This window comes from Megalobrama amblycephala, linkage group LG9 (genome assembly GCF_018812025.1).
Source record: "Megalobrama amblycephala isolate DHTTF-2021 linkage group LG9, ASM1881202v1, whole genome shotgun sequence".
NCBI classification, from domain to species: Eukaryota; Metazoa; Chordata; class Actinopteri; order Cypriniformes; family Xenocyprididae; genus Megalobrama; species Megalobrama amblycephala.
In genome coordinates, this window is record NC_063052.1 from 17,628,168 (window position 1) to 17,700,256 (window position 72,089).

The window sequence follows — 72,089 nt, forward strand, 5'->3', positions numbered from 1 at the left end:
TGATACTGCTTTCTCAATGTGCCTTTTGTTCCCATTTATGAAAACAGTCATGGGATCTGTTTAAGTGTATTTCTCACATGTTGATCCTGATGTTGAGCTGTCACTCATCAGATGAATCTGGATGACCTAAAATAGGCCTATTATAAATTAAACCTGGATAATCTCAAGAATTAATGTAGAGATCCCAACAATAAAAAAAATAAAATAAAAATAAAAAAAATCACATAATGGAAACCAACATCACCGGTGAGATTCTTCAGTGTCCATCTTTCTCTTACTTTAAAATAAGAGAAATGTTACAATTATAAAAATGTTTTCTCATATTCCGGTTTAACATGACACAAAGAAATGATACTAGAAAGCAAGCAGATTGACTTTTGAGGAGTGTAAACACTGTCTGGCTCTGTTTGTGCAGCTCAACATGTCAACAATACAGTCTGCAATATAGGCCCCACCCACCCAGGGGTAAACAAATCAGTTACCATTTCATTTCTATGGCGCAAAATAAAGAGAAATTTCTAATAGATTTGGCTGTTTAGATAGATAGATAGATAGATAGATAGATAGATAGATAGATAGATAGATAGATAGATAGATAGATAGATAGATAGATAGATAGATAGATAGATAGATAGATCTGGTATATATTTGCCAGCAAATTGAATAAAAGGCATGCAATTCAGCAACAAAGTCTGCAGTATAAATTTTTTTTGATGCTGTTCAGTTTATTTAAACATTTATTTTGATTCAACACCATTGTATCAGGTTTCTGGTTTAAATGTGATTGATTCATGTTAAATTGACTTGAAATTACTCTTTGACTTAACTTGATGTTTTCATATTGGAATAACATGTTTCAATCAAGTAACCCAACCAGGACTCAATCAAACAGGATTTTCACTTCCCATCATGCTTTGCAAAGGGGCTGAACTAGGAGTGTAAATGTTGAAATAAAGTGTTATTTTAAGCAGCATTTAGGAAGATGAGAAAATGGAAAGACTTTTTAATGTTTACTGTTCTATTATGTTGGTATTTAAAAGTTTCTGTTAATTGATAGTTTTACCATTGTGCTGAATTGTTTCACTTGTGCTTGGGTTAAGGACCTGCTAACAAACTTTCAAATTACTTTAATAAGAAAGTAATCACTGTGGTAGTGCTCTGGTTGCATTTCCCAAAAGCATTGTAAGCCTATGTTGATTGTAAAACTATTGCCACCAATGGACTTCTGAACAATTTAGGCTTTACAATGTTTTTGGTTAAGGCAATTTAGGATGAATCCAGTACACAGAACATCACAAAAGTTATATAAATCACAAAATTAAACAAGAAGAATTAATTGTAAAAATCAATGTATATGAAAACAATTATTTATTTATTTATTGCTTTTTATTTATTTTCCGAAACATTGCAAATTAGTTGGGCTGACACTATTAAATTAAGCTGTGCCCAACCATAGTAAATAAGTTGAATCAAGCTTAATAAATTAAGTTGACCCAACGTAAGTACATTAAATTGGAATAGCAGAATTGCATAATGCTGAAATAAAGCAACTTAATCATGTGGAAATCCTTTTCATGATTTTTTTTATGTTCGTTCAAAGATTTATTTTTTTGAGTGTAGTTTTTATAATAATAAACAAGATTAGACAAGTAAAAACAAGTAAAAATAAATAAATAAAATAAAAAATAAGAGAGAGAGAGAGAAGCCTAGCTATCATCTAGTTTTGCTAGCTATCATGTCTACATTTAAATGATCAAAACAATTTCCATTTTGAATTTATTTTCTCTGTTGACTCCACATTAATCTTTAATGACTGAATGACTTTTCAACATTTTATTCAACATGTTGCCAATAAAGAAAATGGTTTGATTATTATTATTGTTATTATTTTTAATATTGTTATAATTATTATTATTATAAGTGCAAAAAAAGACAGTAACATTTTTTTACTTGTCATTTACATTTGGTGCCAAAAATGGTAGCCTATAGAAAGAAAAACGTGTTGATTATAGATTGACAAAACTGTATTTTTAAACAATAAGAAAATTGAATGTTCTCATATACTAGATATATATAATAATGCGTATTTGTGCATAGCATTAAAGGTTTAGACCTGTGTTTGGACTGAATGATATGGGTTAGTTTTTTCTTTTCTTTTCTCTTGGTTGCCAGTATTCTGGTGTTACAATATGAAAAACACAGGCTTTGGTTTCATTGCAGTGTTTAATGAAGCCTGGTTCATGTTCAGCGTGTTATACTAGTGTGGGGTCTAGAGGAGCTTCGGAAGCTCTGGAGGTGGAGCTGTCGCTGTTCCCCGATCCTATATATTCATCTGATGCAGCAGAGCCCTGTTCTTCATGGAGATCTTCAAACAACCTCCTCCAACGCGAATAAACGGTTCTGGACTGAAATAATCAGACAGTCTTTGAGATTCTAAGTGGTGAACAGATTCATCACAGACAACTCCTTCTCTAAACAAGTGAGTGAATTACTGAACTTTAGCTTTGTCATTTCTATCGAGCCTAAATTTGTTTGAGGTGCGCTGCGTCCCACCGAAACTTATGCAACATTATTCTGACAGATTTTTTTTTTCCTTCGTTGCACTGCGCTGAACAATATTTACTCGCTCATTCGTTGTTTCTACAATGTCAGAATCTCGTTTAGCAGTGGTAGATGCTGAATAGCCTACTGTGTTTAGTTAGCTTGTAAAGCATGTGAATTTTGCATGGCGGGTTTACTACATCAGACTGTATTTCATCCATTCATTCATTTACTGAATAAATGACAATGATACAGATCGCTCATTCTGATTTGGCGCTGTCCACCAACTAGTGCTGAAGGCTCATTCAATGTTCTTTCATCAAAATATAGTTTTCTGTCATTTAATGACACAAAACACCATTTTGTAACTTTGTAACAAAAACCTGAAAGCATTTTATTATGTCCTATAAAGTGGGCTATCAGAAGGAACCCTGGTATCGTGTTGTTGGAAATATTGAATGTAGTTCGTAGTTTACTGTTGTAAATGATAACTTTCCAACACGTAACTAATAGCTCACATAAAATATGTTGTAATTGAACTAATCTGGCATTTTATCGTTTTCTGCGGTTTGTTTGTTTATGATGTTGTGTATGCTAAAGCTTATAAACCGGATAGTTTTCATCCATCTTTGTTGTGTTTTGGAGAGATTGTTCCTGGACTCGTTATTGTAAACTATTTTCAAAGACGTAACTCAGTTTAAGTGGGAATATTGTTGCTAAATTTGAGGGTGTTGCTTCAGTAAGTCACTGTGTGGCTGTTGATATGTATAGCGAGCTGCCTTCTTAGAAAGCAGCAATTCCGATGCGCAAATGACTCAGTTTTATCGACCGAGGAGACAGTGAATCGCTGGATCTATTTCAGTGGCTGAATTCGGAATAGGATATACTCTTAATACTTCTTCCATTTAAAGACATGGCTGAAGTAGTACAGTAAGGATGGTAGTGTATGCAACTCTCGTTTGTTTCTCCTCACTTTTGTTCAGTACACTGAATGACGTTCACGCTTAGACTTGCTTCTTCATTAACTGGACTACTATAGGCTAATTATATGGATAAGGCCTAAATAAAACATGTAAAACGTCGAAAACCTTTAGTATCAATACAGACTTAAACAGAAAACGAATCGCGATATAGGCTATCGATATAATTGTACCTGCACAACCATTGTCGAAAAATGATCCGGTTGGCTAGGCTATGTGGTGAGGTTAGATGCATAACTTGATATTGCTGAGTTCAACATGTTCCTGGGTCAACATTTTTGTTGATCCTGGAACAACATTCTAATCAACCAATCAGATTTGAGGGACAAGTTTACAGATTATGTCAAGTTTAGGCTTAAAATCCTGAATTGGTGCTTCTAGTTCAGTGTTATTCATCTATCATTTCCCTCTGATTTTTGGGATAACTTATGGGTAGGGTTAGGTTTAGGGGTAGGAATAGGGTTAAGACTAAATTTCCAGACTAGAATGTTGTTCCAGGATCAACAAAACATGTTTACCCAGGAACACATCTAACTCAGCAATATCAGGACGTACGAGGTAGATAGAGTTGTGTGCAAACTGTAGCACTGTACATGTTGTTTAGAAGCATTTAAATAGCCTATTAGCTACTTATTCACTTGTTGATCTCGCTTCTCCAACCTCGTCTCTTTAAATAATGGCTTTGGGGGAATTGCAGATTAAAACAATGAAGCAAACAAAATATTTTTTTGAATGACTGAGTTGAATCGCTTAAAATCGCTCAAATCTTTGGGAGTAAATAAGTGATGTGACATGTTGGAATCATAAATCATTCATTTATGGTAACACTTTATTTTAAGGTGTCACATGTGTTACAGTGTAATTATATATTTAAGTACTGAGTAATAACAATTAAATACAGGGTTAGGAGTAGGGTTTGGTTTAGGGTTAGTCGCATGTAATTATGCCTAATTTATAGGCTAGTTATTACCACATAACTACATATGTGTAATATGTGCAACAAGGACACTGTAAAATAAAGTGTTACCTCAATTATAAGGTCATGTACTTGCTATAGAGTTTGGTTTAATGTTACTTGCTTGTAATTATGTATAATTTACTGTGGTAACACTTTATTTTACAGTGTCATTGTTACATATGTGACATGCAGTTACTGTAGTAATAACTATAAATTATGCATAGTTACATGCAACTAACCCTAAACCAACCCAAACCCTAATCCTATCCCTATGGTAAGTACATGTACTTAATATTACTCAGTACGTAAATGTATATTTACAGTGTAACATAGACACCTTAAAATAAAGTGTAACCTTTACTGTTTTGACTATAGTAAGTATATGTAAGATTTGTAAAATAATTTGTTATCTATATTTCAAATTGATTTTACAAAAACCATTTGTTTACAAAAACCAGTTGTATAGCCGGATGTAACAGACATTTTACATAGTCTTAATCAAAACAGTCATAGTTCCTTAAATTATGAAAAAAAAAAAAAAAATGGCAATGCAAGGACTCTATTCTGTAAGAACTTTGAATGTAAAAGGTGACTTGTTGGAATTATATTTTTACTAAATATTTCACTTCAAAAATTACCTGTAAAATGCTGCACAGGGAATTCTGGGAAAGCTAATGAGTGATGATTCAAATGAATTGGCTTCATTCATTTGAATCATCATCACTTGGATTTATTGAATCATCATCAATTGGATTTTTTTTTTTTTTTTTTTTTTTTTTTTTTAAATTGATAAATTGATAAACATTGGTCTCTCATTTGGAATTTCAGTGCTAAAAGACAGCATTTGTTGGCCATATGTCCGATCTGTGTCAGTTCAGCTGTGTGTGTGTGTTTGTGTGTATATATACAGTATATGTACTATTTATGTTTATATATATATATATATATATATATATATACATTTATTATTGTCTTTATAAGTAGGGCATAGACAGAGTTAAATAGACATTGTGAGATCTACTGACTTGGAAATCACCTCTGATGTCCAAAATTGTAGTAGGCAGATCACTAGGATTTGAGACACATCCAGCGTTAGGCATTGCAGAGCGTGTTCGTAGGATTGAGTCAGAGCTGTGTGGGTGTGTGTGCATGTATCATGCCACGTCTCTTCTCTGCGTGTGTGTGCACACTGCAGTGGTGCATAGACACAAAACCACAGCAGGAACATAAGTCTTGACTGAAGGTCAACAAGGTCCTCTGAGATTATTTAAGAAAAGGCAATAAACATACACATAGCCATAGATAAAGGATGTTCTTTATTTGGAGTGGGGTTTAAATCCACAGGCTTGGCTCAGACACTCCCTGCTTTAATGAGCCCAGGGGAATGAACACAGATTCCACGGAAGTCTACAGATGACTGCATCAGAACACTGATAAATGCCACAGACTCTGTGTTGTTTCAGTGTTGTGTAAGAAAAAAAATGGCCAGCATTTGTGTCCTTGATATTTTTAGGATTGTGAGATGTTCAATTTGTTACCAAATAGCAAATATGTAGCACATTGCCTGTGCATATTCCAGCTATTATTTTTGACATTATTTCAGTAAATAAATGTAGGATTAGAGAATTTTGTTTTCTATTGTAAAATCTTTTGACAACAACTGTTCAAAAAAGTACAAGTCAGTAAATATTAACAATGACTTGTTACAATGTATCCTTTCTCTGTACTTGTTCTTCAACACTTTTGGATTTATGTCCAAAAGTGTTGCTCCAATATTCAGATTAGACAGGGGCTAGTTGTCACACTTTTGCCATGCCATGTTTAGTTGTGAAAATACAGTAAAGACATATACATTGTGTGTCTTGATAAGACAACAATAACAATGACAAAAACTATAAAGATTTCCATAAAATAGCAAAAATGTAAAAGGCAACTGTCACGGATTCACCAGGCTCGTAGCAGCAACACTTTCCCTCCCTTGTGAATAAAAGTGTGCTTAATTGCATATTGTATTGAATATGCGGTAACACTTTACAATAAGGTTCATTATTAACATTAGTTAACTAAATTAGTTAACATGAACTAATAATGAGCTTCACTTCTACAGCATTTATTAATCTTTGTTAATGTTAATTTCAACATTTACTAATACATTACTAAAATTGAGTTGTATTTGTTAACATTAGTTAATGCACTGTGAACTAACTAACTAAATAACAGCTGGATTTTTATTAACTAATGTTACCAAAGATTAAAAAATACAGTAACAAATGTATTGCTCATCTTAGTTAATACATTAACTAATGTTAACAAATGAACCTTATTGAAAAGTGTTACCGAATATGCACTTGTAGTTTTAAACAACTATACTTTTTTATGATATCAAGGAAATAAAAAGCCACTTCTTAAAGAGAGCACACGCTCATGATTTTGTCACACTCAGTCCTAATACGTTTTCATTTGAAAATGCATATTTTTCTCTCCGTTTTGGCCTTCCGAACACATCAAGATGTTTTTGTCAACAAAGATGGAGCTTTTTGAAAACGCTCTCCCAAGTGGATACATTTTAAAAATCTGTTTTCACGTAGCCACCCATAATATCTATGGTTATAAACCTTATTCATAGCAGCGCCATGACAGGTATGAAATCGAGGCTGTGAGGGATAGGCTTGTTTTCAATGGCATCCGCTGTAACAAGCTGCAGAAAGCTCCTAGATCGCCAATAATTTTCCACAGCTTATGTTGTCTGGAGTTTTTTAGTCTACTGAAATTTCTTGGAAAGATATTTTTGCAGTGTTTCATCAGCAGAACAATCCAAAAACGCATTAAATAGTAGTAGGCCTAAAACCCACTGAAGAGATGTATCAATCCCTTGCTTTCATTCCCGTTAAAAATTAAAGAGTGCGCTGCTGTGAATAAGGTCTATACCATGGTCTATACTGGCATTGTTGTGCATGCTCTTTACTTTCACTGTGTTGCTAAAGATAAATGTTTCTTTGTAGAATCTTCATATTACATTCCTGCAAAGATGACTGAAAAATTACTTGCAATTGCAGTCCTGCAGCAAAACATGATAAAAAATTATGTTTTAGACCATACAATTTTAAGTGCGACCTGGATGCAACAGTAAGTGGCAGGATATTTTGCTAATAAAATGATCGTGCCAGAAGAATAGTTAGAACTTTATGCCTGCTCTCTCTTGGTATCATCTTGTACGCTTTTATTATGTTTTATACATATATATATATATATATATATATATATATATATATATATATATATTTTTTTTTTTTTTTTTTTTTTTTTTTTTTTTATGCGCAGTGAGGTGATTTAAGCATTTTCAGACATTTCAGTGTGGATGAGCAACTTTTGGAAAATGCTAGTGTGGCTAGGGAGTATTTTGAAACAAAAACACCATTTTCAAAAGCATCCAGATTAATTTAAGTACTTTTAAAAAGTGCACTTTGTAATCATGTCAAATTAAAAGTTTTACTTTAAAGTACATTTTAAAGACCCCCTATGGTGAAAATCAAGTTTTTAATGTTGTTTATTTGTCTATGTGGTGATTTTAATATGCTTTAAGACAAACCATGTTCAAATTCATAAGTCAGCACCATTGCTGAGTATTTTATGTTTGAAACTGCAGTAAACCAAAAACCCGCGGTTTGAAATCGTGGGTGTTTGTGACATCACAGACTACCTTGTAACCAATCACAATAACGTGCCGGCAGGCTTTGGCATATCATTAACTATGACTGCTCTGAAGCAGGAAAGTCTCGAGAGAAGCCAGGTTATCCTGGTAAATTTTCTGTTGATATGAAAAATTCTGTAGATTTATCAATATAGCGAGTCTATTACGATGTTATGATGAACTATAAGCCTTTCTCCACTTACGTTCTGAGTTGTTCAAAGTGTTTGTAAGGATACTGATTGTTAGAAGGCAGCTGTCTGACTCGCGAACGGGAACATAGTTTGTGTAACATTAGCAACACATTATTAGCTGTTTGATAATGTAGTCAAGCAAAAGGCTATCTATATTAATTCATATTAATTAATGACAGAACCATCGCAAGGGCTGTGCCAAGTGTGCGAACGTATATCGGCTCACGCCAACGTAAAGTGACAGCTGACTTGAAGTAAAGCCAATAAAGTTCATGTTTTTGTCCTTCGGAATACTTTAATACTATAAAACATAGCTAAAACAATAGTGCTCTGAGCGTGTGCGTGTGACCGTGATTCATGTACATATGTCAGTCAGTGTGGAATCGCATGTCAAGTTCTGAGAAAGCTTTATTCAGTCCATTATAAATTCTGATTTTGGCTGCTTCTGGAATGGATCAAACCATAGATATTAGCCTACCTGATAACTTCAGGTAAATACGCTGGAAATCCGTGCTCATTCAAGGATGCGCATTTATTTCATGTAGCCACAACACAAACAACAAATTGCCTCGTCGTCACTGCAGCAACAGTAGACTCTCCGAGCTGGCGTGAGTGAGTGGAGATGGGGCTAATTTGCATATTCATTGATCCGTGTATATTAAATGAGGCAAGGTTGTAGAGTTACATTCAAGCTGTTTTAAGGCATGAAGAATTTTTTTTCACTTCTTTTTTGTATTTATTCATTTATTTTATCTATATTCAATCTTTTTTAAAATATGTCATTTGGGTGATCAAAGATGAGTTTTAAGGATAAAATAATTGACTACAGGGGGACTTTAAATAATTGTTTTAATAATCTTTTTTGGGGCTTTAAAGTACACTTATTTTAATGTGTTGACAAACACTAAAGCTCATGTAAAGTACTTGATTATAATTTTAAATGTAGTGTTATTCAGCATTACATTTAAAATTAATATTTTAAATGTACTAAATTGCAATGTAATTACAAATATATTTAAATAAATGAAATACAAGTTTCCATAAAAAGGTATTTGGCAGTTTTAACCATATTTCAGAGATTAATTATGAATTATGAATAATTACACACACAAAAAAAAAAATGTGTTGAAGATCCAAATGCAGCTTTATTGGGACAATCCAGAATCGTAATCCATATAACAGGCAAAAAAAAAAAAAAAAAGGCTGAGAATCAAAAAAACCAAGACACATGAAACCAGGATAACGATACAGTGTAACAACAAACAAGACTTTGCAAAGACTGACAGAAAACACAGGGTTAAGGTGCGTTCACGGCATATCGTAATTACTGTAACTACGAGATTCTGGCTCGTAAAAAGTGTTCACATCCTCGCAGAGCTCATAATTACAGCTTGTAAGCTGGGAGCTTTCTGAAAGCTCCCACATGTACCACGTGGCCGCTGTACCACCTGCCACTGTAGATTCATTTAGGCTTGATAGTGGTGCCATAGAAACGCATAATACCCAGTCAAAGGACGTGAACAGCACCGAATATAATGTCACATGTTGTCATCTCAAGATTCCAATAAATACGAGGTGGCGTGAACGCAACATTATACAGGCAAAGTTATCAAGGATAATGAGACACAGCTGAATGTAATGAAGCATAATGAGTCCAGGCAAAGGGTTATGGGAAATGCAGTTCATAAAAGAGTAAAGGAAACAGAAGGAGTGCCCTCTGGTGGCTATCAAAGGCACTCCGGCTGGTAGGCGCAACACTATATGAGACAGAAAAGCAATATGAAATTCAACTAATTGCATTTAGCATAAATTTGAATTATAATATACTTTTAATTAACTGCAGTTAAGAGTCCAAGAACATAACATTCAGTTCACACTTATAAAATACTTAAAACGAGAATATACTTATTTCTGCAATAAGTACTTTTTAAAAAAAAATATGCTACAATGTTCTTTTTCACAGGCACAACAATTTCAAATATAACACTGTCATATTAGCTTGCAAATACAGTCCAGAAAATAACTAAATACATATTTATGTATAAATTTATAAAACATATATATAGTTAAATTGTAAAATATATGAATTTAATTGCACATCCACGTTATTATCCCATAGAACAGATACAAAAATTATTTGACAAACATGAGACTCACTGACAGCAGATTAATACAAACAAAGCAATTGACAAAGGAAACGAGATACGAGATATGTATAAACATATACACACATGGAATAATGACTAAACAAGACACACCTGAAAGCAATCAAAACAATGAACCAAAGGGACCACATGACAAGATCACATGCGGGGAAAAGGGAATCACAAAACATGAACAATAAACTATAACCTGGAACAGTCTTTTCATATTTTGTGGCCCAGCTCTGAAATCATGTTTTCTGAAAACAGTTTAGTTAAAATAGTCTCTTGAACATTTCTATGTTTCACTTGCATTTCTTTGAAATAGCAGCAAAGCAGCAGATGGTCAGAGAATAGTTTGAAAGAGCTATTTGTCTATTCATGTTTCAGGGTCATTTGAAATTCAAGTGCACCTTGAAGGTATATTTTTTGCAGTTTCCATCAAAAACTCAAAGTATTTTGAATACAGTGTATGATAGAAATGTACCTTGATTAGGCTATACCATTTTTTGTGCTTGGTCTAAGACTGAAGCACATTCCTGTGATCCATCCATTCTATATGTCTGGCTTTCTCTTTGAGTAGAGGTTAGTGGTTAAGGACTGTGAAAAATAAATAAGACATCGGTTCATTATCCAACTACTCAGAAATGTTGTCTCAGGATTATTAGATTGGAGGAGCATTATGTGTTCCCAGCATCTTTTATTCATGAAGTGTCACACCAGGACATTTTGAAGCTCTCTTCAGAAAGCAAGCTGCTCTTATGTTTTTTTTTTTTTTTTGGCAAGAAAAAAGACAACAGAAAAATACATGCATTCATTGTGAAATATTCTGAGGCTTCATCCAAAAAAATAAAACCCTCCAAAAGACCATTGATCTTAAAAAAAAATTCAGTGTTTATGGCTCTAGCACACCACAAAAATGAGGCACTATATGTGAGGAGCTCTCGGCGCTTTCATAACTCTGTGACCATTAAGATCTGTAACAGATGACGCACAGAACGGTTATTATAGCTTCTCATATGACACATTCATGTGCACTGAGGTTAATTTAAGGTGAAACTGATATAATGACATAAAGCTAAAATAATTCCCACACATTCATTTTTATCCTTGTGCTTGTGATTATAATAAGGTGAATCATTCCTACAATATATACATTTTCATGTTGCCAAAATATAAACTCAAAAACATATTTTTTAATAAAAAGGAAAATATATTAGTTTTCTATAAGAATACCCATTATCTGCTGTAAAATTACTGTAATGTAGAGCCTCTAGTGGTTAATGCTTTCATAGAACAGGCAACAGCAATAAAAGACAGTAAAAGACACTCATTAAACAGTTACATTTCTTATTATTATATTATATTTTGAATATTTTTACATTTACATTATTATTTAGTACATTTATGTGTAAGGTTTTTGATTAGTATTTATATAATACATGTAATAAAGCAATAAGCCCCATGAAGCCGTGGTTTACAGTGAATTTATAACAGCGAAGGGGTGTTGTTAGGCACGACATGGAGTGGAGTGCCTAAAACCCCCTTAGCTGTTATAAATTCACTGTAAACCACGGCTTCATGGGGCTTATTGCTTTTATAAAACGGTTACCACACAATACAAATATAAAAGCCAAAAGATATGTATCAATGCAACTTTCATGAAGTAAAATCATTAAAAGCCTTCTTCTGCTGGAAAAAAAATAGTCCCTGACTGTGAACAGCAACAGAAGTTACATTTATTACGCCATTAGATGGCAGCAAAGATTGTTTTTATGAGCGAGTCACTTAGTCGCAAAGACTTATTGAAACTTGTTGTGAACACGGACGAACATGACAAATGCTTTGACTAGCGCTGTCAGTGTCAGCAGGGCACGATCACAGCGGACATTCAAATGGAATTTTTTATTATGAACATAGGACTGACCTGAAGGAAAATGCTAAATCTGAATGCAGGTAATACACTGGTCACTCGATAGCTCTCTCTCAATATAGGGTATGCACGTGACGTCACCGTCGACCGTTACGACTGCGGTCACGGCCACTGAGTGGCAAAAGACTGAAGGGGCTCGCACACCGGACGCGAAGCTCAGCGCCTCGCCACGTGTTTAAAATTCGAACGCATTGTTATGAGTGTACGAACACCGGCGCCCAGCTACGACTCAAAAAAATATAAAACAAAAAAAATATAAAAGACTAAAAAAATATAAAACAATGCGTTCGAATTTGAAAGACGTGTCGCGGCGCTGAGCTTCGCTTCCGGTGTGCGAGCCCCTTGAGCAGCAGCATTGGTTTTCAGCGTGAATGTCGCTAAAAACACACAAAACACATCCAAAACGGAAAAGAGCTTTGTGATTGACTGTACAAATAGTTTTGACAAAAAACCTGAGGTATATATTTAAAAACTGTTTTATTTTGTGTCAAAATGATAAAATCATTCATGTTGATCATACCGTATATTGTATTGTTATATATTAGTTTGACAACTCATCAATTAATTATTTTCCATCTTATATTCTGCATAATTGGGTGTTTTTCAATAAACAACACTGACAAAAACTATACTATAAAAATATATGTTTTAGGGCTGGACAATATGACGATATAACATTGATATAAGTGATTACGCGGATTTAAACCTACCTATATTGTAGTTATATAAAATATTCACAGGCAGATTTGCTTTATGTGTCTCCCCGCCGTCGAAATCAGGCACATATAAATGTCAGGAAACACTACATTCCAGGCTGCATGTCAATATCCATGAATTAGGTTTATTTGACAAGTTGTAAGGAACACATTCAATTCCAACCTTTAGTGTAATTCGTTAGTTTTACTCGTGTTTTCGCAGTTTCCTCTATTAAATCCAGTCACGCAGCAGGTTCTTTTGCCACTCAGTCCTGCTGAGGGAGCGCGCTTTCGGCGGGAAAGTGACGTCGATGCATACCCTCTGTGCTCTTCTACGTAATGCAGTAAGCTTCAATGAACAAAATCAATAGAAAACAAACATATGTTTACGTTGCTAAGACAGACTCAGCGGCGCAGCGATAATTATGTAATGCGGTCAGCTGTATGTTTTCGGGAATTTTACAATGGCTTCGAACACGACTCAGCCAATCAGAATCAAGGGCCGGAATTATCCGTGTAATATATAATAATATACACTCAACTGTTGACCATTTCATTCTATGTTTATGCATTGGTTGGCAACCGTAAATGGTCAACATACTACATCTGTGCAATAGCAGATGTGTGTTTATAGTTATTTTACAATGAATTTTATCTGCAGGTACAGTTTTTGGTCCTACTTTATATTAGGTGGCCTTAACTCCTATGTACTTACATAAAAAAATAAGCACAATGTACTTATTGTGTTCATATTGTGTTGCAAAAAAACTTTTGCTGCTATTGAGGTGGGATAGGGACAGATTTGGTGGTATGGGTAGATTTAAGGGTGGGCTAAGGTGTAAGGGATGGGTCAGCAGTGTAATTAATTAAAATTAAGTACAATGTAAAAACATGTATGGACACAATAAGTGCATTGTATCAAAGGATTAATTTAAATGTAAGTACATCGTAGTGAAGGCCACCTAATATAAAGTGGGACCCAGTTTTTTTTTGTTTGTTTGTTTTTTTTTTTTTTTATAAATATACTTTTAAATGTTCAGTAAGCAATTTCTGAGAAAAGCTGTTGAAAGTGGATTGGACCGAGCACCACAACACACAATTTTAGCCAATCAGCAGTAAGGGGTGTATACACATAGGGGATGAGTAAGAGGGAGATTTAAAGAAAGAATACAGAAAGAGAGATAGCTGAAAGACATTACAAAAGAGATAAGGTCAGAGGAATATGACTGGAAAAAGAAGGGTTATTATCAGGCAAGAGCTTTAGGACCCAAGTTAATATTAGAAAAGCTCTCAGTGCTGGAGAGCCCTAAGTGGGAAGGCCTAAAAACAGATGTTGTTTTTGTTCCATGCATGAGTAAAATTGGTTTTGCTATGTTTCATAACTACAAACTCTTGCTTGTATATACTCTTTGTTTATGTTAAATTTTTGTTCTTCCTTGTCATTCGTTCATCATCTCCACTTTACTTTTTGCGATGCATTATTTTGCTTTGCTTCAGCTATAATAAATGCATCAGCTATGCATTGTGTGTTCGTGCATTTTGGGGGTTGGAGCAATGAAGGGAGCAGTGTTGCCAACTGCTTTCAATTGTAAGTAGCTAAAACTGGTAGCTAAATGTCACTAGATGACATCATAATGGCAAATTCATTGATCTATATAAATATGAATAGAGATCAGTGGGCAAAATAAGAATCTAGATAAGGTTTGTCCAAGAAGTTGCTAGTTTTGTCCCTAAACTTTTGACAAAAGTTTAGGAAGTCACTAAATCTAGTGACAAAACCCCTAAATTGGCAACACTGGAAGGGAGGGGTTTGTTTGTTTGAGTTGATTTTAAAGGGTTAGTTCACCCCAAAATGAAAACTCTGTCACCCTCATGTCATTCCACACCCGTAAGACTTTTGTTCATCTTCGGAAGACAAATTAAGATATATATTTTGATGACAGAATGTTGTCGGATTTCCTTCCATTGATTGCCTTTGCAACTACCTCTTTGACACTTCAAAAACTTCATAAAGAGGTCAGAAAACTAATCCATATGAATCGAGTGGTTTAGTCCAAATTTTCTGAAGAGAATCGATCGCTTGTTACGATGAACAGATATAATTTAGGCTTTTACTCGCATATAAACATTGATCAGCGAACATAAGCAGAAGCTCATTGGTTACGCAGCATGTTTGAGCTTCCAGAAGAGGTTCTTGCGCATGTAGCAGGTTTGGTTGAGCTTGCTGATGGAATAAACCATTTGGACTAAACCACTCAATTCATATGGATTAGTTTTATGATCTCTTTATGAAGTTTTTGAAGCTTCAAGTTCAAGTGTCGAGCATTTGGTAGTTGCAAAGGCAGTCTATGGAAGGACATCTGGCAGCATTCTGTCATCAAAAATATCTTAATTTGTCTTCCGAAGATGAACGAAGGTCTTACGGGTGTGGAACAACACGAGGGTGAGTAATTAACGACAGAATATTCATTTTGGAGTGAACTAACCCTTTAAATATCAACAGTGTTTCTCAAATCACATACTGCACCTTTAAGATCTGAAGTACACTACAAGTGCATAATCAATACAATTAAGTCTACTTCTTAATATCAAAATGTCAAAAAAGTTTTACAAATACTTTATTTCAATCCTTTTAGGCTCCATTAACTTATAATTAACATTTAAGTGACTGAGCTTTAAAAGCCTCAGAGTTCAAGAGTTCAAATTCCAAACATAACAGGAATGGCCCATGGATGCTTCTTTAACCACACATCATAAAAGTTTGCATTAAAAAAAAATATATATATATATTCATCAGTATTTGTCTACTTTGGAGGTCGTATCAGTGTTTTCGGTGACTCATCCTCAAGCGCACTGCAGACAGCACAATCTCTGCCGTTGTTGATCAGAGGAAACGTGTGTTACAAGCTTTCTTAGAAGAAGGTTAAATAATACAATTTTTGCAGAAATGTTTCACCCCTGAGAACAGACCATGAAATCATAAAAGGAATCTGTCTTTGAATCTGTCTCATTCATTGCATTGAGAAGTACTGGCAGATCAATTGCTGTCTTTGTGTGGCATCCCAAAAGCCCAAACCCTTCATAATTATTCATACACAGAGCAGAACAAACCAATTGGATCCATGCAAAAGAATGTGTGTGTGAATGAATGAAATATATTCCTTTCATAGGATCTATTTAGGAACTGAATTAATGCGGGATGAGTTAAAATGCAGGTGATGTCCCTGAGGTGTACGGGCTGAGCCAACTATAGGTCAGACTCGCATAGGAAAGGAGAGAGAGAGAGAGATTGTAGGGAGGAGATCAGGAATGAATAAAAAATATGTTTGCTGTCAAAACATGACTTTCTAATGAGGAAACTCTGCTATTTTAAAATTCTCACTAGAATGCAGGGCAAAATTTAGTGCAATTTTTTTTATTCACACCCATATTTAAATAACTGCATTATACATTACACCTTCTTTCCATGTTTTTTTTTCTTTTTAAGTGCTTTAAGGTTCAGTGCAAAGGATTTTAACTTTTGGTTTTATATTGTTATGCATGTTTAAAACAGTGGTTCCCATTCAGTCAGTCACGTTTGACGTTGTGTCTATACTGATGTATTAGGCTCCCAAGTGAGACCCCAATACGTCAGTATTGACGTAACGTCTCCATTCCCTTTTTCAGGGAATTAGGGTTTCATCAGTAACCGAGACGTTCTCATACGGAAGAGGATTAGGGCCAAGCAATAATAAAAAAATAAAACCATCTCGAGATTAAAGTTGTTAAATTTCGAGAAAAAAGTCGAAATAAAATGTTGAGAATAAACTCGTTAAATTATGAGAAAAAACTCGTTAAATTTCAAGAAAAAAGTCGAGATAAAATGTTGAGAATAAACTCGTTAAATTACGAGAAAAAAGTCGTTAAATTTCGATAAAAAAGTCAAGATAAAATGTTGAGAATAAAGTCATTAAATTACGAGAAAAAAGTCGTTAAATTACGAGAACAAATTCGTTAAATTATGAGAAAATTGTCATTTAATTTCGAGAAAAAAGTCGAGATAAAATGTTGAGGATAAACTCATTAAATTATGAGAAAAAAGTCTTTAAATTATGAGAAAAAAGTCATTAAATTATGAGAACAAATTCGTAATTTAAGGAATTTGTTCTCATAATTTAACAACTTTTTTCTCGTAATTTAATGACTTTATTCTCAACATTTTATCTCGACTTTTTTCTCAAAATTAAACGACATTTTTCTCATAATTTAATGAATTTGTTCTCGTAATTTAACGACTTTTTTCTTAAATTACGAGAAAAAAGTCATTAAATTATGAGAACAAATTCGTAATTTAAGGAATTTGTTCTCATAATTTAACGACTTTTTTCTCGTAATTTAACGACTTTATTCTCAACATTTTATCTTGACTTTTTTCTCGAAATTAAACGACATTTTTCTCATAATTTAACGAATTTGTTCTTGTAATTTAATGACTTTTTTCTCGTAATTTAACGAGTTTATTCTCAACATTTTATCTCGACTTTTTTCTCGTAATTTAACAACTTTAATCTCGAGATGGTTTTATTTTTTTATTATTGCTTGGCCCTAATCATCTTCCGTATTCTCAAACTATGATATGTGGAAAAAAATATTATATTTTAATGTAATTTAATATTTACATATTTAACTTGTCTTTCAATTTTTCTATTTCCATGTTTTATGTACAGTTTTAATATTGTGTGTCTAAATGAGAATCTAATGCTTAACCTATGTAGTGCATTGAACATTTAACTGGTACCCTGGTGTTCAAGCTAATGTTGTCTTTACGCTGTAAATACAGCACAGAAACTGCTTCTGAAGTGGTAGTTAGTATATAAAAATAGGACCTTTATACTTTTTAATGCAGCACAGTGGTGCCATAATTTTAAGAGCATACTTTATTTGTGGAAGCATCCTTCAGTATGCTTATATAAAGAGTATTTGGAGTCACAATATACACTTTTATGTACATATTGCTAGAAATAATACACTACAGTACACAGTTAATGGCGTTAATCTACAGTACCATTGCTTTATCTGTGCAGTGCTTATTTGTGCAATAATGAGCTATATATGACTAGCAAACATGGATTAATAAAGACACAAAATGTACAACTATGTACAACATGTATGTACTAATGTATAACAGAACTAGTAGTCTGTAATGAGAAACAAATAAACAGAAAACTGTATGAGTACATGCAAGATACATTTTCATTATGAAGACAAAGTTAATGCTCTCAGACTGCTTTTACATTCATGTTCTGCACACTTCTTTTTAAAATAAATAACATAATAAAGTGTGAAGTAAAAAAGCAAATAGGCATTATATAAAGACGCAAATGCTCTTCAAGGGCACATTTTTCCGTTTAGTACTGCTTCAGATAAACCTAAGCAAACTATTTTTTGAACAAACACAAATCATTTTGTAATCAGCAAATTAATCTACACATAGGTTTCGAGTTTGTTTTTCCATGATAGTGGGAGTAGGGCTGTCCAATGGGTTAAAAAAATACAAAACATAAAAGCAGGGAAAGCCATTTATTTTAAACGTGAAAAAGATTTATTTGACAACTAAATGCACAATATAATTGTGGCCTGAGGAAAAGATGTTATCTCTGATTAAGTGAATCTCTAATTTGACTGGTTTCTTCTACCATTCTAAAAACACTTTCTAGCACTTAATATAGTGTTATCTAGCCAAAATGATGATTTCCCCAAATTAAACTGTTTCTTTGAAAACTAGAGAATGTCATCCCAAATTATACTACTTTGAAATTAGATACTAAACAGTGCATTTCAAAGTTGTGCATTTGTGGATTTGGTCCCACTTTATATTAAGTGGCCTTAACTACTAAGTACTTACATCAAAAAATAAGTACAATGTACTTATTGGGTTCATATTGAATTGCAAAACACTTTTGCTGCTATTGAGGTGGAATACAGGTAACGTTAGGGAAAGCTTTGGTGGTATGGTTAGGTTTAAGGGTCGGGGTAAGGTGTAAGGGATGGGTCAACAGTGTAATTATAAATGTAATTACAGAAATTAATTACAGATGTAATTACATGCAGATGTTTTTAAGATATAAGTACAATGTAAAAACATGTATGTACACAATAATGCATTTTATCAAATGATTAATTTAAATGTAAGTACATAGTAGTTAAGGCCACTTAATATAAAGTGGGTCCGTGGATTTTTGTGCTAATTTTACCCACAACCACTCAATTTCCAGATGTATGAATTTAAAGGTAATGAATTTAGCTAGAATATAACAAAGATATGTTGAATCTAGATGCAATTTAATAACATGGTACCATATCCCAGCATTTCTTTTCTTTCTTTCTTTCTTTCTTTCTTTCTTTCTTTTGTTTTTTTTTTAAGGGGTTAAGGTTTTGCTGGTCAGCATGAGCATACTATTCCCAGCTTGAAGATGCTGTAACTACACCATCTGGCAACACTGACAGACATAATTAATCATGTATTTTGAGAGTATCTTTTGGAGAACTCTTAAAAACATGATATGGACCAGATATTTGACACTCTACACAAAAAAAAATTGTTTGATCAATGAAACGTTATTAAATTGACCATTCGCCAGAAGTTTGATTGACAGGTGATCTAACCAATCATAACGCTGAATCCGCCATTTTGTCCAACAAAGCAGTCAGGGGAGTTAGCAGATTAACATAGGTGGACTTGAACTTGAAAAATGGTGTGTACTGATGTCTTTCCGCGATTTAAACAACATTCGCAACATTGTTCTTTCATGTTTATTTGATGCTATAGTTAGTAGGAAGAGATGATTGGTTCACGAATATCCAACATTAACATTCATTTCAACATTTACTCTCATTCAACATTTAGTGCATGCTGGGAACTACAGATCCACTGTGCTTTTAGTTAAAAAAAGTTTTTTAAAAAAAGAGAGAGTGAAGGATTTGTAAGGTCCCAACACAAAATGAGTTGAAAATTACCCCAAGCTTTACTCACCCTCAAGGCATCCTAGGTGTATATGACTTTCTTTTTTCTGATGAACACAGTCGGAGAAATATTAATAAATATCCTGATGCATCCAAGCTTTATAATGGCAGTAAGTGTTACCAAACGAGTATGAGCTGAAAAAAGTGTCTCCATCCACATCCATCCATCATAAACATACTCCACACGGCTCCAGGGGGTTAATAAAGGCCTTCTGAAGCAAAGCGATGCGTTTGTGTAAAAAAAAATATCCATATTTAAAAAGTTATGAAGTAAAATATCTAGCTTCTGTCAGACCGCCTTCCGTATTCTACTTACGAAGAAAGTGAAAAACTCTTGCAGTTCAAAAAGCTTACGCTACGTCCTACGCCTTCCCTATTCAACTTACGGAACTGACGTGACGCCAGTTTACACTTTTTTCGTAACTTGAATACGGAAGGCGGTCTGGCGGAAGCTAGATGTTTTACTTCATAACTTGTTAATTATGGATATATTTTTTACACAAACACATCGCTTTGCTTCAGAAGGCCTTTATTAACCCACCCAGAGCTGTGTGGAGTACGTTTATGATGGATGGATGTGGATGGAGACACTTTCTTCAGCTCATACTCGTTTGGTGTTCAAAACAAATGTTCAAAACAAAGCACTACACACTATAACATACTGTTAACACCAGACAAGGTATTAAAGAAAACTCAGGGCATGAATGCACAAGGAGGCTAATCAACAAATATAGAGTGTGGTAATCATACATAATCAGTAACCAAAGAAACAAACAAGGATCAGGAACACAGGCAGACAGGAACAGAACAGAACAAAACCAAAACACAAAGAAACTAACATACTTGTGACAACCAGCTTATAACAATCTTATCAGTATAAATCAGCCTACTTCTATGACTGTGTTCTGAAGCTGAAGCTCTGGAATATGGAACAACAGTATAAGGAAGCCACTGAATCATGGTTCAAACTAAAATGAATATTTAAGCTTTGGATCTACATATATATATATATATATATAGTCCTTGCATAAATGGGAGTAGGTGGGCTTTGCTTTAATCAATGACGGCACATATCGGAAAAAAACAACATTAAATCCTTTGAAATGTCAGATCTCAGTTTTACAGTGTTTGCACCAGGCTAGAATATATCCCAGATTTTTTCTCTATCTGCCACCTGGGACCTGCAAGGATTTCTGTTTTATTAGTATTATTTTTTTTATTTTATGTGACATTATTAAAGTTGGCAATATAGTATTCACACAGAAACATTTTAATTTATTTGACATTATTTTACAGTTGTGTAATGCTGCTGACAATTATGACAATTATTATTTTAATTACCTCTGCCTCAACTTTGAAAATGTATCAGTTGTCCATCAGATAAGAATAAATTCAAATTACACTATGCCATATGCATAATAACTAAGCTTTCAACAACTAAACATGCTGAAAGGCTTACCGTCAGCAAGACAAACATATTTACAGGACCAACATAATTTCCCTCTGATTGCAAGGGTACTCAATGAATAAACCTCCAGGAACAAGTCTTGTCAAAATCACTGTCATTATGTTGAACATGCACTTAATTCGATGTTTAGTAGTCACCTATTAAAATGAAATGAGCTATACTTTGCAATGAACATGTTACAAGATGTACCAGGGTAAATGTTAGGCGGACTGAAGCACTGTTGCTGTTTCACACTCACTCAAGTTCACCCAAGTTTATTGATGCCATGAGCGTGAGTCACCATTGCAGTACATTTTGCAGATGACCTTAATTATGAAATGTTTCATAGTCATTAAAATATAACACTGTTATATACCACCAACACTTTCTTTAATTTGTTGCATTGTTCTAAGCATTTTTAGGTTGTTTTAGTATGCTGTTGATAGGCTGTGCTGGGTGGTTGCTTATCACCACCTCATGTGTCCCATTTCTGTCAATGCAAATCTATAGGATTTTTACTTGTTTTTACCTCTTCTAAACAAGTCACATTATTTGAGGCATTATTCATGCCTGTAGGCAGCACATGGGTTTGGAGAATGAGCTGAAGTTTAATAAGTACATGCTGAAGTCATTTCAGTATTTCTGTGCCCAACCCTGCACACTTGTTATTTACTGCGCTTCCACCATCAGCCCATCGATACAGTCATTTGATTTGGTTGTCAAACTGTGTAGTTCTTACTTTCTTGTTTTCTAAAGCTTTGTATTCGGTCTGTCGGCAGTGACTCATTTACCGTACGGTTATCAGCAGATAGTAGACGACACACTATTGTGCAAAAGCCTTCTGACGCACACATTTAGATAGAAGACCCTTTATCCAGAGACCTGAGCGATGATCACCAGTAGCCACAATAAATCTACTCTTTTACAGGAAAAGTAATTCACTGATAAAATAGTTGCAGGGCTGTTTTTATGAACAATGGGCTTGTTTCAAATCCCTACTGGCCATCTGTCATGAAACAGATGATCATATGCTTTTGAGGATGTGTTTAGTGCTTAGATTTTTATGTCATGCAGGAGCTGGAAGACCTTGGAGCGTGATCATATTTTTTTCTACCTTTTAAAGTGCTATCTCAAAGAATAAAGCAAGAGATAATGAATTAGTGCAAGAGAAAAATTCATAACCGTAATTAGGTATCGTCTGGGTCTTTTGAAAGGTTTGCTCTCCGGATGTGGGCAACATCCAGAAAAGCTAGAAAAGAACACTTTTCAAAATGCCATACTTAGTCAATAACTTCTATTAGACACATACACGCGGTTTGGTTTTCATCCTGAATACATCCCTATTCTTTGTCATCTATGGGTCATTTACAAATAAAGCTTCAAAAAAGGTGTTTTTAAAAAATCTTTTCAAAACTGATGTAATGCATATTATTGAGTCATGATGAACAATGTGTTTAAACAAGTTTCAGTTGTCAAATAACATTTATTTCAAAATCATTTTTTCACAGTTTTTATGTCAGGCGGTACAAACAAATAGTTGTATGTACAGTACAGTCCAAAAGTTTGGAACCACTAAGATTTTTAATGTTTTTAAAAGAAGTTTCGTCTGCTCACCAAGGCTACAATTATTTAATTAAAAATACAGTAAAAACAGTAATATTGTGAAATATTATTACAATTTAAAATAACTGTTTTCTATTTGAATATATTTCACAAAGTAATTTATTCCTGTGATGGGAAAGCTGAATTTTCAGCATCATTACTCCAGTCTTCAGTGTCACATGATCCTTCAGAAATCATTCTAATATGCTGATCTGCTGCTCAAGAAACATTTAATGTGTACAATTGTACAAAATATTTGTGTACAATATTTTTTTCAGGATTATTTGATGAATAGAAAGTTCAAAAGAACAGTGTTTATCTGAAATCTAATCTTTTGTAACATTATAAATGTCTTTACTGCCACTTTTGATTGATTTAATGCATCCTTGTTGAATAAAAGTATTCATTTCTTTCATTTCTTTTCAAAAAAATAAAAATAAAAATTCTTACTGACCCCAAACTTTTGAACGGTAGTGTATAATGCTACAGAAGCTTTGTATTTCAGATAAATGCTGTTCTTTTGAACTTTCTATTCATCAAGGAATCCTGAAAAAAAAAGTACACAACTGTTTTCAACATTGAAAATAATCATAAATGTTTATTGAGCAGCAAATCAGCATATTAGAATGATTTCTGAAGGAACATGTGACACTGAAGACTGGAGTCAAATATATTTAAATAGTACACAGTTATTTTAAATTGTAATAATATTTCACAATATTACTGTTTTTTACTGTATTTTTAATTAAATAAATGTAGCCTTGGTGAGCAGACGAAACTTCTTTTAAAAACATTAAAAATCTTAGTGGTTCCAAACTTTTGGACTGTACTGTATTTACTGTAGTTGTACCACCTGACATGGAAATTGTACCAACCTACCCATACTTGAAATTAAATTTTTACCAGTATTTAAGAGATCTACAAACCTTTTCACTCTGCCACAAGGATCAGTTGGGGTCCTCCGGATGATGCATTATCATGTTTACTTTTATTACCTTGTCAATTCATAATAAAAGAGTCATATTTGCAGTTGTGCCATCCTGACATTTGAGAATTTGCTGGACAATTTTTTTTTTTTTTTCAATTATCTCAATGGCTTTAAAACTACTGATATTTATAAAATTTGTTTATATGAAAGGTTTCAAACCTAAAATGATGCCATAGTATTTACACATTAAACTGATCAAGTGACAGCAAACAGTTTTACATTATTTTTAAAAATATTTCACATAAATGCTTTTATTGAACTTTCATTAACACTTTACAATAAGGTTCATTAGTTAACATTAATTAACTACATTAAGGGTTAGTTCACACAAAAATGAAATTTCTGTCATTAATTACTCACCCTCATGCCATTCCAAACCTGTAAGACCTTCGTTCATTTTCAGAACACAAATTAAGATATTTTTGAAGAAATCTGTGAGGTTTTTTTATCCCCCATAGAAAGCAACATAATTACCACATTCAATGTCCAGAAAAGTAGACAATGTTAAAATAGTCAGCGTGACCACAATGATTCAACCTTAAAGGGTTAGTTCACCCAAAAATGAAAATTCTGTCATTTATTACTTACCCTCATGTCGTTCCACAATGGCAATGGGAACAATGACACTTCCTTTCTCAAGATCCATAAAGGTACTAAAAACATATTTAAATCAGTTCATGTGAGTACAGTGATTCAATATTAATATTATAACGCAACAAGAATATTTTTGGAGCGCCAAAAAAACAAAATAACGACTTATTTAGTGATGGCCGATTTCAAAACACTGCTTCAGGAAGCATCGGAGCGTTATGAATCAGTGTATCGAATCATGAATCGGATCGTGTGTCAAACTGCCAAACGGCTGAAATCACGTGACTTTGGCAGATTCGACACACTGATTCATTTATGATCCGATGCTTCCTGAAGCAGTGTTTTGAAATCAGCCATCACTAAATAAGTTGTTATTTTGTTTTTTTGGCGCACCATAATTTAGATATGTTTTTAGTACCTTTATGGATCTTGAGAGAGGAAGTGTCATTGCTCCCTATGGAGGCCTCACTGAGCCATCGGATTTCAACTAAAATATCTTAATTTGTGTTCCGAAGATCAACGAAGGTCAGAATAAATGACAGAATTTTCAGTTTTGGGTGAACTAACCCTTTAATGTTATGAAGCGACAAGAATACTTTTTGTGCGCAAAAAATCCAATCCAAAACCCCTCCATCAGTGAGATGTCATCACATATGATGCAGGGACTGACATTCATAAACTTCTCAACTTAAAACACCAGGTTCCTTCCTTCTTGAAAAATAAAAATCACGGCCACGTTGGGCCTGGGAAAACTCCCTGTGGAAGCCATGTTTATGGAGGCAGTCTCCATTTTCTTTGACTTTAGGTTTGGGTATTCTGTCATGTTTAGTACAGATGATGATGATGAAAGAGTTTAAACAGATTGAAATAAACCAAAGATGGATGAGTGGTCTTTATAAGACAAGACAACAGTCATTATCGTTGAATAACTGACCTCAGAATTATGTAACTTACCAATCAGAATAAAGCATTTCTGAGAGCCATGTTATTTAGGCTCTTCAAGGAACCATCAATGCCAATAAAGAAGCTTTATTTTAAAAGTGAACTCTTCCTATTGATTAAACATTATGTGTTTCATTTTGTGCAGGTTAAAGATGCCCTACACACCATCACAGTGACTCCAAGAAAAGACAACATTCCCATTCAATTCCTCAAGATGAACACTTCAGAGACAACCACTCTTCCCTTCTGGACCATCCATGTTAATTCTAGTTCTGTTTCGTACCTCCTCAATGCTACCGAGACCCCATCCCATGCCAAGCCGAAAGCATGCGAGCAGCTCAACATCGCCACTGAGGTGTTCCTCATCCTTGGCATCGTCAGTCTACTGGAAAACATCCTGGTTATCTGTGCCATAGTGAAAAACAAAAACCTACACTCGCCCATGTATTTCTTCGTCTGCAGCCTGGCCGTGGCCGACATGCTGGTGAGCGTCTCCAACGCATGGGAGACCATAGTCATCTACTTGCTCACTAACCGGCAGTTGGTGGTGGAGGACCATTTCATCCGACAGATGGACAATGTGTTTGACTCTATGATCTGCATCTCTGTGGTAGCATCAATGTGTAGTCTTCTAGCTATTGCCGTTGATCGCTACGTCACGATTTTCTACGCTTTACGATACCACAACATCATGACGGTTCGCCGGGCCGCGCTCATCATCGGGGGGATTTGGACCTTCTGCACCGGCTGTGGAATCGTCTTCATAATCTATTCTGACAACACATCCGTCATCGTGTGCTTGGTCTCCATGTTCTTCATCATGCTAGCACTCATGGCCTCCCTCTATAGCCACATGTTCATGCTGGCGCGTTCTCATGTCAAACGCATTGCCGCCCTGCCCGGCTACAACTCCATCCACCAGAGAGCCAGCATGAAGGCGGCCGTCACACTGACCATCCTTCTCGGGATCTTCATCGTCTGCTGGGCTCCATTCTTTCTCCACCTCATCCTTATGATCTCCTGCCCCAGAAACCTCTACTGCATGTGCTTCATGTCTCACTTCAACATGTACCTCATCCTCATTATGTGCAACTCTGTCATCGACCCACTCATTTATGCTTTCAGGAGTCAGGAAATGCGAAAAACGCTTAAGGAAATCATCTGCTGCTATAGCCTGAGGAACATCTTTGGAATGTCAAGGTAGCGTCAAACCAAAAAAATGATTGAATGATGGATTCTCTTTTCACAATATTTCAATTTATAAAGTCTGAGAGCAGAATGCCACAACCCTCTCTTGATCTAGATGGAAAATATGATTTTTGTGATGATGTATACTATCTACTTACTCCTCATCCTCTATCATGCAAACTATCTCAAAAAAGAAGCTGGACAATTAATTAACTCTTCAGGGCACAAAGATGCAAAATAGAATGTCTAATGAGGTAATTGTTTATATTAGAAATATATGTAGATGTTGTAATGTTGGAGAATTAAGGAGGCCTTAGTACTATGGAACAATATAATCCTCGATGAACAATGTGATTGAATACAGTCTCCAGGGACACAGAGGAGCTGTTGATCAAAGCCAATGGGAAAAACAAGTGCAATCATTTGTCAAATTAACCATGCAAACAAGATATTAATGTTGTATAGATAAAATTACAATGTAATATAGCATGCAGTTTATATTGTTGCATGTGCTTTGTGGTTGGCAGTGAAAGTGAGAAAGAACGAGCCACTCTATTGATTCCCAAAGTGAAATAAAATAATAAAAAACAGCAGCAGACTGCAATTTTTAAAAAAACATGGCGCAATTTATACACACATTACAAGACAGAACATAAAGTATAATATGCACTGAAATAAAAGAATGGAACCAGACGGACTGTGACAAAAATGGGTTCACTGTCATGCTGTTCGTAAAATGTCTACTTAAGGTTTCAAGGACTAAGAGGATGACAGAATTTCAGGTATCATGTCGCTATCAATTTTTTCAGAGACTTTATAGGCATCAGGAGTTTTGTAATAGTTGAAAATGAATAGAAATGCTTCTTCACATATGTGTGTACATCTATAGCTGCAAAAACAAAATCCAAAAAATATGTTATGACTTATACTGTATATTAACTCATACAATAAAACAACAGAGAAAATAAGTTCTACCTAATTATACTGTGCAACTTCTGAAAATAAAAATCTTAAATATTTATTGTCCTCACAATTACAAGCATTCGTGGATATGTTTATATATTATTGTAGTAAGCACGAACATGTACTTGAATTTGGGGGTCTGCAGTTATTCTCGTTTGAAGTATTTACTACTGACCCTTTAAATGTAATGACATTAAATTCTATGGCTTTTTTATTTCTTGTATTTGCTATAAAATTTCAGGGTGAGAATCAATGTTCCTGTTGTTTGTCATTATGCTGCTTACTGTCTATAGTCACTGAACAAGTAAATCTGTTTGGGGGGGGGGGGGTATTTTTAATAATAAATTCCTAAATCGATTTTGAAACATGAAACAAATAACGAAACAGCAAAAATGTTTAATGTAATATACAAAAATATGAAAATTCAATAAATAAAAACAACAAAATTCATCCTAATAAAATGCGACAACTTCATTTGTTACTTATCAGAAATATTACAATTTCAGTTTGGATAGAATTACAATAATAAAAAAATATCTCTATTTAAATGAACTAGTGTAATAGGTCTATCCATGTTTGCTTATCCAGTGGCTTACATTAGAAGTATGTAATCTAAATGTAAATCTGTTCATGCTAAATTCTATGAAGTGTTATAGTAGGATTCTGGTGGTAGGCTAGCAGATATTGTCTTGTATTGACTTCTGATTGAGTCAGAATTTAAAAGTGTAAGTAGGTAATTGCTCAGACTGTGTAAATATGTTCAGTTAGGTTGTTTGTCAGCTTGATTTTTGCCATTTTATTACTCCCTTCTCTTCACTTTGGTTCAAAGTGGTTCAGTTCATTTCAGTTCTAATCACCAAGTATAATGTCAACCCTCTTTACATGGGCTCATGATGGTAATAATAGAATGTGCCTTCAATGTGTTTTGTGCTGTCAAAATGATCTGGAGGTTGTCTGATCTGTCCTCCCGGTCTCTCTGTGGTACATTAACTGCTCAAGTGCTCAGGTTTGCTGGCTCTCCATGAAGAATCATTGACAATGTATCTCTAAAAACCCCTCACTGTTTCAACAGAAAACAACTTGAATCCCACTCCTCACAAACTAATCTGCTCTGGAGTGGTTTCACATACACAGACAATTATTAGACAAGTATCATTAAAATTCTAAACATACAAAGTGGCAATCACTAAAGATATATATATATATATATATATATATATATATATATATATATATATATATATATATATATATATATATATATATAAACTCACTTGTTTTTCATTCTTGTATTGTGTGAAACAATGATACAGCTGGTAGTGAACAGCAGTAATGCTCCTCACTGTGATAAATGCTCTGTGCATCTGTGTTATGCTGTGTAATCTCTTACTTTCATGTATTTGGTTGCATGTATAATTAAAATATAAGAATAAAGTTCATTCTTGTGTCCATTTTTCATTGTTACATTTTTTTCATCAATTTACAAGAACAAACTCTTTCCTTTGTGCATTTAAGAGAAAACAAATCACATATGCTGTTGCACTACAATAAATTAAAGAACTATTTCTTTGCATTGCATACAACAATTAACTTATGTTATGCATAGAATAAATTAATATACTCTATGCTGTTGCATTGCAATGCATACAAGAACTAACACTGTTTCCTTGTAATGTGTACAAAAACTTACTTTTTCCATAACACATAACATGTTGTATTGCGATGAAGTAACTAATTCTTTGCAGTGAAGAGATAACACTGTAGTCACATGGACTGTTTTAAATATGTCTTTAGCTTTCTGGGCGTTTGAAAGTATAAATTATCTTGTTGTCAATGGAGACCTCACTGAGCCATCAAATTTGATCAAAAATATCTCAATTTGTGTTCTGAAGTTCTTACGGGTGTGAAACGACATGAGGGTGAATAATTAATGACAGAATTTTCATTTTTGTGTGAACTAAGCCTTTAAAACAGAAATCCTCAAATATATATTTTTTAAGATGGACTGGCCACATTATCATTTTGTAAATTATGTTTGTTCAGACATTAATATCCTATATCTACATCTACATCTGTTGGCATAAAATTAAATAACCATTCGCAAATATATATATATTTTTTACTTAACATTAAATAATTTAGCTGGAGATATATATATATATATATATATATATATATATATATATATATATATATATATATATATATATATATATATATATATATAAGTTTGTTCATTTCAAATGAGTGTTCTTATCCATCAGCTTATTTAACTGAAAACCATGAATGGAGTGTAAAAACATTAGTCAGTCTTTTTAAATCAAGAGCTTTTGTGATATACAAGCAACTGTGAATGCTTTTTTTTTTTTTTTTTTTAAATAGATGTATTTGGTTTAAATCCTAATGGGGTTAGAGCTTGACCAATCATATGTTCAGAGCATGAATATGATTTTGCTAGAACATATTCACATCATTATGATATGATAGACATGTATTATTAACTCTGTTCAGTACTTGTGAACAACACTAGGGCTTTACATTCTACAGAAAAGTTGCTCTTGGTTATTCCATTAGGGGGTTCAGATTCTTGCGGGAATACAAAAGCCATTAAATGAATTGAATAATCCTTTTCCATTTTGGAGTTGACATGATAACAAGAAGAAAGAGCCTTTCATGATAAAAGAGGCAGTGTAAAAACTGAACCAGAGGAATTTGACAATCACGCTGCAAAAAACTCATCAGTGCAGTCAAGTTTTTTTTGTTTGTTTGTTCGTTTTTTCATTTGATGTTCAAGGTATTGGTGCATGCCAGTTCCTTTTTTTTTTTCGAATAGTTTTTCCACTTCAATTCAACTTTCAAGAATTCAACGGTCTGGTAAGCTTGATGAACTTGCAGCTGCTTCTCTTAATAGAGCAGAATCTCATTTAAACCTCTAATAAAATAGTTTATTTCAGTCAATATGTCTGTCTTTTTGGGGTCCCTACAGAGCATTACAATCAAATCACGTCCTCACGCAACATCTTTTAGACCCCTTAATAAAAAGGTGATTATATTTCTTAGAAGTGCTGCTTTCCTCTGTATACGGGCTTCAGATGAACGCTCTCCTGAGAAGACATCATGTGAGTAATGTCAACGTAATAAAAAGAGTAAATATCGCCCTTTCATTTGCAGTAGCAGTAGATGTCTCAGTGTGTGTTCTTTCCCTGTGGACTCTTCCTTTGATGATTCTTACTGCAGATGAGCCATCATCATTTCTGCACGTCGTTTGCGCTTCAGGGCATGATGTCCACAAAGCACTATTTGAAGTTCTGCAATGACCTTCAAAATGAAGTGATAACAGCCTGAAGCATGTGACCGTTTATCACACGTTGCCGCAAGTAATAAAAGGATCATTTGTGTGGGAAGAATCCAACCAAGATCTAATATGAACCACAAATGTTTGTTAATGTAACGTGTTCATATTTTGAGGTATGAGGTACCTGCATTAATAATATATAAATACTGTTTGAACAAAATTGTTTCTTTTAGCTTTTTCTATGGGGAGAGTTGTTTACTTTCAGACAAACTGAAAAAAAAAAAAACTGGTTCAAACCGGATTTCCAATTGGACCATCATAAAAATGCACTTTAAATGACACAGTCAGTAAGCTCCGAAAAGGACAATCCATTATAAAAGTGCACATTATGACTCATTTTCTATATTCCATATAGATTGAAACCATATGATAGCTTTGTGTAAGGAACGCAACAAAATTCATGTTATTTACAGAAAATCTTCCCACATCATTTAATTACACACTTTTCAATAGAAACGTAATATGTGGGAGACCAAAATGTTTCAGGACAATGCAGTTAATTTTCCCACTTTAAATTTTTGCAATTGCTATATTCCATGTCTTTCCTTTTGTTGTACTCTAATGTTGGTTATTAAAGCAGAATACATTTTATTTTGGACTTCATTAGCTCCCAAAGAGCATGTGTTGTGCATAACGGTGAACGGAAGAAAAACTATTAAAAGTTATATACCAGGTGCCCTAGATTCAAAAATTGAATTTACCTCGGCATAGTTAAATAACAAGAGTTCATGAGTACATGGAAATGACATACAGTGAGTCTCAAACTCCATTGTTTCCTCCTTCTTATATAAATCTCATTTGTTTAAAAGACCTCAGAAAAACAGGTGAATCTCAACATAACACCGACTGTTACGTAACAGTCGGGATCATTAATATGTACGCCCCCAATATTTGCATATGCCAGCCTATGTTCAAAGCATTACACAAGGGCAGCCAGTATTAATGTCTGGATCTGTGCACAGCTGAATCATCAGACTAGGTAAGCAAGCAAGAACAATAGCGAAGAATGGCAGATGGAGCAATAATAACTGACATGATCCATGATATCATGATATTTTTAGTGGTGTTTGTAAATTGTCTTTCTAAATGTTTCGTTAGCATGTTGCTAATGTACTGGTAAATGTGTTTAAAGTTACCATCGTTTCTTACTGTATTCACGGAGACAAGAGCCGTCGCTATTTTCATCTTTAAACACTTGCAGTCTGTATAATTCATAAACACAACTTCATTCTTTATAAATCTCTCCAACAGTGTGTAATGTTAGCTTTAGCCATGGAGCACTATCAAACTCATTCAGAATCAAATGTAAACATCCAAATAAATACTATACTTATGCGATTAGACATGTTGCATGATGAACACTTTGTAAAGATCCATTCTGAGGGTTATATTAGCTCTGTGAACTTTTTTTAATGTTGTTTAAGGCAACGCAAGCTCTTGGGGCGTGGAGCACGAGAATTAAAGGGGCCGCACACCCTGAATCGGCGCATTTATAATGATGCCCCAAAATAGGCAGTTAAAAAAATTAATAAAAAAAAAAATCTATGGGGTATTTTGAGCTGAAACTTCACAGACACATTCAGGGAACACCTTAGACTTATATTACATCTTTTAAAAACATGTTCTTCGGCACCTTTAATTGCAATGTAAATGTATTATATTTTAAATTTATATGAAATGCAATTAGCTGAACTTTAGAGTAGTTTGACCCACTTAAGTAGGAATTAATTACATCTTTATGTAATTTCATAATTCTACTGTATTTGAAATATGGTTAAAATGCACAGCCAAATGTACTGACAAGCATTTATGATGAACTAAAATATACTTTAATGTAATTTCTATAGAAATTTTCATGTCATGTATTTAAATAAATTTGTTATTACACATTTGTAAAGATGAGGTTGCAATTTAGTACATTTAAAACATATTAACTTTAAGTAATATCAAACAACACACCACAGTAGTATGCATGGCAAAAATTATTGAAACATGACTTAAAATGCACTTTTAAAAGAAACATGTTCAGAAACATGAAACTGTGCTCTCTTTAAGTGTCTTTTTATCTCATTAATATTATATTATTATATTTTTAAGAAATAATGTACTATTGCACATTCAGTATAAGCACACTTCTTTTTCACAAGGGTTTGCAAAGGTGATGTTTTCAGAAATCTAACTTGCTCTGCTTGATTTCAAAGCAATGTGGCTCTTTCCACACTCTTAAACAAATGTTACATTGTTACATATTCCTATTTATTAAATGCTCCATCAGAGCTTTCTCTAAGGCGTAAGTGCATTTAGATTTCTCACAAAAAAGAAACAAACTGTATCGACCATTTCATTTCAACCATCAAGCATCCTTCGTATATAACAGCCCTTAATTGGTCCTTTGTGGACAAATTTGGGCACAAAGGTCTCAGGTGTGATCCCCGAATTTTTTTTTAAATTAAATTTCATATCAATTTATGCATTTGTGTGTGTGTGTGTGTGTGTGTGTGTGTGTGTGATTTTTGGGGTATTTTGGATTTATCTCTAAAGGACCATATTTTTTTTAATGTAAAATAAGCTTATTTTTGTTATATTTAATATTTCTTTTGCTTCATTAAAAAATAAATAAAATAATTCCAGTAAGTTCAGGCAGCCAAAACCTAAAAAACTGGTGACATGGTGAATCTGGTGTCATATGATGGTATAAAAATAGCAAAATAGCAAAAATATAAATACCCACTACATGGCTATAGTACTAAATGGCTGCATATAGGCTGAAATCTATAAACCATTGTTGTAAAGAACTTAACCTCTTAAGTTTATTTTTTTTTATTTTTTTTTAAATGGTCTGTTATAGGCTCAATCAATGGCTTTCAGTGCAATGCTTTTGTGGATGTGTGTGTGTGTGTGTGTGAGAGAGAGTGAGAGAGAGAGAGAGAGAGAGAGAGAGAGTGAGTGTTTGACACATTGAGAATGTTGTATAGGCACACCCCTTCATTTATATGTATGTATGATCTGCATTGTGTTGGATTTAATTGCTCTGAATTATAGCTTTTCCTTTTCATTTACTATATGGGTGCCTATTTTTGTCCATGAAGGACCAATTAAGGAGGTTTTTTTTTTTTTTTCAACCACTGAACATTGTTGAATCAAGTCCAATTTGTGTGTGTGCGTGTGTGTGTGTGTGTTCAGGTGGCAAACTTAGGAAAAATAGCCATGTCTTGTACCGTTCTGGGGTGCGTTTCCCGAAAGCATCGTTAGTCAACTATGGTTGTAAGTCCCATTAAAACTGTATTGATAATGACGGAACTTGCGACCATAGTTCGTTTTAGGAAACGCACCCCAGATTAAGGAAACGATTAAAAAAAAAAAAAAAAAAAAAAAAAAAAAATTGGACCATGGACCATTTGGTCCCAATAGACCATTTAGGGTTAAAGTGCTTTTTTTTCTCTTTTTTTTTGACCATTTTGGATCATGCAGGAACTAACCAAAATCTCTTTTTGTCTTCTACAGTAAAAAAGACAAGAGAATATATTCCTTTAACACACCATTCTCCTACATAGCTTTGAAAGAAAATAAGTGTTTTTGCACACTGAAAGCTTCAAGACATGGTGGGCTGAATCCGTAAAAAAAACCTCTAGAACTCTAGGTTTTAATAGAGGGAAAAGAAAAACAAGGTCTAAATGGAAAGCCAGTTATTGTCAGAGGCTCGCTGTGTAACAAATGGACCTCTGTATGAGATTAAAAAATAGTGACATGTTTAGAATGACTGATTTTCAAAAGTCTGCAGCCAGTATGAGAGAGAAAGTGTGTAGAGCCGTGCAAGGTCTTGGTTGCCCATGGCGACATTTATCACTGCTTCAAAGAGTCGACGTGCGAGTGGAGTTACATGCGTCCTGATGTTTGGGGGGTTGTGGCACTGCAGAGCAGCATTAATGTTGAGATTTCATGAGGTTCCTGAGCACTAGTTCATTAATGTGTGTTAAACAGAAGAGGCTCTTAACTACTAAAAAGAAACAGACCTTTACTACACAAAAGCACTGCAGGAAACCTCCACTGCACTATGAAATATATCACTGTTCTTATGGTTGCTACAGATTCTAAAAACTTTCACTGATTAGACTGTAATACATTTTATGTTTTTATTCTCAACCCAAAGATTACCTTATCTGCCTGCCATCTTGTGGAATATATGCACAAGAAATAATAAAGTACCGTTAATATATTTAAATAAAGAAAAGCTTTAAATTAATATATAAGAGCGGAACAGTGCTGGGGAAATTGTAACATTTGAACCGACTATCTCAAATAAGTGCACTGCTTAAAGGAATAATATTACTGATTTAATATGTGATCATATTACTGAATGGGTTACTCATTGACACAGCTGTCAGGAGTAATATGCTTTTAAAGAAAAAGTGGTAGTTACGATACTTAATTCTATATGTATGTGTATATACATTAGCGACGTGAACGCTGGGAGGGGGGCGGGTTGGCTTGTGGCCCTGCCCCTTTAATCAGTAATAGTAAAGTGCCTTTTCGGTCGTATTGCAGTGCAACTATATACACGCAGTCAGCCAATCCTTCTACACCTAGTCCTTCATAACTAGTGTATAGTTGCATAGGTATATATATATATATATATATATATATATATATATATATATATATAAATGCCCAACAATGCAGGGAATGAGGAAAGGGTAACATCTTAATTTCGTAATTTCAAGTTTGTGTATTAAATTACACAGTGGTGTGGTAATTCATGACCGCATTCGTAAAGCACAACTCCCTCACACCTTCAGCACTCATACATCCCTATTTAAGAGCTTTACTACCACCGAACTTTACTGTGGGAACCATGCACTTCTCACTATACTCCTCCTCTAGCAACACCATAACATTTTGGTAGCTGTTAGATCCAAAATGATTGATTTGGTCTCATGAGACCAGAGTATTGATCCCCAGAAGTCTATATTTTGTAAATATGGGCCTTGGAAAAGGCTAACTGACTTTATTGTACTTTGGCTACAGTAAGTAGTTCCAGTGAAAACAACAACCATGCATGTCATTTCTGCAGGGTGCATCTTACTCTGTGAGATAAACAGTCACTCTTTTCATAGCTTTTGCTGGCTCTGAGACACTTGCTTGGTATTTCTCCTGCTCTTTGTCTAGCAAAAAAAATCCCTCATCACTAAATGAAAGCTTAAAATGAAGGCCTGATTATTTCAGGGGCCTTGTCACAAGTACAAAGTTTTTGAATATCTGTTACTTTTGCTATATTTTCACACTTAAAACAACGATTTGGTAATCCTCATGTATCACTGTCCTCTTTTGTGCTAAGAAATAAGTCTCCTGACAGTTCTCTCCCAAGTGGTTCCATTGTTGTCAGCATTATGTCTGAGAATGATTCAGTGAGCTATATAACACTTTTAATTGTCAAGAAATTACTTCTCTTTAAAAGTTTTGGTTCAACATACTTACTTGTTGATCAAACATAGCCTTAAACTTACTACTAAACTTTATTTAGTAACTTTTAGGAGGGTGTACTCATTTTTGCTACACATTTTATCACCTTGATAAGAAAATCTTATTTTCCTGAATAATTTTGACATGCTTTTTTGGTAATTGATTTTGACTTGCTGGAACATTATATCTCTAAATAACCCTAACATGTCTTCTAAGTAATTGAGTAATTGCTGACTTATAATGCACATTGAAAAAAATGGTGTATAGGATTGACATAGAAATGATTTTCTCAGATTTCTAGTAAATTTCAGGAAAAAAAAAATACAAAGAAAAGGCAAGCAGCACATTGAATTAACTCAAATAATCTCTTTAACTTTAAAAATGTATTTTTTTACAGTGCGGATGTACTTAAAACTTTAAACAGCAGACAAAATTATTTTTAGGTATGGAAATCATGTAATAATGATTGATTGTAATCAGAAGTGGATGGTTCTAATTTGACGTTCCTCAATGCACATGTGTTGTGTATGCAGATTGTTTTTCACTCTGGGCCTGTGATGGCATTATCCACTCTCATGCACATCTTGTGTTAATTAGCACCTGGCTGCCTTTTATGTGCTGACGACAGCAGCAATTATAGAGAATTATGACAAAATGACTAAACTCACATGAAAGGCACAAGCAGCATCATATAAGAAAACAGTCTAAGACTTGTATAAACATGCTTAGAGTCAAAAAAAGATACCCAGTATCATAGACAAATATTATAGGCAAATTCGCTGCGTTGACCAACATAAAGCTGCTTGGTTTAGCCATGCTTCAGCTACACTATTGATAATGGACGCTTTTAAACCAGCATTAAAATAACAGCAGCAGAAAATATTGTTTTTTTGTAAATAAATATAAGTAAAAATATGATTAAGTACAGCTTCACTTAAGAATCTTGCTAGCAGTCATCATCGTAATTCATATCCTCCGTCGTATAAAAGGTGTTTTTCACAATCACGAGCAGTTTTGACACGAAGGGTGGTTGATTAACATATGAAGTAATATGGTATAAATGTTTTATTTTAAAAAATATAGATGTAAAAACTAAATGGTCGCTGTCATTAACTCCCTGAGGTCTGAAAACGTGCCGGCGCGTTTTGCAGGATTTTTTTCACATTGCAGCAAAACAGACTTAAAATACTCAAACATAAGTAATATATCAATTGATACTATAGAATATCTCGTCTCCCTATGAACGAAGTCCAATCTGATAGTTCTCAGAAAATGAACTGTAACTTATGAATACTAATGACAAAAAAAATTTGACTTATGTCTAAAGAAACGTTGAAATGTCAGGTTTTAAATCGTGCAAGTCAAATCGAAAACAAACATTCTGTGTTTATGTAATCTGTATGAAAAGAGAGCCATGTCAGAAGTCTGTGATTCAGCTCATTATCCGCTAATGCGGCCACGCCCACAGAGCCAGCGCTATTCAGACGCAAATTCAGAGGCAATACATGCATTCATCGTCTCAATCGTGTATTTATTGTCTTGAAAAGTATTTATTTGGATGTTAAAGCAATGGTTAGCGATCTCTAGAAGACATGCCGTTAGTTCCTAATTCCTTTTCTTCTTTATATGAATTTGTGGCCTAAAGGTGTACAGAGAGCGCCCTCCGGCTGCAAGTATGAATTGAAAACACCATTCCTGAAATGTCCTCTTCTTCTTTAGAATAATTTGTGGACTAAAGGTGTACAAAGAGCGCCCTCCGGCTGCAAGTATGAATTGAAAACACAGTATCCAGCACTCATAGTGATGACAATAAATATTACTTCTCAGTATAGAAAATTGACATAAATATATAAGAATCCATCAATATTTCTCCAAATGTGCATGCTTTTAAGCTAAAAGCCTATATGAAATGCCATAGAGGTAACATAATTGTTCAGACACTTTGCATCACAGAAATACATTATATTTTAAAGAATATAATAGAATACCATTATTTTAAATTGTAATAATATTTCACAGTATTGCTGTTTATGATGAGCTGAGACATTATTACAGAGGGTTTTTTTCACAGCCTACCTGACTGAAAGGCCTCATTAATATGCAAGTCATTTCAGGTCATTATTATGTGATTCTTTTGTCTTCTCAGGTGTAAATGGCCCATTATTCATGCAGAGTCACGCCTCCACGCATACTGTATTTCTTGACAAAAAGTGTCTTACAAAAACTAAATCAATATATTGTTTTATATGAAGGAGTAGGCAGCATAATTTTTTACATAATTCTGAAGCAAAAACTCTAGTCTACAACCTCCAATACCCAAAAGTCTTGTGAACACAGATTTAATATACTTTTTTGGGCCTTATTTCAGTGACTTAAGTTTTTTGTTTTTTCAATAACCACGCATAAACATTATTCCTTAAAAAATACAAACATATACATACAAGTTCCTCACATATTATTGTAGCCTAGTTTGTGCTGAATACAGTGTAATGACACTTTTGTCATTTATATGTTTATGAACAACTGAAAAAAGCACAAATGTCAGGGCATGTCAAAACTTCTCCAAGCCCTAAATCAGCCTCAGACTCCAGAGGGTTAAAAGACTATGGACTGACTGGATTCCATTCAGTAAAAGTCCCTAGCTGCTATTGGTTCAGTTCAGTTAGCTAATTTAAATAACGGACACCGACACGTTATAAAATACACATGAAGTGTGTTAAGCATATCAGTCTACTCATATTGTGTTAAATGCTGTGAGTAAATTCCCAAGTTGTGTTAATTATAAACTCCACTTAGATATGTGTAAAAGAGGTTATTTTTTTCTACACATTTTTAGTTCATATTGAAACAAAACGTGTAAATTAGAGTGTTACACATAATTTGTGTAATTTTTCAACACATTCCTTCTAAGAATGAAGTTGTTCAAAACCTGTATGTGTTTCTTTCTTCTGTTGATCACAAAAGCTGACTGCACCCACTGACATCCATAATTGGAAAATAAAAAATACTATGGGAGTCAATGGATGCTGTCAACTGTATACAGCATTCTTTAAAATATCTTCTTTTGTGTTCAACAGAAGACAGAAACTTATATAGGTTTGGAACAACCTTTATTTTTTATAGCTTTATATAAGTTTATTATATAAAAGTTTATTTTATATAGCGCCTTTCTGCAAAATCAAGGTCGCTTTTGAATATTGTAACACATAAATATTGTATCATTAGAAGCACCAGATTCCTGTATGGTGAGAAAAGGGGAAAAAAAAGCTACATAGCCAAAAAAATCTGTCCAGCTAAAATGAGATTTTGGAAGTTTGTTCTGAACAAAACACAATTTAATTTTATAGAGATCTGACTCTAGGGTAAGGGACATATTTAGTTTGACACAGACAAAAACACGACTCTTCTTGTTGTAATGTGTACTTGGGTATAGATTGCTCAGCCAATATTACACAGAAAATATCCCTGTCTCATGGTTTTAATCCACCAGGAATCATGGGTTATTAAAATATGTGACTTTTTAGTAAAAAGTAATCATTTCCTTAGTTTGAGGAAAATACAGTGATATATTGAGTGGACTATACTTCCTTTTTGTTACAGGATTGCTGTCTTTATCAATCCAGACGCATTATCTATGCAGGGAAATATATTAGTGACCTTATGCATTTACCATCTGAATATAAAGTTTTCCATCATGTCATTCAAAAGTCTTTCTTCTGTGTAACACAAAAGATTAAAATCTTGTTTAAAACCCACGGTTCTTAGAAAAGATTTGTATTAATGTTGGTTTTGAAAATCCATTGAAATTCCATTTTCATCATTGTTTTAGATATAAAGAATGACAACTGAAGTGATAACCTTCCATTCCAACGTCATTGCATGGTGATACTGCAGGTTTGATCACCGGAAGAGCCATTTTTGGGGATGAGCTTGTTCTAAAATATACTTTGCAGTGGAATCTGGGTTGAGGCAGACTACAATTTCTTACAGTAGAAAGCATGAGAACACAGCTGAATAAATAGTCTAAACAGATCACACACAGAGAACAACAAGAATATAACAGGTTCATAGCTTCATGCAACAGGCCACAGATGACAACGTTATCAAAATGATCCTGTTAAAGATTATATCTTTGATTTATGACTTAAGATGTTGTTTTCATGAATTCCATTAATTTAATGAGGTTAATTTCTTCATTATGATATCATGACAGTCATATCACCCTGATCATGACAAATCTGACTTATCTCAGAATTCTGACTTTATAATTCGCAATGGGACTTTATATCTCAGAATTCTGACTTTATATCACGCAATTGCGACTTTATATCTCAAATTCTGACTTTATAACTCGCAATTGTGAGATATAAACACGCAATTGCGAGTTAAAAAGTCAGAATTCTGAGATAAAAAGTCGCAATTCATCTTTTTTTTTTTGTGGCGTTTTTTTTTTTTGTTTTTAGTGGAGGTAACGGGCTTCCATATATAATAGTATATTCATATAATTATTATACTACTTGACAATATTTAACTTTGCTTTTAAATTTATATAAATATAATACATGCATCGCTATATAAAGCTTTTAAACAAATTAAGTTCATGTGTATTCATTTGAGCTCTTTGTGAATCTAATATAAATTATTATATTATAAATTATTAGGCATATTTCTTTGATTCACATGCATTGATATAGTCAAATATTTTCTTTTAGCTGCCTTCTCAAACTTTCACTGCAGCAGTGTTTATTCCTGCTTTGTAAATGCATTTGATTTCATGATATTTTTCATAACGATCTCCTAATCTTCAGAAGAAAAGTGAATTGCGCGGCTCTCTCGCTAGAAGTGAATCAAACGGACGCTCTGCATGTTCCGTGTGATTGGCTGTTTGCCGCACGTGTCACACTTTCAGGTGCTTCAGAGTTAATCGCAAACTTTGTATTAAACCTGAGTTGACAGAAAAAGTTTATACCGAGCGTTGTGCAACAGTTGATCCTGATCTAAACCAGTTTGGATTTATCTGGATTTGTCAACTCTAAACCTACTCTGAAACTCAGAGTTTGTTCAACTAGCTTCATGCAACAGGCCACAGATGACAACGTTATCAAAATGATCCTGTTCACACGGATCCACAAAAATGACCAAAAATGCTGTATTGTGTATGCCAGGCCAGTAGTTGGCGATGTCACTTTGTAAAGAAACACTATGCGCCTATAGACTGAACGTGTAATACGAATGTGCATGTTACAATTTTGTGTTTTTGTAGTTTAGGCCTACACAGAAATGATAATGGTATAGTTTCCAAAAATTTGCACTTTGAAATCCGTTTTCAAAAGTTAGCATTTTCAGGCCCCCAAAACGCTGCTGTCATGTAAATGAATGCCCAAAATGCATAAAAAGTTTTCCGTTTTTAGATGAAATGGTGTTGTATACGCAGTGGTTCCCAACCCTGGAGTACTCCTAGCACTGCACATTTCAAATGTCTCAATAACCAAAAACACCTGATTCATCTCATTAGCCATGACCTTCAGATAAGAGAGACATCCAAAATGTGCAGTGTTGGGGGTACTCCAAGACCAGGGCTGGGAAAAATTGGTCTAATTTATAGGAACAATTTATGAAAAATATGAAATAAATCGTATAAAAAAAAAAATATATATAAAAAAAAAAAATAAATAAAAAAAAATAACTAGTATTACCTCATTAGACCTTGTCCCAGAGTGGCTTGCAATTACAAAAAGAAGCTCACAGAGATAAGAAAGTAATTTAGCTAGGATTGCCTTGTAAATAACCACATACCAGCGCAGCTGTGTACACACTGAAATGGCCACCCCATCATTGCACAGAGTAAACAGTGAACTTGGCATTTGTGACAAAATGTAGCAAGGCATTATAAACAGAATTTATTTATAGGACAGAATTCAGTTTTCTCTACAAGTATGAGGTCTAACGCTAACGACAAATAAGTGTTACTCACAGTTTCAGAGCTTGGGCAGTTACTCCATCAGAGCAGATAAACTTAGGCCCTGTCCCAAATGGCGCACTTCATGTGGACTTTCGGTCTCGTGGACTTAAATTGTGCGTGCTTGCCGAGTCTACGAGTCCGTAGGCCGTCCCATTCAGCATTTTAACGCTCTGAAGTGTGCTCAGCAGCGCCCCCTTTGTACCCTTGAAGCGGTCTTCCGCAAAGCCCGCATAGATGCAGGCTCTGCACACTTTAACTACCCAGGAATCCTTGCGAAAGGCCAATCAGACAACGGATGGGAGGAGATTTCGGTCAAGAGCAATTGATGACATGGCTGAGAAGAAAATATTGTGTAGGTATCATTACGGTTTTTATGACCTGGGTGTACATTTTACCAGTTGTTACCTACAGTTTATACAAACATTTTGGTCATCGACCAGTGGTTTATATCTCAAACATAATAATAGCACGTTGAATAATACGATTGCATTATGATTCATTAAATAAATAGAACCGAATGTCAGGGCTTTACTGAGTCATATGTAAACCTAGCATTTATATTTAAACCTGTAAATTCATCTGAAACTCATGCACATGTTTATTATGTGTTAAATTTGTAATCTTAGTTCAAATGGAACATTATGTATTATTACAACTGTATACATTATTTAAATAAGCATTTATATATTGTCTAATGCCCAGGTGGCATAAGCAAAAGCAGGCCGTGTAGTTGACAATATTTTGCAAAAGAAAAGAAACCTGTTCTCGATACTAAATATTATAATATTTGTATAAGATATTTGTGATATTTATCTAATAAAGGGACCGATGATGATCTTTCAGTTTATTCGGCTCCTTATGGAGAGGTAAAATGGTAAAAACAACAACAACAATAGGCAGCATATTCCCCGAACCTGCAGCTCCTGTCAAAAAACAACCAGACCGTTATTTCCGGCGTGACGATCGAGTCTGTCCCAAAAATACCTCTCAATGCGCCCTCGTGGACCCGCGCCAAGGGCCCTATAGGTCTGCACTACATGACGTCACCAAAGTGTGGACTCTGAGGAAGTCCACAAGTCCGGAGTGTGCCATTTGGGACAGGGCCATAGAGTCATTTACTCCTCCACTGTCATTATCCCTGACTGGAAACATGGCCAAAAATTGGACAAGGCCACATTTGTACTTTACTGTTGATTGCATAGATGAAGGAGCATTAGAAATTTACAACACACAGCATTCAGTGTGCAGATCCACAAAACAAAAAGCCACCAGAGGTGCTGTTTCTAAAAGTACAGAAATTATGTGCAAAATGTGTGTCAATTTAATGGATGGCTTTATAAAATTGCTCTTCATTAGTCTTAAGCCGGGTTCACACTGTGCTATTTTGGCCACAATTTGGTCGTCTGAGACTAATTTTGCAAATCCTAAAAGATTCCTATAATCCTAGGCTAAAATCTGTAGTCTTTGATTGCTAGTTTGACATGTTCACCGACAGCCGATTAATGACCGTTGTGATCAAATTTTACCTCAGACGAAATTCTAGCAGTGTCAGAAGATTTGGCGCACAGTCCTGCAGTGTGACTTCTCCTACGGCAAATGTCAAATTGTCTTCGTTTTTCAAGACAAGCCATTATCAAAATTAACGCTCGAGATGTCTTTGTTAGCCACCATTTTAGTCCGCGTGTAATGCAGCTCACTGTCACCGAATGTGTGTGGGTTGATGATGTAAAACTCCGGACGAGTTTTCATGCACGCGTTCGTTTTTAACGCGTCTTGACTGTCGTACAGTCTGACATAATGACGGCTGAGATCCCACAGTGTGACATGAGGATCATGTTCGTACAGTCTGACAAGTAACAATCCAAAAGTACTATTATAAATCGCACAGTGTGCGCCCGGCTTTACTCGAGCTAAAGCCATAGCTAACCCAAAAATGAACATTCTGTCATATTCACCCTCATGTCATACCAAACCTGAAAGACGTTCTTCTTGTGGAACATATTTTGAAGAATGTTGAGGTCCAAACAACATTGGACCTCATGACTTTCATTGTATAGACATTAATTTCTCAGAATATTTTATGTTTCACAAATGATAGAAAAAACATGCACCTTTAAGCAAACAATCAGTAAAAAAAAAAAAAAATCTTCGAAGCTTCATGAAGCAGTGTTTTGAAATTGCCTATCACTAGATATTGTGGAATAAAGTCGCTATTTTGTTATTTTTGGTGCACAAAAAATATTTCACATCACTTTATAATATTAAGGTTGAAGCACTGTAGTCACATGAACTGTTTTAAATATGTTTTTAGTAGCTTTATGGGCATTGAAAAAGGAAGTGTTATTGCTGGTGATGCAGGCCTCACTGAGCCATCAGATTTTTATCTTAATTTGTGTTCCGAAGATGAACGAAGGTCTTACGGTGTGGAATGACATGAGGGTGAGTAATTAATGACAGAATTTTCATTTTTGGGTGAACTAACCCTTTAAACGCCTTTTAAACTTTCACATCTGTTACTTCATTCTACTGCTTTAAACCTTTTCCATTTTTGCAAACATACCTGAAAGTGATGCATGCACTTAATCTCTTTTTTTCTTTCACTTCTCAGCACCAGACTCATTTTGTCTCTTCCAAAGTTTTCCATTGGCATCCATCACATACAGGTGTAAATGGACAAAATATACAACATAATATACTTGTCATACAAGAGATTTCCTATATTACAATTACATATTTTAATTGAAAAAATAATTATATACACTTAGAAAATTACTTAAAATTAGCATTAAATGGAAGTTGCATCTTTTCTAAGCTTTTCTTCCCTATTGTGATGTATATCCAAATAAAAAAGCTTCTCGAACAAGAAAAAATGTATGGAGGGACTTGATTTTGCCCATCAGGAATTGAGTGGATTGTTGGATCATTGTTGATTGTTATTGCTGTGATCTCATGTAAGTGACAGGTTTAAATTTACTGTAAATTTACTTTTTCTTTTCTCTTCTTTTTTTTTAAGCAGCTGAGATGGTGTGCCTTTGGGAAGTGTCCATACATATAGAGGAAGCTCTATAGTGTCCCGCTTTTCTTTACTAGTCCACATAATAGTCAGCTACTCGTCAGGGCAATGTTTATCTGATGTAAATGATTCACCATACGCCGTGCTGCTTCAGTGGTCTTTGTTGGCAAATTTAACAGTGTTAACAGAGAGTGTGCGAGTGGAGAGACCGTGTGTACAGCTGAGATGATGTGGGCGAGAAATGCAAGCATGCGTATCTTCATTGCCAGACTCACGCTGCTTGCATTAGCATGAATGGTGCCAAAACAGTCCTGCCCCTCTCGCTTATAGTTGTGTCAGCCTCTGAACATTTAAATATTGTCAGAGCGTATTAGAAATCCACCATGGATTATAATATGTTTGTGAATGCAAACAAAGACATAAAAGGAGACATCTACCTTTGTTTTTCTTTCAAAAACATTAGAAAATGTTAATGTTTCCAAACTTTTGACAGGTAATGTATTTTTCTAAATAAAATAAAAATGTGCAACAAGATCCTCCTCTCCTCGCCTGGACCTAGCGGTGACAGTAAGACAAAGCCGTCTGAGATTTAAACACCATCATTTAAATCCTGCAGTGTTATTAAACACAATACATAATCATGACTTATTCATGACTTAAAAAAAAAAAAAAAACGTAACCAAAATAACTTTTCAAGGAGTGTATGTTGGATATTAATTAAATGAAAAGCAAATTAAACACTGTTTGAAATTAAATGAAGTATTGAGAATGTGAAATTGTTTTACAGTAGTTTATTTTGTGCCCATAGTTGAAAAAAAAACACACTCTTAAATATAGCTGTCAATATATTAATAATATTGGCAGATTTTTGGCTGTTTTTGTTCCATTATTATGTTGTTTGGATTGCATGTCTCTTTTGCCAGTTCATACAACATGTATTAAGTGTTGTTGACTGTGTGTGTGCGTGTGTGTGTGTGTGTGTGTGTGTGTGTGTGTGTGTGTGTGTGTGTGTGTGTGTGCGCGTGTTTTTGTGACATATCAGGACACAAATTTGTATAATGACATGGGTATGACATAGGTATTACAAGGAGAGGGTGACTTAGGACATTACCCCATGTCCCCATTTTTCAAAAGCCTTATAAATCATACAGAATGAGTTTTTTTGAGAAAGTAAAAATGTGCACAGTTTTCTGTGATGGGTAGGTTTAGGAGTAGGGGTAGTGTAGGGCGATAGAAAATATGGTTTGTACAGTATAAAAACGATTATGGAATGTCCCCACAATTCACAAAAACAAACGTGTGTGTGTGTGTGTGGCCCTGGTATTCCCTACATTATGGGGACCAAATGTCCTCACAAGGATAGTAATACCAGTAAATTTTGACCTTATGGGGACTTTTTTTTTTTTACATCATACTAAATGAAGTGTTTTGAAAATGTAAAACTTTACAAAACATGTCCAACTCTAAAACGTCAAGAAAATCAAAGCTAATTTTTTTATGCTGTGCCAAATTTTAGGTTGATATCTCAAAAAAAGAACTTTCAGTAAGATTTTTGGGCTCAGTACCAAACTTTTCCATTAGATGACATCCAGGCAGTGACCATATAAGGACTCTTCGATTTCCATATATGGTTTGAGTGATCTGAACCATATATTTCCCTTTTCATAATATTTATGAAGAAGACATCCTATTCAGAAGTAGTTTGGGCAGTAATGTTAATATATGATTTGAATTCAACCTCTAAAACCCACATAAAACATACGGAAAGAGCCCTGGGTGTGCGTTATAGTTTGGCGCCGCATCACAAATGGAGAATCAGTCACCAAATATGAAAACTAGACTCTGAAAGCTTTCAAATGATATATAGTTTGTCAAGATTACTTTAGGTTTAGCCCAAGATATCATAGTTATAAATGTGTATTCGCAAACACCCCACGAGTGTGGGGGAGGGGAAGTCTTAAAAGTAGTGGTTAAAAACATTTTTATAAATCATCATTTCAGAAATGTATTCTTTGTAATGTGTAAAAAGTATTGATATTAAAAGTTATTTATTTGTACCTGATTGTATGTTTTTTTTTTTTTTCATAGTGTGATCACAAGGGTTAAGAAATGAAATGCTACACTATCAATTAAAGCTGCAAGCAGCAATGAAAAGGCCCTCGCTTTTTTTTTTTTTTTCATTTAGTGCTGCCCTTCAGAAGCAACAGAAGATACTTGCATCTTTCCTGGAGGACAAATTAAGTACAATTTACCTTGATCTTTTTTTTCACCCCTGGCTCTTAATGCATTGTGTTTCCTTCTGGAGCATCAGTGAATGTTTGCAGCTTTTGTAATAGTTGTGTTTGAGTCCCTCAGTTGTCCTCAGTGTGAAAAGATGGATCTCAAAATCAAACAGTCACTGCTGGAAAGAGTTCAAATATGCAAATATTCAAAATTGGGCAGTTTAACTGCTCAGGATAAACAAGGGACTCATGAACAACCATCACAAAACAAAAAAAAGTTTGGATGATCAGGTAACGACACAGATCACTGGTTCATAAAAATTTGAACGGGGTCATTTTAATAAATTCAGCTATTTTTTTTGTCTTGTGGATTATATGTAAACATTTTTTATGTAAAATATCTTACTCAGGAAAAAATAAAAAATAACATGTTTTTTTATGATCTCTCTTATTTTATTAAAATTATTCACATTTTCACAGATTCTGCAAGTGGTTCACATACCATACTTTTTCTTGCAACTATATATATATATATATATATATATATATATATATATATATATATATATATATATATATATATTTAATGATGTGTGTGTGTGTGTGTGTGTGTGTTTATGTATGTGTTTGTGTATGTTTATAACAATCATATAACATCAATATAACTGTATTGAATGAATATTGTGAATGAGCAGTTGTTCTTCAAGACTCTCAAACCCTCTTCACACAGCTGAATGAGACAGTATTGACGCTACCCACGTGAAGATGAAGGACTCAGGAGTGCCGGCTCTGTTTAATCTCTCACTGGGAGTTTGATCAATAATGTATAATAATGTGGTTGTCCACTCTGAGAGCTGGCTTGAACATCTGCTGATTTTGTGGAAGAAGCTGTAAGAACCATGTAGGGCTGAACTGAGTGCCAACCCTCAATGTGTTACACAGATGGTTTCTCTGAAGCCCATTACCTGAGCTCCAGATTGGTTGGGGATTAATTAAAACACAAGGAAAGGAAGTGAAGACTACCATTGAGAATAGTTCCCCAAACTGATGAATTTTCCTTTTTTTCTTCTTCTTCTTTATTTGTAGGTGTTTTGTCCATAACTTTTCTTCCACAAGCTTAACTACATGTCCCTCTGGGGTAAATATTTGGAAAAGAACTTCATTCATCCAAAAGACCCAAAAACATCCTCTTCCATAGTGCTATCAGTAGAAAGGGAAAGTGTTTGGTTTATTTAACAAGTGGCATTTCATGGTCGGCAGATTTTTTGACAGTTTAATTATAAAGTTTAATCTTAAAGCTGCTGTGAACAACACTAGTGGCACCGAATGGACTTTCAAAAATAATTAGTTTTTAGGTTTCTCAAATACTACCCTTTTCTGGCATTACAGGTGTGTTTTTGTTCATGGACCCATTAACTTTCTCATTTATCACTGTGAATCTACTCACTTCTATCCCTATAAAAACAGAAGCATTACAGAAAATGGCTTAATGTCAGCAAGGGAAATGTTTACTCTATCACATATTTCTTCATTATTCTCTTATTTCGGAACTTGAAAATGTAAATCTGTTCATTATATATTAATTCTGCCATTATTTACTCACCAACAGATCATAGTGTTAAGCTCAAAACATGACCACAATTATAAAAGTTAGCTCTGGTCCTCAAACCTGATTGGCCAAGTGGCATTCCAAAAGTGTTCCTGACAGTCTGTGCATTAGTAGTTTAGGGCCTATTATTAGATTTCTTAGTGACTTTTTCTGCAGGTTACATCATTCCACTGGTAGGTGGTGGCAAGTGAGTGAATCATTGAATCATTTATTCAGTTGATTCATCCAAAACACTGATTCATTCAGTTACACCACTGAGATGCACCACAGAACATACTAATTTTGCTTTGTTTTGGAACTATTTTTGTTTGGAATGAAAACTTGATAAAGCAGCTGGAATATTGGGCCCTATCATATACCTTTTGCAATGTGACGCCGGGTGCAACGCAAGTGTTTTTTGCTAGTTTCAGCCCAACACAGTTATCATTTTCACAACCAGCGCCCACATTGTTTAAATAGCAAATGCACTCGTGCCCATCTGTTCACCCATGGGTGTGCTGGTCTGAAAATGAGGTGTGTTCAAGCGCATTGTCGGCGTGTTGCTATTTTGAGGCAACTGAAAATGACTGTGCTATTGACTAACAAAAACCTGGTCAAAAACCACAGTATTTTTGTTGTTGTTGTTATTTAAAGGGCGCGTTAGTAATATGCGCCTATAGGTGGGTGCACAATGCATGTACACTCTGCTTGTTACACACACAGGGATGTTCAGCAGCACACAAACATGCCAAATATTAAAAATAAAAGGATTACAATGTAAAAGTTTATTATTGTGTACATAAAGATAAAAATGCCTACATGTCATAATGGATAGTCATTGCATGTATCAGAATCACCTATTTGCGGTAATGATGAATGAAATTGGCTAATTATTTGCCAATGCACCTGGCTTTTAAAGGGAATGGGAGATGACACTCTGAATGGTTTATTGCACGTTATGCCCAAAACACACCCATGACTCATTAAGAGACTAGGGACGACCCTTTTGGACCATGCACCGACCATTTTTTCTGTTGTTAAACTAGCAAAAGTGGATTCGGAAACGCCTTAGGTGCATCTGCGCCATGCGCTTCGGAGTCAGACCATGTGCTTAGATCGTTAAAATAGGGCCCTAAATGTCTCAAATGTAAGTTACAGTACACAGTACTGGATGGTTCAGAATTTTGGGGTCAATAAGATTTTTTTTGTTTGTTTTCAGAAAAGAATTTACTGTGTGCTCACCAAAGGTGCATTTATTTGATCAAAATTACAGCACAACAGTAATATTGTGAAATATCACTACAATTTAAAATATCTATTTTCTATTTAAATGTATTTTTTAAAAGTAATGAATTCAGTAATGGCAAAGCTGAATTTTCAGCAGTCATTGATCTTCAGTGTCACATGAACCTTCAGAAATCGTAATATATTGATTTGGTGCTCAAGAAACATTTCTTATTATTATCAATGTTATAAACAGTTGTATACACACACACACACACACACACACACACACACACACACACACACACACACACACACACGTACATACATATATATATGTGTGTGTGTGTGTGTGTGTGTGTGTATATATATATGTATATATATTTATATACAGTATTTATATACAGTGTATATATTTATTGTGGAAAATGTGATACATTTTTCATGATTTTTTGATAATTATAAAGTTCAAAAGAACAGTATTTATTTGAAAAAGAAACTATTCAAACATTATAAATGTCTTCACTGTCATTTTTTCTGAATAAAAGTATTAATTTATTAAAAAGAATCTTTTGAATAGGAGTGTGTTCTAGCCCACATTGGCCTGTTCCTCCAACCAAAGCCTGTGTCATTCACACTCTTAAGGTGATGATACACGGGGCAACGTTTTGAGAAATGTTGTCGAGCAATGTTGCTTGCTTGGGCATGTTCCCATTGAGAATGGGCAACAAATTTGTATCTGGATACTTTAGATCCAAATTTGTTGCCCATTCTCAATGGGAAAGTGCCCAAGAAACATCGCTTGGCAACATTGCTCAAAAAAATGCCTCGTGTATCATCAACTTTAGTGTTGACAGATGATGATAGAATTTTCAAAAAATTTTGTAGCAAGTAGGCTACTACAAAAAAACGTTTTATGAAACAAATACCTTAGCAAAGATGTGGGACAAACACAAACCAAACAAAAACATAAACACTGTTTGAGTCTGACTACATGCTGGAAAGCTCCATTAATCGCTGTGAGACAGCTACAGCAATCATACTTCAAAGTAAAAACCCTCAGCAGCACCATAACATAATGTCAAGAGCTGATTTAACATGTTCCTCCCTCTATTCTGCTTCTCCCTGACTAACTGTGCCAAAATTTCTCACTACAACAGAAGGGCTAATTAACAATTCTATCCGTGGACAAGGCCGTGACGTTTCTGCTGAGCTTATGGACCGTGGCAAAACAGTCTGCAGGAGAAGAATCTGTGGGATACAGTGATGTATTGGAACTGTGTTTTGGCTAATTGGCCATGGAAAAGAGGACGTCAGAACAGCATGGGGACAGTGAATTATAGATTAATGGGCATGGCCCTAATTGATAAAGCATCAGCTTCTGAAGCTAGAGCTTGTGGGCATGAAGCATGAGCGCACCGCATGAACAGGAAATACCAGGTTTACATCCCACCATGAGCTCTTTTTCTGACGGTTGCTGTTGTGTCCTTAAGCATAAAGCACTTTAATCTCATCTGCTTTTGGTTTTGATACTGTCAGTTAAACCAGTTCAAAACTGGCAATATGGTACATTTTACACTGCTTGCAAGAGATTGCTTTCTCTTACCTTCTTATTTAAGATTTTATAAGCTTATTAAACTGAGTTTCCTCCAACACTCTCTCATGGCAATTTGTAACTATTTTACGTTTTGTGCAATCTCATTTGTATGTTCTTGTACGATTTTCTTACGCCACACCGAGTGTTAGGTTTAGAGTTTGACTTTCATGTGAAACAAATTGTACTAGTACAACATGATAAATAAAGATGTTGATCACAGAACAACATTCCAATCAACCAATCAGATTTGAGGGATAAGTTTACAGTTTATGTTAAGTTTAGGCTTACAACCAGGGTTAGGTGCTTCTACATCAGTATTCACCTATCATTTCTCTCTGATTTTAGGGATAACTTATCCTAATATGATTAGGATTAAATTTCTCGGACAGGAATTTTGCTCCATGATCAACAAAATATGTTGACCCAAGAACGTTTCTAACTCAGCAAAATCAAGAAATGCATTGTGTGCCAGTGATGACTGGATTTTTTTTTAGTATTATTTTTTTTTGGAAAATGTCGGATCATACTTTTAAATGTAAAAATTGTATGTAACAGTTGCTAGGTGACAAGAGTAATCCTCCAAACCGTCCCATTTAACGACGTTTGGTTTCTTGTTTGCTGTTTATTTTACCCTATAATTAAATTAATTTTATTTAAAAAGTCTTGACAGTAATATCATGGCCACAATTCCTAATTTAAGTAGCTAAAAAAACATTCTGTATGTTGCTGGCCCAATTTAAAACAAGCAAACAAAGAGGAACATTTTTCAAGGGAACATATACTGTATAATGGGAAATACTACCAATAATGACAATACAAACATTATGAACAGTACAAAATACAGCAGTGTGCTTACTATTTAGGGAAACAGAATGAAAATCACAAAACTAGTACATTCACATGTTACATAATGAATAGCACTCATTAGCTGAATCCTGTACCAAACACTCAATGCACTCATTAGGAGAAGTGTCTAGATATGCAATAAAATAAACAAAATGCTGCGAGCAGCAATTATCTGGGTTCAAGCACTTTAAGGCCTTTGAGCCATTTCGTACTTTTCACCGCTGTTGCGCCCCCATCAGGCCGATTGGGCTGAGCCTTGTTGACGTTATAGACAGTGTAAGTACTACCAGCCCTCAAAGTTTACAGTCTCTATGACTTCGTTTTTTTTAGGCGTACGCTAGTGTATGCGCACAGTCGAATGCACAGCCTTGGAAAGTATACTTCATTGGATTCGTATACATACACAGGCGTTCGACGCGTGCACAGTTTTGAGCAAACTTAGTTTGTTAACTAAGTTACAACCCATGTGTCATCTTTGTAAACATCCAGAGTTGTACAAATGAGGGCACTTTCTAACCTCTTTGCACAAGCTCTCATCTATGTAGGCCTCCATCTTCACTATAGCTTGCCTGATGTTCTGTTTATCCCTCATGTACTGTTGCGGGTCAATTTGACCCGTTTAGATTTTTGAGTTGTCAGAAACATCAGTTAACCTATGTTTTTTTTTTCAACAATTACAATAGGGTTTCAGCGCTATGCGCTTTGAACCCCTAGTAAATGATTAAAATCATTACTTTTCTGTCTGGAGTGGAACACAAAATTGATGTTTTGAAGAATGTCCTGGCTGCTCTTTCTCATACAACATAAACATAGTGACTAGGGGCTGTCATGCTCCAAAAAAGACAAAAGTTTAAATACAGTGGTGGTCAGAATTATTGGCACCCTTGGTAAATATTATCAAAGATGACTATAAAAATAAATCTGCATTGTTTAGCCTTTTGATCTTTAATTCATAAAATGAGCAAAAATCTAAAAGAAAATAATTGAAAGTGTGGGGAATATCACATTATGAAATAAATGTTTTTCTCAAAAACACGTTGGCCACAATTATTGGCACCCCTAGAATTTTGTATGAGTAAAATATCTCTGAAGTATATTCCCATTCATATTTACATTTTTTTTAGCACACCAGGGTGATCATAAACATGAAATTGTCCAGCTATGACTTCCTGTTCCACAGGAGTATAAACATGAGGAAACACAAAGGCCAAATTCCTGTAATCATTCATCACAATGAGTAAAACCAAAGAATATAGTTCTGATGTGCAGCAAAAGATTGTTGAGCTTCACAAAATAGAAAATGGCTGTAAGAAAATAGCTAAAGCATTGAAAATCCCCATTTCCACTATCAGGGCAATAATTAAGAAGTTTCAATCAACTAAAGATGTTACAAATCTACAATATGTAACAAATCGTCCTAATGCGCGATGAGGAGGAGAGTTTGAGTGGCCAAAGACTCTCCAAGGATCAGAGCTGAGAATTGCAGAGATTAGTTGAGTCTTGAGTTTCAGAAAGCATAAAAAAATATCAAACAGCACCTACAACAAGTTGTTCAGGAGGATTTCAAGAAAAATCCTCTGCTCTTATCCAGAAACAATCTCCAGCATATTCAGTTGTCAGACAAGACTGAAACTTCAAACGGGACCAGCTTCTAACTAAAAAAAGAGCTTTTTGGCAGCAAACCCACCAGATGGGTTTGGTGCACACATGGATAAAAAGTACCCCATGCCCACTGTTAAATATACTGCTGGATCTTTAATGTTGTGGGCCTATTTTTCTGCTGGAGGTCCTGGACATCTTGTTCAGATTCATGGTATCATGGATTCTATCAAATACTAACAGATAAAAAATCAAAACCTGACCACTTCTGCTAGAAATCCAATAATGGGCAGTGGTTGGATCGTCCATCAGGACAATGATCCAAAACAAACATCAAAATCAACACAAAAATGTGTCACTGAGGACAAAATGAAACTTCTGCCATGACCATCCCAGTCCCCTGACCTGAACCCTAAAGAAAATGAGTGGAGTGAACTGAAGAGAAGAAGCACCAACATGGAGCTGGGAATCTGAAGGATCTGTAGAGATTCTGCATGAAGGAATAGTCTCTGATCTCTTGTCAGGTGTTCTCCAAACTCATCAGGCATTATAGGTGAAGACTCAGAGCTGTTATCTTGGCAAAAGGAGGTTGCAAAAAGTATTTAACAAAAGGGTGCCAATAATTGTGGCCAACGTGTTTTGGAGAAAAACATTAATTTCATAACGTGACACCCTCCCCTCCCCCTCTTTTCCTTCAATAAAAGGCTAGATTTTTGCTAATTTTATGAATTAAAGATCAAAAGGATAAACAATGCATAATTATTTTCATAGTCATCTTTGATCATATTTACCAAGGGTGCCAATAATTCTCACCACCATTGTATGTGCAGTCTTTGTTCTGTTCATCACACAAAGTTAAACCATGGAGCACAAAAATAGTGAAGTAGTCCTCATGCCATGTTTATCTTTACTAATCTAATAGTTAATGACAGAATTTTCATTTTTGGTAAACTAACCGTTTACCAACAGTTCAATATTTTTCTTTATCAGGGGTTCCCAATCCTGTTCCTGATCTACCTTCCTGTAAATTTCTGCTCCAATCCTGATCAAACACAACTGAACCAGCTAATTAAGATCTCCAGGAGCATTTGAATACAGACAGTTGTGTTGGATGATCTCTGCAGATATGTAGGGAACAGGGTTTGGCACCCTTCTTCTATATTATAGTAACAAAGTTACTAACAGTTGTGACTAGACAGTTATTTCTCCAATGATGCTCCTGAGTAGGTTTCTCTCACCATTGATCTGAGGGTCAGGAAGTGGAAAACCCGGAATTAATCTGATCTGGTTTTTGACACACCACTCTCATCCACTTTTCTAGTGCATTGCTTGGTGACACACAAAGAAGCTTTGGCTTAAATTTTTAGCTATTTTTAACTTTAGCAGAGAAAAAAAAACTAACTGAACTGGGTCTAAAATGTAAGTTAACTCAAAATATAAACTTTTTCCATATTTCAGTGTTGTATGAAAGTAATAACACATTAAAAGTGTGGTACATTTACATCACTTCAGTGAAATTTCATAGTCAAAAATGTCCATTGTCAATAGTGTATGTGTGCAGCAGCTCACACAGAAGTCACTTTCAAACCAAGCGGCTTTCTGTTGGTCACCATGGTTAATTCACTTGACCCATTGCAAAATCTGCATGGCAAACTTATTTACCCTCACACAAAATTCCTGCTTGCATGGATTCATATTTAAATGAGTGGATTTTACCCACAAAACATCAGTAAGTGTGACCACATCTTAAAAGTGTGGTCACAATAGCGAAATATACAACCACAAAAGGTCCACTGTCTATTGTGAATAGTGTGGCAATGTATAAAGCACAGCTCACACAGAAGTCACTTTCAAACCAAGCATCTTTCTGTTGGTCAATGCAGCAAATTTACATGACCAACATGAAAATGAGTGAAATCTGCATGGGGAACATTTTTGATCTCATGTGAAACACTCAATTGTATGGTTTCCTAGAGGAGTCACGAAATTTCACCAAGCAGCAGTAAATGTGACCGCACCTTAAAGGAACACTCCACTTTTTTTGAAAATAGGCTCATTTTCCAGCTCCCTAGAGTTAAACAGTTGAGTTTTACCGTTTTAGAATCCATTCAGCTGATCTCCGGGTCTGGTGGTACCACTTTTAGCATAGCTTAGCATAGTTCATTGAATCTGATTAGACCGTTAGCATCTCGCTCAAAAATGACAATATAGTTTCAATATTTTTCCTATTTAAAACTTGACTCTTCTGTAGTTACATCGTGTACTAAGACTGACAGGAAAATGAAAAGTTGCAATTTTCTAGGCCGATATGGCTAGGAACTATACTCTCATTCCGGCGTAATAATCAAGTAACTTTGCTGCCGTACCATGGATGCAGCAGGCGCAATGATATTACGCAGCGCCTGTGACCCCCTGTTTGCACAGGGAGTGTGCCTTGCAACCATGGAGACGTTTGTGAGAGACGCTGCGTAATATCATTGAGCCTGCTGCACCCATGGAAGAGTCTAGTTTTAAATAGGAGAAATATTGAAACTCTGTGGTCATTTTTGAGCGAGATGCTAACGGTCTAATCAGATTCAATGAACTATGCTAAGCTATGCTAAAAGTGGTACCGCCAGACCCGGAGATCAGCTGAATGGATTCTAAAACGGTAAAACTCAACTGTTTAACTCTAGGGGAGTGTTCTTTAAACATCAGCTAGAGCCAAATAAACAATATATATATATATATATATATATATATATATATATATATATATATATATATATATATATATATATATATATATTATAAATATTAAAATATTTATTATCTTATATTAATCATATATATATATTAATCATATTTACAAGAATTACACTCAAAACCAGATTAACATGCTTCCTGCTTCACTCCATGTGAGAAAAGAGAATGCACAAGCACAACCGAGAGCTTTAATAGAGCTGTTCATTCATCAAACTGTAGTCCAACCCATGATGCAAATTTGACATGGGTGGTTCTAGATTTTTGACTATGGCTGACATTACCCAGCCAACACAGCATGGTGGGGCCCAGATGGGTGTCACCTGGGCTGCCTAACTGGGGCCCAAACATTTTTGTCCACGGTTTCCATGGAGGCCCCACATGGGTTAGCCCAGATGAACTGAACACTACTCAGTGTCCACACTACAGGCTGTTAAATGTAACACAGACACATGCTGGAGTTAATGAGATAATTAGGTGATAACGAGCAGAATCACCGAAGGACAGAGGAACAACAAGAACTACGACTTCAGCCACAGCCTTCGATGAAATCAACTGAAGATAAAATACATTAAATCACTCAAGATCTGATTAAACATCTCCACAAACAGCATTACCAGCTTCACTTATTACTAACCAGACTGACTTTATCTCTGTCACACGCTCTTATTGAGAATTACCAGAGGTTTAGAAGTTGATGATTTGTTGAAAATAAGTTTGGTTTGATATCACCGTGATCAAGGGCAGCGCTTACTTCAGTTAGGCAGTTTGACTCTTGCCTGTTTTGGTGTTAGTATTTCTCTGGCTGCTCTTGCTGTTTGTTATGGTAAGGGAAAATGTGTTTAGCTGTTGTCAGCTGTTTGATGATAAGAATATGATTGCTATTATGTAGTGGCTTTATTCACTGATCTAATGATTGACCTTTATATGAAAAAATTTGATTAACTTTGAGCTGGATCTCTTTTAGAATAACAACAACAAAAAAACATCAAAATAATACAACTGAAAAATACAATATACACTAAACTCTTCAAAACACCTGCAAGATTTATTCACACACAGACATCAAGAATCAGCGTATGAATCTCAACAATGGTGACATGCTTCATGCTGCAATGCATTCTGGGTGCCTCATACAAAACTCATCCATGACTCCCAGAATGCATTGCGGCATGAAGCATGTCACCATTGTTGAGATTCATACGCTGATTCTTGATGTCTGTGTTTAAGTAAATCTTGCAGGAGGTTTAAAGTTTAGTGAACAACGTGAGTTTTTTTTTATTTATTTTTTTTTTATTTTCTGATTTAGACGTTTTTATTGTAATTCAAGAAAAGATCCAGCACAAAGTTAAACACACTTTGCTCATAAAAAGCTCAGTCATTAGATCAGTAAATTAAGCCACTAAATAATGATTATACTCTTATCATCTAACAGCTGACCACATTGTCTCTTTCTTTTCTTTCCATAACAAACAGCAAGAACAGCCAAAGAAACACTAACACTTAAACAGTCAAGAGTCAAACTGCCTAACTGAAGTAAGCGCTGACCTTGATCACGGTGACAAACCTATTACCAAACTTATTTTCAACAAATTATCAACTTCTAAACCTCTGGTAATTCTCAATAAGAGCGTGTGACAGAGATAAAGTCAGTCTGGTTAGTAATAAGTGAAGCTGGTAATGCTGTTTGTGGAGATGTTTAATCAGATCTTGAGTGATTTAATGTCTTTTATCTTCAGTTGATTTCATCGAAGGCTGTGGCTAAAGTCGTCGTTCTTGTTGTTCCTCTGTCCTTCGTTGATTCTGCTCGTTATTACCTAATTATCTCATTAACACCAGCATGTGTCTGTGTTACATTTAACAGCCTGTAGTGTGCACACTGAGCAGTGTTCAGTTCATCTGGGCTAACCCATGTGGGGCCTCCATGGAAACCGTGGACAAAAATGTTTGGGCCCCAGTTAGGCAGCCCAGGTGACACCCATCTGGGCCCCACCATGCTGTGTTGGCTGGGTACATTTTGTTCTACAACAAATTACACAGTCATATCTCAAATGTGAAACTGCTGTGTGCTTTGACAACATAAGTTGCTACATAACATCATGACGTCTTGTTCCAGCACTGATCCAAGCAACTTGTATAATCTTGTACAACTTGTATAATATGCAGAACTTGTATAATATGCTGGGCATGTGCCAAGCTGGCACACTCTCCAAGCTAATACCATCATGATCTGATCTGATTATTGCTCAACAAGCACATGTCAGGGACAGAAAAGACTCTGCAGAGCAACAAATCCAAAAGTTCACATGCAGCAATTTTGGAAAAGTTTTATAAGACAAGCCAAATAGACAAAGGGCTTGTACTGTGGTTCTGTCCTAATTATAATTTGACTTTTGCACTGCTAAATTAAGAAGTTTGGGCAGAGTTGGCAATGCACATCCTTAGTCCAACCTTAGGTATTTGTGCCAAGACTAGTATGATTCCAGGACACTTTCCAAAGCTATTAATGAGAAAAATATATGTAACTTGCCAAAACAAAACAAAACAAAACAAAACAAAAAAACAGCAGGATGAACATAGTTTTATAGGTTTCTTTTGGACACATACCTCAACTCAAAGGGTTTGCATTGACATTACTTTCCCATAGGAACACAACCTCCTCAATCAGACTGAGTAGCAAAACATCTTGCAACTTTGCTTGCGCTAATAGGGGAAAATGCGCACATGGGAGTGAAACAAATGATTACCTGCTTAAATTTAAGGCAGTTGAACTTGACAGTGACCCTTACAACTTACCAAAGAAGTAGTGGTCCATGGACATTTAGATGTTTCCAGGAATCAGATTCTTACATTTATGTGTATCTGATTTAGAAGCCAGGAAAGCCTGAATGCTTAATATGATATACAACACTATAAATACAATATAACTAGATCTTATAACTTCCCCTTCCTCTTGCAACAGCATCTCTTCTCTTCTGCGATAAAGTATTTGGACACCAGGGCAGGACAAACGTCACTCATATGAGATCTCAGCAATAGCAAACCACAACAATCCATTCAATTCCCAATAAACAAATTTAAATCCCACTCTACATCTTTGCGAGAAGCCATCTTACTTCAGTATGTCACAATAGGGAAGTAAAGATTATCAACTTCATGGAGAATTTAAAGAATTATTTCTTTTTGTAAAGCTGCTTGGAAACCATTTTGTGAAGCGCTTACGAACTGCTCCATGACTTGGGTTGAAGATGCAGCTTTATTGGGACAATCTAGAATCATAATCCATATAAGAGGCAAGAGGTCAAACACACAGGCAAACAATCCAACTGGGCAGAAAACAAAGGAAAAAGGGTAATCCAGAAAACATCCAACAAATCAAAAAGACATAGGAAACAAGGATAATGCTCAGAAAGGCAGTGTAATAACATACAAGACTTCACAATAAATGACAGAACACACCGCACCTTATATAGGCAGATTTAACAATGAGACACAGCTGAATGTAATTAAGCATAATGAGTCCAGGCAGTGGGTTATGGGAAATGTAGTCCATGATAAGATAGCACAAGAGTCGGGAAGAGTGCCCTCTGGTAGGCACTCCGGTTGGCAGGCGTGACAGCGCTATACAAATAAATTTGACTTGACACTTGGTCTACTTCAAGAAGTTTTCTTCTGTCTAAATTTTGAGGAGTGCCCATTAGGACAATTGTTTGTCTTCACTATAGTGTTATAACTAACACTATCTGACCATACTTTTGACCTATCCCTTTGTATAGAAAAAGGTTTTTTTTTTTTTTTAATGCTGACAAAAACTTTACAGTTACACAGAATATAAGATGCCAAACATTTACTCTTTAAATATAAATATTTAAATGAGTAGTCAATACAATATTTAACCTATGTAGGGTCTGATTTTACCCAAAGCTATCATGATATTGAATTAGCTATCATGATATTGAATTAAAACTTTGCAAATTGTTTACATGTCAGTATTAGGTGTGTAACAATATATTGTGTCACAATATATCGAAATACAAAAATGCAACAATATGTATTATGGATAGTGACAATATGTGTTGTAGTTCACCCAAAATGAAAATTACTGTGTGAGGAAAAACTTCAAGTTTACAGAGTACTATATGCATTGTTGAATACAATGTATAATAATGCAGTGGGGGAATATTGTGGGTCCTGATAATGCCAAATTTCTTATGTTACCAGTAAAAAGTGGCCTACATTATTTTAAATACAGTGCCCTCCATAATTATTAGCACCCTTAGTAATTATGAGCAAAAGCAGCTGTGAAAATAAATCTGCATTGTCTATCCTTTTGATCTTTCATTCAAAAAATTCACGAAATTATAACCTTTCATTGAAGGAAAAGAATTGAAGGGGGTATAATGTATTTCATACATTATGAAATAAATGTTTTTCTCCAAAACATGTTGGCCATAGTTATTGGCACCCTTGTATTCAAAACGTTTTGCAACCTCCTTTTGCCAAGATAACAGCTCTGAGTCTTCACCTATAATGCCTGATGAGTTTGAAGAGCACTTGACAAGAAATCAGAGACTATTCCTTCATGCAGAATCTCTCCAGACCCTTCAGATTCCAGCTCCATGCTGGTGCTTCTTCTCTTCAGTTCACTCCACTCGTTTTCTTTAGGGTTCAGGTCAGGGGACTGAGATGGCTGTGGCAGAAGTTTCATTTTGTGCTCAGTGACACATTTTTGTGTTGGTTTTGATGTTTGTTTTGGATCATTGTCCTGATGGAAGATCCAACCATGGCCCATTATTGGATTTCTAGCAGAAGCAGTCAGGTTTTGATTTTTTATCTGTTGGTATTTGATAGAATCCATGATACCATGAATCTGAACAAGATGTCCAGGACCTCCAGCACAAAAATAGGCCCACAACAATAAAGATCCAGCAGTAGATTTAACCGTGGGCATGGGGTACCTTTTATCCATGTGTGCACCAAACCCATCTGGTGGGTTTGCTGCCAAAAAGCTCTTTTTTAGTTTCATCTGACCATAGAAGCCGGTCCTGTTTGAAGTTCCAGTCTTGTCTGACAACTGAATATGTTGGAGATTGTTTCTGGATGAAAGCAGAGGATTTTTCTTGAAACCCTCCCGAACAACTTGTGGGGATGTAGGTGCTGTTTGATCATTTTTTTTAGGCTTTCTGAGACTCAAGACTCAACTAATCTCTGCAATTCTCCAGTTGTGATCCTAGGAGAGTCTTTGTCCACTCAAACTTTCCTCCTCAGTGTGCATTAAAATGATTTAGACACACATACTCTTCCAGGCAGATTTGTAACATCTTTAATTGATTGGAACTTCTTAATTATTGCCCTGATGGTGGAAATGGGGATTTTCAATGTTTTAGGTATTTTCTTACAGCCACTTTCTATTTTGTGAAGCTCAACAATCTTTTGCTGCACATCAGAACTATATTCTTTGGTTTTACTCATTGTGATGAATGATTACGGGAATTTGGCCTTTGTTTGGCCTGTGTTCCCTCATGTTTATACTCCTGTGGAACAGGAAGTCATGGCTGGACAATTTCATGTTCATGATCACCCTGGTGTGCTAAAAAATTTTTAAATATGAATGGGAATATACTTCAGAGATATTTTACTCATAAGAATTTCTAGGGGTGCCAATAATTGTGGTCAGCGTGTATTGGAGAAAAACATTTATTTCATAATGTGAGTTTCCCCTCACTTTCAACTGTTTTGCTTCAATGAAAGGTTAGAATTTTGTGAATTTTTTGAATGAAAGATCAAAAGGATAAACAATGCAAATTTATTTTCACATCAACCTTTGCTCATATTTACTAAGGGTGCCAATAATTGTGGAGGGCACTGTATATCTAGTCATTGACAGAGTGCAAGCATATTCATCCAAAATAATTCTGTATTTTCAGCTTCAGAATCATAAATATTTTTATTCTGGTGTCACCATCATCCTGTGCATTGGGTTACTAGCACCAAGTCCAAGCCTATTCATTTCCACCCCAATTTAAATGTAGCATTTTAATCACCAGTACATTTTTTGTTATCCTTTTACCATATCTTGGAGTATCGCAATAATATCGTACACTGTAAAAAAAATCCCGTTGTTTCTACGGAAAAATACCGGCAGCTGTGGTTACCAGAACAATACTGTAAAAATGACATCAAACCGTAAACATACTTACGGAGTTACATGTGAATTTTACATTTTAAATATGTATATTTAACATTGGATTTCAGTACACTGTAAAAAAAAATCCCAGTAAAATTTACGGTAAAATAACATATTTCATTAACTGATATAATGTTAATTTACCAACCTAATGAAGTACTAATATCTGTTTTGTATCTTTATAATACACTGACAGTCACTAAACCCAGTGGTGATAAGAGTCACATGATGAATCAAAGTTCATCACAAGCAGCTTTTCCACAAGTTGAGAAGGACAACACTAACATATAGAAGGTGCACACAGTGTCATTCACACACACACTAAACACCATCATGGTAACATGCATGAAATTTTAAAAATGCAATAAACATTAATTTAACAACATTAGATGTAACATAAAACCCTAATGTACATAACTGATTAGAAAAAAATGAGAAAAACTAAGAAGAAACAGAGTTATTTCAACAAAAATATATCAAATGTGAAGTGTCACGCAGGGAATTGTGGGAATGTCAATTTACGTTTTTTCACTGTAAATTTTACAATGAATTGTTATTTTTCACTTTCAAAAACTGTGAATTTAACGGTATTTTACCGTAAAATTACATTAAATGTACCGTTAGATCTATTACAGTTATTCACCGTATATAGTACGGAAACTTTCTGTAAACCAATTAACAGTTTTTCACCGCAGCATTTTTACAGTCTTTTACTGTTAAAATCACGGTAATTTTTTACAGTGTACCGTGAGTTCACTATCGTGATATGTATCGAATCACGACATAAGGGTATCATTACACTCCTAGTCAGTATTGATAAGTGATAATGGTCTATAAGTTGAACATAATGATGGTCTTTATTTGGTTTGAATAAACCAGAGATTAGTGCCATGTTTATGTGCTGTGGGATAGATGAGCTGTTTTTAATTTCTGCTGTCATATCTAAAAACTGTGGTGAAATAGTTGGTAACCAAAAATGTTGGTAACAGTCTAAACCTGGTGCTTTATTGTTTGATAGAGCAAAGACTGCTTTCTTATATTCATCATTTGTTATTGGCTTTTCTGATTTGTTAATTCTTCTTTCTGAGTTGAGTTTAGTTAGGAAAGTGTTATGTTACATAAAAATTGGGCAATTTCCTTATTGTGTTTTTTTAGTCATTACTACATATTTTTGTAAAATGTCTGAAATGTTAAGTTTTTTATGGGGTGTGATTAATTTTATTCTCTGCATTCTTAATGATATCAGGTATCAGGTATAAGTTGGCTAAATATGTTCAGTTGTGTTCATAATATAGATGTGGTTTTTGAAATTTTACTTTTTTTATTTGTAATATCTTCTAGATTCTTAATTTGGTATATCTCATTTAATATGTGTTCACTGGGGTTTTGTGAATAAGGGTGGTATAATAAATAGAGAAAAAAGAAAGAAAATAAATAGTTTAATTTTTAATTATATTATTAATTTATCTCATTACCACTTGTTTGATGTTGCTGGAAAATAAATTGTTTTATTTTGAAATAAATATTTTTTATATAAGCATCTTTACTTTTAAAATGCAACATTATGCTAAATTGCAGCTTATGCATAAAATTGTGCTTAAACATGCAATGGCTATACAGCACATGCACCCAGTCGCTTGTTCCCAGTGGGTCCCACTTTGATGTACCGATCTAAATACCCATGATACATCTTCAGATGGTTATCAAATGACCTCTTTAAATCTATAGACAGCTCACCAAGACAAGGTTGCAACAACCTTGTTCAGACAACATCAGAGCCTAGAGTTTTCCTTCTCAGAATTTTAATGTGTTTCTTCTCAAGGTTTGTGTATGAATGAAGTTCATTTGAAGATTTAATTGTCACTAAATTTACAATTAACTAAATGAAAGCCTTTCTTTTCCCAGTATGATTCACAAAGACAAAAAATTTATGAGGTTAAATATCTCATCAATTTTTTGTCTTTGTGAATCATACTGGGAAAAGAAAGGCTTTCCTTTGAAGACTCAATCAGATGGCTCTGTGGACATCCATCAAAATGTTTTATTTTCTTATATACTATATACTACTATACTATACTAAAAAAAAAAATACTTTTATTACTTTTGGTTTAATTTCATCAAAAGTGTTAGTGTCATTTATGATGTTACAAAAGATTTCAATTTCAAATAAATGCTGTTTTAAAAAAAAAAAAAAAACTTTCTTTTCATCAAAGAATCATTCTATTTTAAACTGTATTTTTGACAGTAAGCCTTTGTTGAGCATAAGACAGAAAATGTTGGGACGTTTTTTAAATTTGAATAAAATGAAAACTAAAAGACTTTCAAGTACATGACCCAATATTTTATTCACAATAGAACATAGATAACATGAATGAGCTCATTTCAAATTTGATGCCTGCTACAGGTCTCAAAATAGTTGGGACGGGGGCATGTTTACCATGGTGTAGCATCTCCTCTTCTTTTAAAAACAGTTTGAAGACGTCTGGGCATCGAGGTTATGAGTTTCTGGAGTTTTGGTGTTGGAATTTGGTCCCATTCTTGCCTGATATCCAGCTGCTGAAGAGTTTGTGGTCGTCTTTGGTGTATTTTTCTCTATAGGTGAAAGATCTGGACTGTAGGCAGGCCAATTCGGTACCCGGACTCTTCTACGACGAAGCCATGCTGTTGTAATAGCTGCAGTATGTGGTTTTGCATTGTCCTACTGAAATACATAAGGCCTTCCCTGAAATAGACATCGTCTGGAGGGGAGCATATGGTGCTCTAAAACCTTTAAAAACCTTTCAGCATTCATAGTGCCTTCCAAAACATGCAAGCTGCCCGTACCGTATGCACTTATATGCACCCCCATACCTTCAGAGATGCTGGCTTTTGAAATGAACACTGATAACACGCTGGAAGGTCTCCCTCCTCTTTAGCCCGGTGGACATGGCGTCTGTGATTTCAAAAAAGAATGTCAAATTTGGACTCGTCTGACCATAGAACACTTTTCCACTTTGAAACAGTTCATTTTAAATGAGCCTTGGCCCAGAGGACATGACGGCGCTTCTGGTCCATGTTCACATATGGCTTACTTTTTGCATGATAGAGCTTTAGTTGGCATCTGCAGATGGCATGGCGGATTGTGTTTACCGACAGTGGTTTTTTTGAAGTATTCCTGGGCCCATTTAGTAATGTCATTGACACAATCATGCCGATGAGTGTTGCAGTGTCGTCTGAGGGCCCGAAGACCACGGGCATCCAATAAAGGTCTTCGGCCTTGTCCCTTATGCATAGAGATTTCTCCAGTTTCTCTGAATCTTTTAATGATGTTATGCACTGTAGAGGATGAGATTTGCTATGCCTTTGCAATTTGACGTTGAGGAACATTGTTTTTAAAGTATTCCGCACTCTTTCACAGCTCTGCCCATCTTTACTTCTGAGAGACTCTGCCTCTCTAAGACATCCCTTTTATAGCTAATCATGTTACAGACCTGATATCAATTAACTTAATTAGTTGCTAGATGTTCTCCCAGCAGAATCTTTTCAAAATTTCTTGCTTTTTCAGCCATTTGTTGCCCCCCTGCCAATTTTTTTGAGACATGTATCAGGCATCAAATTTGAAATGAGCTCATTTAGTAGATAAAAGTGTAAAATTTCTCCGTTATACATTTGTTATGTTAACTATGTTCTATTGTGAATTAAATATTGGCTCATGTGATTTGAAAGTCTTTTAGTTTTCATTTAATTTAAATTTAAAAAACGTCCCAACATTTCCGGAATTCGGGTTATAAAAAACTTGTGGTTTGTAGAGTGTATTTTTGTAACAAAGATGTGTGGAAGGCAATTAGCCTATTATTATTATTATTATTATTATTATTATGGGTTTGGGATTTGAACAAACAGAAAGTATAAAACTTTAGTGTGTAACTCATCCTGCACCATTTGTGCTACAGACATGAATGATACCTCAAATCATGTGAAGACAGGTGTTCTATTACTTTTCTAAGTGACTGGATTTATGATTTTCACCTAGTGGTGAAAAAAATCCCACAGATTTACACTGAAGGATGGAGTCAAGAAAAGATTATAATAGAGAGTTTTTCTGACCTACTGTACAGGAGCAATCAGTCACCCAGAACACCCTAGCAACCATAACAGCAATGTACTTAAAATAGTCAGAACACTTAAGCAACCAAAAAGCAACACTCTGGCAACCACCCACAACACTATAGCATCATGGCAGAAATGTTTGCATAGGCAAACACCACATATTCATATTCTAATGGTTAAAATCCTTACTTTCTCTATATTTTTGCACTGATCAGAACAAAGTAAGTCTAGGCAAACAGCATAAAATTGCATTTTCAACAAACAATTATCATTTTACTTCAGGGCCTCTTCATGGAAAACACAATTATAAGAGAAGTTCCGAATGACTAGAAAGGGTTTATTCTCAGCAGGAGTTTAGAAACAAACTAACTCTAAATAAGTGCATTGATTGTATTAGGCTAATTTAAAAAAACAATAGGCCACAAGGAGCTTTGTCTTATTTAATTGCCTCTCATTTCTTTTTTCGGTAATTCTATTTACTCAAATGAACAAACTCTGCCCTGATAGACTTTCCACCTCTCCTCTGTGGTAACATTTTGTTTTCCTTTCTAATTATCCTTATTGTGCTTCCCCTTCCCTTTCTTTGAATTTAACAAACCAAGTCACTTTGAATTTAGCAAACTGAAGTGAGGTTGGCTGTATTTGTTTGTAATAAGACTAACAAGCTGTCTGAAATGAGCAGCTGTGATTTAAATGCAAAGTATGTAGCTGTCTGTTCTCTACTTGTTGCATAGGAACAATATAACAAGCCTTTACTTTTCTTAAAGGTGCCCTAGAACCAGTTTTTACAAGATGTAATATAAGTCTAAGGTGTCCCCTGAATGTGTCTGTGAAGTTTCAGCTCAAAATATCCCATAGATTTTTTTAAATTAATTTTTTAACTGCCTATTTTGGGGCATCCTTAACAATGCACTGATTTACACTCGGCGCCACCCGCTTACATCGCGCGCTCCCTGCCACACGAGCTCTCCACTATATTACAGCACATTTACAAAGTTCACACAGCTAATATAACCCTCAAATGGATCTTTACAAGATGTTCGTCATGCATGCTGTGTGCATACATCGAATCATGTGAGTATTGTATTTATTTTGATGTTTACATTTGATTCTCTATGAGTTTGAGGCTATGCTTTGTGGCTAACGGCTAATGCTACACTGTTGGAGAGATTTATAAAGAATGAAGTTGTGTTCATGAATTATACAGACTGCAAGTGTTTAATAATGAAAATAGCGACGGCTCTTGTCTCCATGAATACGGTAATAAATGATGGTAACTTTAACCACATTTAACAGTACATTAGCAACATGCTAACGAAACATTTAGAAACACAATTTACAAATATCACTAAAAACATCATGTTATCATGGATCATGTCAGTTATTATTGCTCCATCTGCCATTTTTCGCTGTTGTTCTTGCTTGCTTACCTTGTCTGTGCACAGATCCAGACGTTAATACTGACTTTCCTTGTCTAATGCTTGAACATGGGCTGGCATATGCAAATATTGGGGGTGTACATATTAATGATCCAGACTGTTACGTAACAGTCGGTGTTATGTTGAGATCTGCGTGTTTTCCAGAAGTCTTTTAAACAAATGAGATTTATATAAGAAAGAGGAAGCAATGGGGTTTGAAACTCACTGTATGTCATTTCCATGTACTGAACGCTTGTTATTCAACTATGCCAAGGTAAATTCAATTTTTGATTCTAGGGCACCTTTAATCAATGGCTTCCCACTCTGTCAGTGCCTATTGTGAGTCATTCAGTGGACATGAGAAGTTTGGCTCATAGAGCTGGACACATGGACACACCACACAATACATACAAACAGCTCATGTGCTGTGTGCTTTATGAACCAGATTTTTATGTTTTCTGAGAAGAATATGAGTGGTGTTTGCCAGTGCATAAGTCGACACCATTAGTGTGTTGTGTTCTGGGTGGTTGCTTTCTGTTGGTCTGTTCAGATCCAACAAATATGAGCAATAGCCCAGCTAACAGAGAATGTTCTCAGAACCTTCTGGCACAATTCTCTTAATGTTATGAACAAAAGTTCTTCAAGTAATCCTAAAATAAAAAGTTATCTGGTCTCAAAATTTTAGCACAAACATGTTATTTATACATTGTTCATGGAACATTGTGTCCTGGAACGTTATAGTTGGACGTTCGTTTATCGTTTTTTTTTTTTTTTTTTTTTTTTAATGTTACTATTTGTTTCAGAAAGTTCAGAGAACATTCAAAAGTAACATTCTCATAATGTTTGCAAAGTTATAAAATGGAATGTTTCCATAACGCAAAAAAACGTTCTTAAAACATTTAATCAATTGCACATTTTTATCGACGACATTCAGAAATAACGTTTTCTTGATGGAACAAAATTTTCTTAGAACATATGTTTGTTAGGTGAGGTGATGATTGTCTTAAAAAACGGCATAATAACAAAATAAAAAAAATGTAGTCTAAATAAAGTGTTTTACCTGTACAGGTATGCTTTAATGCTCCAACTAACTTTTGATCCTACTGAGACATTACAATTCTTGCGCTGAAAGTGCAATTTACAAGTGGTGTGGATGTGTGTGCCATTTTTTGTACAGGAGTTTTATAATAAAGCGCTTCTGCCATCTACTGGTTACTTTCTCTGTGTTCAAGTAGATATAGATATAGTAAGTCATTTAAATTGTTTAAACTCTAATGAGATATAAATGAGTAACAAAATCTTTTTTGCTCATATTAGCTTTTGAAAACTGTTTGTGTGAGTGTATGTGTGTCTACTCACCCATATTTTTGGGACAAATTTGTGTGTGTGTGTGTGTGTGTGCACGCGCATGTTTTTGTGACATATCTTTCAGGGCCTTGAAAGTGGTAATTAAATAATTAAAGTGCTGCCTATGGAGGGGTCAGTGAGCTCTCGTATTTCATAAAAAAATATCTTAATTTTTGTTCCGAAGATAAATGAAGGTCTTACGGGTGTGAAACGATGACAGAATTTTCATTTTTGGGTGAACTAAACCTTTAAGCAAGTCTTTTCATCTAATGTTTATATTTTATTTCACCTTTATTTAACAGGTTTTCAATTGTCTTTGCTAGGTTTAGTTTTAGTTAACAATAACAACACATAGCAATAACTAGTAAAGGCATAACATTATTAAAAATTGCTCAAAACTTAACATAATGACCAGTTAGAGGACATAAGATATCGAACAGAAAGCTGCATGGTTTGAAAGTGAAAGACTGAAATTTCTCTAAATTTCTCTAATATGCCTGCATCTCAAGACTGAATTCTCTTGGAGGCAAATGTTTGCTATTTCCTCAGATAACATTATGAATATGGCTAATGTCTGTGTTTTTATATATGGCATAGATGCTGGGTTACGGGATGTTGACAGGGAAATACCTCAGCTGTGGTCTGAGACCCCCTACAGTTCCTGTCTCTGTGGTGCCTCGGGTCAAGAGAGGGAAAATAAAACATAAGGCCCCTCACAGAATGAATAGAGTACTTGTTCAGGAACAACTATTCATTTTTTTTCCACCTTGAAGAGTGCTATTTAAAATTATAGTAGCCTATCAGAAAATAAATAAATAAAAAAACGCAAAAAAAAATTGCAAGAGTTCCACAAGTCACCCTAAGAGACCCCAAAGCCACTTTATTTTTTAAAAAACATACAGAACATTGAAGTATCAGGTTGATACTTCATGACTTTTCATGTGTGATTTAGCATGATACAACCAAGGGTTAGGTCTACATTTTTTAAATCACAGAATCTTCCTGTTAAAATATAGAAATACCTTGTTCTGAATGGCCAGTTTTACATTTAGTGTAAAAAGGTAGATCCTATTTACACTGAGTGCAAATTGAAGGAGATTCTGTTTAACATAAACATATTGTATTGTCTTCACACTACAGAGTGAATAGATTGGCTATAGGCTTATATGCTGTTAGATAGAGGTAAATATCTGAGCAATGGTGGGTGGAGTCAGTGAGAATAGCCTGTCTATTTGCACTCATGTGAAGTTTATCCTTTATTTAGGTGTGTTGCCACGTGGTACTTGTTAGTTTTCTCATCGCTGGTCTGGAAGGATCAGTCGTTTGTGATTAGAGAATCAAGTACTATAAAATAGAGATTACTTGGGCGGATTTTTATTTATATATCAGTTATTAATCCTCGAAATGTATATCTATCTCCAATGATACACGTCTCGAGGTTTGATAAGGTTTGAATGCTGGTCTAAAGATCTTTCTTCGTTGTCACGCGCCCCCTGCAGGAAGACAGAAGAGTTTCCTTCTCTTAGAAAACAGTTATTAGTTGGCACCAGTTGGATCAGAGCAGGCGCGCGCACACTGTAAACCTCT

General features: G+C 34.9%; 2 protein-coding genes across 2 annotated transcripts in view; both read left to right on the top strand.

Annotated features, from left to right (window-relative positions):
* The first annotated feature begins 2,282 nt into the window (after positions 1-2,282).
* On the top strand, positions 2,283-29,040 carry mc5ra (melanocortin 5a receptor). The gene is made up of 2 exons (XM_048201931.1): positions 2,283-2,479; positions 25,848-29,040. Exon 2 carries the CDS (start codon positions 25,917-25,919, stop codon positions 26,904-26,906), a length of 990 nt encoding a protein of 329 aa, XP_048057888.1. The 5' UTR covers positions 2,283-2,479; positions 25,848-25,916; the 3' UTR covers positions 26,907-29,040.
* A 42,879-nt stretch (positions 29,041-71,919) lies between these two features.
* The window catches only part of cthrc1a (collagen triple helix repeat containing 1a), an 11,966-nt gene continuing 11,796 nt past the window's right edge, over positions 71,920-72,089 (top strand). The window contains exon 1 of the mRNA XM_048201932.1: positions 71,920-72,089. This exon is cut by the window's right edge and continues 131 nt beyond it. The gene's annotated coding sequence lies outside the window, so the exon portion shown is untranslated.

Bases quoted from the DNA above. Each gene is read 5' to 3' on its own strand.
- mc5ra (XM_048201931.1), top strand. From the start codon at position 25,917: ATGAACACTTCAGAGACAACCACTCTTCCCTTCTGGACCATCCATGTT.